This window comes from Hordeum vulgare, chromosome 4H, assembly GCF_904849725.1.
Source record: "Hordeum vulgare subsp. vulgare chromosome 4H, MorexV3_pseudomolecules_assembly, whole genome shotgun sequence".
Taxonomy (NCBI): Eukaryota; Viridiplantae; Streptophyta; class Magnoliopsida; order Poales; family Poaceae; genus Hordeum; species Hordeum vulgare.
In genome coordinates, this window is record NC_058521.1 from 421136286 (window position 1) to 421208374 (window position 72089).

At 45.3% G+C, this 72089-nt stretch overlaps 1 protein-coding gene across 1 annotated transcript; it reads left to right on the forward strand.

The window, feature by feature from the left end:
* The first annotated feature begins 12867 nt into the window (after positions 1 to 12867).
* Positions 12868 to 20068, forward strand: LOC123448803 (AP2-like ethylene-responsive transcription factor AIL7). Its single transcript, XM_045125822.1, has 8 exons — positions 12868 to 13406; positions 13533 to 13615; positions 16543 to 16551; positions 16646 to 16734; positions 17084 to 17157; positions 17260 to 17310; positions 17409 to 17485; positions 19242 to 20068. The coding sequence occupies exons 1-8, from the start codon at positions 13084 to 13086 to the stop codon at positions 19679 to 19681; spliced, it is 1146 nt and encodes a 381-aa protein (XP_044981757.1). The 5' UTR covers positions 12868 to 13083; the 3' UTR covers positions 19682 to 20068.
* The last annotated feature ends 52021 nt before the right edge of the window (positions 20069 to 72089 follow it).

Below are 72089 nucleotides of genomic sequence, written 5' to 3' on the forward strand. Positions count from 1 at the left end.
AGGCATGGCATTTACCTCTTGAGCTGGCACACAAAGCTTATTGGGCAATCAAAGAGCTCAACTTCGATTTCAAACTTGCCGGTGAGAAGCGGTTGTTTTATATTAGCTCATTAGATGAATGGAGGGCCCAGGCATATGAGAATGCCAAGTTGTTCAAGGAAAAGGTTAAGAGATGGCACGATAAAAGAATACAAAAACGAGAGTTTAATGTAGGTGATTATGTCCTGCTATACAATTCTCGTTTAAGATTCTTCGCAGGCAAGCTTCTCTCTAAATGGGAAGGTCCCTACGTTGTCGAGGAAGTATATCGTTCCGGCGCCATCAAAATCAATAACACGGAAGGTAATTTTCCTAGAGTGGTAAATGGGCAAAAAATCAAGCATTACATCTCTAGTACTCCCATAAATGTTGAGACCAATATCATCAATATCATAACTCCACAGGAGTACATAAGGATGTTTATCATCCTGTCTCAGACCCTGAAAATGAAGAGGTATCTGTTTTGGTAAGTAATTGGACTCCGAAACTTTTCCATTAGGAAATTTTCTCCGTTTTGGAATTTATGGAAAATTAGAAAAATAAAAAGCAGTCCGAAGAGCGCACGAGGCGGCCACAAGCTTGGTTGTCGCGGCCTCCCCCTGGTCGCGACAACAGGGCTTGTGGGCACCTCGTGTGCCTCCCGGACTCCGTTTTCTTGCGGAGCACTCCTTCTGGTCTAGAAAAAATCATTATATATACGTCCGAGGGATTTGATCTCTGTATCACGCAGTTTTCCTCTATTTTCGTTTCAAGCCTGTTTCTGTTGCAGATCTAGATCGTCATGACTTCCCCAAAAGTTCCTAAGGACAAGATCTTCGAGAAGGTCATCAATCCCTACCTCACGAAAGTATTGCAGCACCCCCAATCTATCAAGATGAGCGAGGGGATGTTGCACATCCGTGATGTTGAGGGGCCTAAGAAGACCGGAAGCGTGGAGGTGAGGCTCGAAGCAATGGAGCAACAAGTCTTCAAGTGCCAAGGGGTGGTGGAGCGTGGACTCAACGCCAACCACATGATGATCACGGAGTTCACCAACAATCACAAGCTGGATGCCATTGACATTGGGAAGCACCTCTACACGCTCTATGACAGGGTTGATCAACTCCAGGGCCAGATCTATGACCTGCAGAATCAAAACTGTGAGTATGAGTATAGATTTAAATCAATACGGTTGGCTGCAGATTTGAGGATTCCGGCGACTCGTTCATCCTGCCATGATGGAGCACCTATGCCTTGGAAGACGGAGGATCAAACTCATGTTGCAACTTCACCACCATCACCACCAAAGGAAGACAACTAAGCATTGGTATGGGCAACTCCCTTGGCTTATGCCAAGCTTGGGGGAGTTGCCCCGGTATCGTATCACCTTTATATATTTTGCTTTTACCTTTGTTTTAGTTCTTTCCCTTTCAGTTTTATTTCTTCTCTTAGTGGAATAAATCTTCAGTGTTTTAGTTTGAGTCTTTTGCCTTGTGTCTCCCCCGATGTATTCGAGCTTGCGAGCTATATAATAAAGAGTATCTTAGTCAAGGGCTTTGTTTTGTGCCGTGATCAAAAGTATGAAAAGAACGATAGCATGAAAGATCATGAGATGATCTTATGGAAAGTGATAGCTTCACATATAACAAGTATGATGATTGAAATTTGTTGAGAGTAGACCAACATAGACCTCGGTCATTGTTGCAATTAATAAGAAGTAATAAGGAAAGAGAGGTTCACATATAAATATATCATCTTAGACACCTTCTATAATTGTGAGCACTCACCAAACTATTACATGCTTAGAAGTAGATGTTGGACAAGGAAGACAACATAATGAATTGTGTTTGTTTGGTTCCAAACAATGTTATATGATTAGAAATCCCTTAGCATGTGACGATTGCTTCCACCTCATATTAGCCAAAACTCCTGCACCAAGTAGAGATACTACTTGTGCATCCATAAACCTTCAACCCAGTTTTGCCATGAGTGTCCATCATACCTAACTATGGATTGAATAAGATCCCTCAAGTAAGTTGTCATCGGTGCAAGCAATAAAAATTGCTCTCTAATATGAATGATCTATTACTGTGTGGAAAATAAGCTTTGTACGAACCTGTGATGAGGAAGACATAAAAGCGACAGACTGCATAATAAAGTTCTGTATTACAGGAGGCAATATAAAGTGACGTTCCTCCACACTAAGAGGACACGCATCCAAACCTCAAAAGCGCATGACAACCTCTGCATCCCTCTGCGAAGGGCCTATCTTGTACCTTTACTTTTTGCCTTTGTAAGAGTCATGGTGATCTTCACCAATTCCGTATTTAGCCTTTTTCTTGGTGAACGTCATATGCTTGGGAAAGATCTATATTCATATATCAACTTGGAGTTGACTACTTATGCTTTATTATTGTTGAATTTACCCTTGAGGTAAATGGTTGGGAGGCAAAATTATAAGCCCCTATCTTTCTCTGTGACCAACTAAAACTTTGATACCATGAGTACCACGTGAGTTGTAACAATTGTGGAAAACAAAAGAGATGATTGAGTATGTGGATTTGCTTTGCAAGCTCTTATTTGACTCTTTCTGATAATATGATAAATTGCAATTGCTTCAATGACTATGGACTGTTGTTGGCTACTTCTTGGTAAGATTTTTGTTTCATACTTTGCTTTGTGAAGGAATTGTTACTTTCCCATAAGAATCTCTATGATGTATTGCTATTCTATGTGTGATCATGATGCCCTCATGTCCGTATTATGTTTTATCGACGCCTTCATCCCTAAACACGTGGACATGTTTTGGGTCTTGGTTTTCGCTTTAGGACAAGCGAGGTCTAAGCTTTGGGGAGTTGATACGTCCATTTTGCATCATGCTTTCATGTTGATATTTATCGCTTTATGCACTGTTATTATACTTTGTGGAACCATACTTATGCCTTTTCTCTCTTATTTTGCAAGGTTTATTTGAAGAGGGAGAATACCAGCAACTGGAATTCTAGACTGGAAAAGGAGCAAGTCTGAGTCCTCTATTCTGCGCAACTCCAAATGCCCTAAAAATTAACGTGGAATTTTTTGGGAATATATAAAAAATACTGGGAGAAAGAAGTGTCAGAGGGGAGCTGCCACGGGCCCACAAGCCTGGTTGCCGCGGCCTACCCCCCTGGTCGTGGCAACAGGGCTTGTGGGCACCCTGGTGGCCCACTAGCCCCCCTCTTTTGCTATATGAAGGGTTTCGTCCGAGAAAAAATCAGGGCTGAGATTTTTTGTGGATTCGCCGCCGCCACGAGGCGGAACTTGAGCAGAACCAATCTAGGGCTCCGACAGGACGATCCTGCCGGGGAAACTTCCCTCCCGGAGGAAGAAATCGTCGCCTTCGTCATCACCAACACTCCTCTCGTCGGAGGGGAGTCATCTCCATCAACATCTTCATCAGCACCATCTCCTCTCCAAACCCTAGTTCATCTCTTGTAACCAATCTCCGTCTCGCGACTCCGATTGGTACTTGTAAGCTTGCTAGTAGTGTTGATTACTCTTTGTAGTTGATGCTAGTTGGATTACTTGGTGGAAGAGTTTATGTTCAGATCCTTGATGCTATTCATTACACCTCTGATCATGATTATGGTTATGCTTTGTGAGTAGTTACTTTTGTTCCTGAGGACATGGGATAAGTCATGCTAATAATAGTCATGTGAATTTGGTATTCGTTCGGTATTTTGATATGTTGTATGTTGTTTTTCCTCTAGTGGTGTTATGTGAACGTCGACTACATAACACTTCACCATATTTGGGCCTAGAGGAAGGAATTGGGGAGTAGTAAGTATATGATGGGTTGCTAGAGTGACAGAAGCTTCAACCCCAGTCTATGCGTTGCTTCGTAAGGGGCTGATTTGGATCCACTAGTTTAATGCTATGGTTAGACGTTGTCTTAATTCTTCTTTCGTAGTTGCTGATGCTTGCGAGAGAGGTTAATCATAAGTGAGATGCTTGTCCAAGTAAGGGTAGTACCCAAGCGCCGGTCCACCCACATATAAAACTATCAAAGTTACGAACGTGAATCATATGAACATGATGAAACTAGCATGACAGAAATTCCCGTGTGTCCTCGGGAGCGTTTTTCCTCTTATAAGACTTTGCTCAGGCTTGTCCCTTTCTACAAAAGGGATTGGGCCACTTTGCTGCACCGTTGCTACTACTTGTTACTTGTTACTTTTCGCTTGCTATGTTTCACCTCACTACACCATCACTTGTTAAAGCTACTTTCAGTGCTTGCAGTTATTACCTTGCTGAAAACCGTTTATCAGAGCCTTCTTCTCCTCGTTGGGTTCGACACTCTTACTTATCTAAAGGACTATGATTGATCCCCTATACTTGTGGGTCATCACATTCCACATCAAAAATTCATTCTTTATCACTTCCCTACTCGAGGACGAGCAGGAGTTAAGCTTGGGGAGGCTTGATACGTCTCCAACGTATCTATAATTTTTGATGGTTTCTTGCTATTATCTTGTCAAACTTTGGATGTTTTGCATGCCTTTTATTTATTTTCTGGGAGTAACTTATTAACTCAGTGCCAAGTGCCAGTTCCTGTTTTTCCATGTTTTTGACCCCTTTCAGAGGAGATTTTGAAACGGAGTCCAAACAGAAGAAAATCCCCAAAAAGATTTTTTCTAGAACGAAACAAGATCGGAGAGCTTGGGGGACAAGCCAGAAGAGCCCCAGGGGACCCACAAGCCCCCACCCCGCGGCCAGGAGGGCCGCACCATGCAGGCTTGTGGGCCCCCTGGAGGTCCCCTGACCTAGATCTTGCGCCTATAAATTCCCAAAATATTCCTAAAAAATCAGGGGAGCATTGTAATCACTTTTCTGCTGCCGCAAGCTTCTATCTCCGCAAGATCCCATCTGGGGCACGTCCTGGTGCCCTGCCGCAGGGGGGATTCGGACACGGAAGGCTTCTCCATCAACACCATGACCTCTCCGATGATGCGTGAGTAGTTCACCATAGACCTATGGGTCCATAGCTAGTAACTAGATGGCTTCTTCTCTCTCTTGGATCTTCAATACAAAGTTCTCCATGATCTTCATGGAGATCTATCCCATGTAATCTTCTTTTGCGGTGTGTTTGTCGAGATCCGATGAATTGTGGATTTATGATCAGATTATCTATGAATCTTATTTGAGTTTCTTCTGATCTCTCTTATGCATGATTTCATATGCTTGTAATTCTCTTCGAGTTGTGGGTTTTTTTTGGCCAACTAGATATTTGATTCTTGCAATGGGAGAAGTGCTTGGTTTTGGGTTCATACCGTGCGGTGACCTCACCCAGTGACAGAAGGGGTAGCGAGGCAAGTATCGTGTTGTTGCCATCAAGGGTAAAAAGATGGGGTTTTCATCATTGGTTTGAGATCATCCCTCTACATCATGTCATCTTGCTTAAAGCGTTACTCTGTTCGTCATGAACTCAATACACTAGATGCATGCTGGATAGCGGTCAATGTGTGGAGTAATAGTAGCAAATGCAGAAAGTATCGGTCTACTTGTCTCGGACATGATGCCTATATGCTAGATCATTGCCTTTGATATCGTCATGACTTTGCACGGTTCTATCAATTGCTCGACAGTAATTTGTTCACCCACCATCATACTTGCTATTTTGAGAGAAGCCTCTAGTGAACACTATGGCCCCCAGGATCTACTCCACACCATATTTTCAGCCTTCCACTTTTTACTTCGTTGCACTTTCCGCCTTCAGATCTCACTTTGCAAACAATCTTGAAGGGATTGACAACCCCTTTGAAGCGTTGGGTGCAAGCTTGTTTGTGTTTGCGCAGGTACTATGGACTTGACGAGACCCTCCTTCTGGATCGATACCTTGGTTCTCAAACTAAGGGAAATACTTACTGCTCCTGTGTTGCATCACCCTTTCCTCTTCAAGGGAAAAACCAACACAAGCCCAATCTCCGTCAACGTGTCAATTTCTGGCGCTGTTGTTTGAGAAGTAGCATGCATCCATCTGCATCCTCCTCCTCGCGCGCTGCGAGCGCATCTCAGCTTGACAAAGACACTGCCTGTCTCCTTTCTCTTGGCGCTTCTTTGGGTGATGCAACCACTAGACCCCCTCGGGACGAACACCTTGTCCATTGTCACTTAACTCCTGCAGACTGCGATGCGGCGTGCCTGCTCTCCTCAGCGGATCCTTCCATGCATGCCTCATTTCCGGATGTCTGTAGTGTGGGTTTGCTCCCTCGACCGTCTGGAACGCTACACCGGCTGGCTAGCTCCTACGACCAGCCTGACGTGAGGAGCTGCTTGGCTTTAGGCATGCAGCCACCCAACGCCTCCCACGTGTCCAAGCTCGTTCGGACCCGACCTATAGTTATCTTGGACCTTTGCGATAGGGGAATCTTGCCAAGACCAGAGGGCCCATTACCTTGGTCAATTGCTGCAGACCTATGGCCATCTGGGGACGTTCTGCTGGCTAAGACACATCAGACAAAACCGATGACGCTCACGGGATTTGACAACACGACGCCCCAGACTCCTGTGCCAACCCAGCCAGCGTCCTGCTCCTCGATCCCGCAGGCAAAATCTTACGCCCGTGCTCTCTCTTCCTCTCCTTTAAGCATGCCCTCAGCTCCTCAGCCGCATTCTGCTGCTACCTCCCCTCCTAAGAACGCAAACTTCATGGAGCGTTGCTACAGGTGCCTCGCTCTTGACCATCAGGTCAGGCAATGCCGTGACCCCATTCGCTGCAGACGGTGCTGGCGCTCGGGACATACTCAACGCCATTGCTTGGCTATTTTATCACACTCGGCTCCAGCTCCTCTTCTACCCCTTCTCGCTATACTCGGTCCACCTCCCCTGTGCTTGCCCACACTTCACCTCTGCTCCCGCAACCCATTTCCCATCCCCGTGCCATGACGGACTTCATCCCTGTGTCAACTGGAGCTTCCTCGGATGAAGAGGGAACTCTATCCCTCACGATCAACTCCTCCACCGACCATGAAGACATTGCCATGACAGATGCGCCGGAGGAAGAGGATCCTGAAGAGGTAGAGTTCGAGTCTGGGGAGGAATCAACGGACTCGGACGAGGTTCCTTTCATGATCCCTCCCTCTCCTCTGGTTCATCGTAGGAGCCACTCCAATGTTTTCATGCCTCACGTTCCTCTCGAACACTTTCATAATCTAGCCTTGGCCTTTGTCAACCCTCCCCACCCTCTCCTCATGTGATGATTCGTAGGGCCTTGCTCACTGGAGCTGGGAACCCTCAGGTAGCTATTAGGGCATCTTCCCAGGGGGCGGGACTTGTGGTCTTTGGCTCTGCATATGAGAGGGAAGTCTCTGTCCTCTCCAGGCCTTTCATCTCCCCTTTAAACGGAGTGCATCTGGTTCGTCACGATGACACGGACAACCGCTTTCTGTTTCATCTTGGCACTGTCTCCGCCTTGAATCTGGAGGACTTCCCCATTGAGTATTGGTTCCCCGACACCATAACAAACTCGGTTGTCCCTTTCACGTGCCCTATCCAGATCGATCCGGTTTATCTTACGGGAGTCGACTACTCTGTGGTCTTGATCTCTGTCAAAAGCCGCACATTCACTGATGTCCCTCACACTATTCCGGTGCATGGCTTCTCTAGCCTGGGTGCGATAGTTTCAGTCATGGTGGTGCGTTTCGAGATGCTGCCACCGGATCCTTCCTTCCCTGTGGACTCCGACAACGACGACAACTCTAACGGCGGTGGTGGGGACGATGATCATTCCGACGGCGAGTAATGCATGTCATGAAGAACTTTGACTCCATTGTGTCGCTACTTCCGTTGGACGTGGCTGCGCTGGATGCAGCTGCGCCGCCACTTCTTCTTCAGGCTGCTCCGGACGTCGTGGACGCCCCGGCTATGCTGCTCCAGGCTTCTATGCCTACTGCCGATGCTTCGCCTGTCCAGGATGATCTTTTCCGCCCTACTGCTGCTCTGGCTCATGCGCTGCCTACCCCAGGAAAAACCTCCGTGGTATACTCCAGGCGTACGCGCGTCTACAGGCATCGAAACAGGCTACTCGACTCACTATGCTCGAGAAGGCCACCTTGCTCAAGAAACGCAGGCTCAACGGCAAGTCTTCTGCGACCTCCGTTGAGCTGCTACCGGCTGACGAGCTTCTCGAGCTAGCTGTGGCGGGCACCCCTCCTCTCGCTCGCAAGGATGTGCTTCAGTTCGCCGACGCTTGCGGCATCTCTGAGATTGACCTCAACAAAGTAGCGCCGGAGTTTTCTGATGTGTAACGACCCTCTGCGCCATCGCCAGCGGCGAAGCTCCTCTACCTGCAGTGACGCCTCCGGTTGTTGCTGTGTTTGCTTTGGTTTTTTTGTAGCGCTTCGCCAGGACCTGCCAGCGGGATCATATCCTTGCTCCTCTCTTTCTGTTTTTTACCCTCGGAGGGTTAGTTCTGATAGCCACTGTTCTCTTGGTTGCGGCCTCTATTCCCTTCCTCTCCCAATCGCTACTATTGCTCTATGTAACAGTCTCTCTCTATGTATCAGTTCCTCATCTTTAAATTTCCTGAATCCTAAATGCTTGCAGTCGTTTCTCCTAAGTTCCCATGAATAGACACCTAAGAATTGCCTCTTGGAACGTTTGGGGATTAGGAAGATCAAACAAATGTATCGATGTTAAAAGGGGTCTTCAAACGGCGACTGCTTCGATTATCTGTCTTCAAGAAACTAAGCTCGATCAATTGTCAACCTTTAAGGCTTCCTCCTTTCTCCCCCAGGCTTTCGCTCTTTTCACTTCCTCCCTTCTAACGGTGCCTCTCGCGGGATCTTAACAGCTTGGGACGATACTTATCTTGAGTGCACTAAGGTCCAGCAAGATTGCTTTGCTATCTCCTGTTGGTTCTCCCTCCGTGCCAATGTGACCTCTTTTATCATTACCAACGTCTACGGACCTTGCGACCACATTAGTAAACCTATCTTTTTAGACTCTCTTGCGACTCTATCTAAGACGGTGTCTATGCCATGGATGATTTGGGGGGATTTCAACCTCATTTTAAGACCTTCGGATAAATCTTCGGCAAACTTTAATTCTTCCGAAGCAAGCATGTTCGCCTCCACGATAAATTCCATTCAACTCGAGGAGATTCCTCTTCTTGATAGGTTGTTTACCTGGTCAAACCAACAAGATAATCCAACGCTTGTTCATATGGATAGAGTTTTGTTAACATCGACTAGACTACGCTATTTCTCGACTCAACCCTTACGTCCCTCACTCGCACCACCTCGGACCATGTTCCAATTGTCCTCTCTGCCTCCACAGACATTCCGAAACCAACCATCTTTCGTCTGAATAACCTGTTGTTATCGAACCAGTCCTTCATTGCACAAATTGCCCGTATTTTGGCAAGCGTAGGTCCTAACCACCATTCTCTCGGCTCTGCTGGCCGAATCTGCCTACAGCTTAAGCGTACTCGCAGTATGGCTAAAAAATGGCTGGTTAATGCTAGAGCGCCTAGGCGTCTTGCTTCCAACTGCTCTACCACTATTTAGGTGCTTGACAAACTAGAGGAAGGACGCCAACTTTCCCCTTTAGAGCTTAACCTTCGCATTGCAGTGAAACTGGCTTTGCATCGTCATAACAAGTTTCTAGCTGCATATTGGCAGCAACGTGCAAAGATCAGAGAATGCACTCTCGGTGACGAAAATTCAAGTTACATGCATGCCTGTGCTTCAGTACGCTTTCGCAAAAATCAAATTCCTTGTTTACAGGTTAACGGTGCGGTCGTTACCTTGCACAGCGGCAAGGCCGCCATCCTTCATGACTACTTCAAAAATCTCCTTGGAACTCAGTCTAGCTCTGTCATTAATTTTGATCTGGACAGCCTCATGATTGGATCTAAGCTGAACAGCTCTCAAGCCCTTTCTCTCATTAGACCCTTCTCCTTGGAAGAAATAAAATTGGCAATCCTTAGCATGAACGTGAATGCAAGCCCGGGTCCGGATGGGTTCGGACCAGCTTTCTTCAGGTCAATTGGGATCTTATTCGGCATGATTTACTAGTCCTCCTAAATGATTTTCACAGCGGCTCTGCTGACCTTAGAAGGATCAATAAAGCCTTCATTGTGCTTCTCCCAAAGCGCGTTGGTGCTTCGTCTCCTGATAACTTCACACCTGTTTCTCTTCCAAACTGTCTTATCAAAATCAGCTCCAAATGCCTGGCGTCTCGTGCGCAACCTCTTATTCCTTTAGTTATTCATCAAGATCAATCTGGATTCATTAAAGGCAGAGGTATCGCTGATAATTTTATTTACGCTGCTGATATTATTCAAACTTGTTTCAAGCGTAAAAAATCAGCGATTGTTCTTAAATTAGACTTCCATAAAGCATTTGATTCTGTTTCCTGGGAGGCTTTGGTGGCAATTCTAATTGCGAAAGGATTCCCTTTGATATGGTGTGATTGGATCCAGAATCTCAATCAAACCAGTCAATCGGCTGTTCTCCTTAATGGTAAGCCAGGACCCTGGATTTCTTGCAAAAAGGGTCTTCGACAAGGAGACCCTACACCCCCCTACCTTTTCATTATTGTAGCCGATGTTCTGCAACGTCTTATTCACCGGGCTTCCTCCAATGGCCTTCTATCCCATCCCATCGATCCGACTATCTCATGTCCGGTGCTGCATTACGCCGATGATACTCTTATCATTCTGGAAGCTGATATGGAACAACTTCAAACTCTTAAATCAATTCTTCTTCAGTTCTCAAATGCTACGGGCTTGGTGATTAACTTTCACAAGAGCATTTTCGCTCCTATTCATGTGGAGCTGGGCCTAGCATCTGCCCTGGCATCTATCCTGGGGTGCGCGGTTGCTTCCTTCCCACAATCATACCTGGGGCTGCCTTTATCCACCCACAAATTAAACATTGAAGATTTTTTCTTCATCATTGACAAGATTGACCGGCGTCTCGCAGGATGGAGAGGCGTGCTACTGTCTATGGCCGGTCGTGCAATCCTGGTTAGGGCGGTTCTGAGAGCCTTCCCTATTTATGCAATGTCGGCTCTTGTGCTGCCTATGGGCGTTGTTCAGGAAATCGATAAGCGCTGCCATGCATTTTTCTGGGTAGGACAGGACAAAGTATCGGGTGGCCAGTGTAAAGTGGCATGGGATTTTGTGTGTGCTCCGTTCTCATGTCGGGGTCTAGGTTTTTCGTCTCTGGATCACTTAAACTCTTGTCTTCTTCTCTCTCACTTGAATAAACTTCACTCAAGCAGCCAATTTTCAAGTAGCTTTCACCTGACGGCCAAATATGGCTGGTCGGATACCCGTGACATTGACACTACTCACCCCCTTCAATCTTATGTTTGGAGAGACATCGTCAAAGGGATTGATTTCTTTCGGTCCATTACTATGATTAAGATCGGAAATGGTTTAAATACTGCTTTCTGGCTAGACCTATGGTTTCCCAACCACACTCAAAATCTTGCAACAATTTTCCCCGCCATTTTTTCTCACTCTCTTCGGCCTTCGGCCTCTGTTGCTCGCGTGCTTAATAACCTGCAGTTACAGCTTGATTTGGCCCCAAGACTTTCAAATGCTGGAGACATTGAACTGGCTAATCTGCGTACTATGTTGGCAACTGTCTCCTTGAATGTACAGGTTTCAGACAAACGACTGGCTCGGATCAATGGCAAGCCTCTCACCTGCAACGCTGCCTATAAGGCAGTTTGGGCGAACAAACCCGTCGATCCTTTTGCCTCGTCCATCTGGAAAAACTATGCACCCAATAGATGCAGAATTTTCCTTTGGCTTCTATGCAAGAACAGGCTCTTCACCAATGAAAGACGCTTCAACAGAGGGCCATCGGACTCCGGCTCCTGCCCGTTCTGCCCTGCTCCTGAATCAGCAGAACACCTATTCCTTCTGTGCAACCATCTTGGACCTCTGTGGCAAGAGCTATCATCGATCTCTGCCTTGCCACCAACAAATTTTAGACAGCTTTGGGAGGTCCACCATGCTAGCAAGACTCACTCCACAATAATCATTGCCATCTTATGGAATATTTAGAAAAGAAGAAATGCAATGGTTTTCAGAGGGGATTTGCAGCCTATCCACCTGATTGCCCGTGCTGCGGCAGACGATATCATTCTCTGGTCCAACAGATGCTCAAAGGAGCAGCCATTACTCCTGCTTAGAGGTTGGGGCACCATGTTGTTTCATCTTTCAGGAAGATTGTAACATAAATTCCATGTACCCTGTTCTTCCTCCTCCACCCCCTGTCTTTCTTCTTTTTAATCTATACTGTTTTTTTAATTTAATAATTTGGTTCAGGCCCGCGTAAGCCCGCCGTAGCACGGTAAAAAAAATGGACATTTTTTCCGATGGTGTTCCATGAAGTTTAACCTTCTTTGGAACATAACTCTTTTAAAATGGTTTGACCAAACAGCATGCTTTTACCACCTTTCTTAAGCTATAAGGTACGTAGGCTGTTTTTGTTCCGTTTTCTTTGCTGATCAACTGTTCTTTTTCTGCTGTCGATAGAGAAAAGACACGTGGACGAGGTTGGCTCCCATTCTTGAATCTCCTTACGTCGACAACGGGTCATTTCCGAAATTTCGATGCATATCCATTCCACCATCAACGCTGCCAACTCTGATTTCAAATATTAAAATCGGAACCGCCGCGCGCGCGGAGACCAGCGCTAGAGCTCGCGAGCAAAAAAAAAAAAAAAACGGGGGCTGGAGAGCAGGGACAAAAGAGCACAGCACAGCACAGCGCGGCCCCACCACCCATCCTCTCCTTCCATTCCAATTCCAATTCCATCGTCCCCACCTCGCTTTGGTTGAAGAAGACCAGACGAGAGGGGAAGTGCGCGACCGTCTCGCCCGTCATTATCACCCGCCTCCCCTATAAATACGACGGAACCCCGCCCGCCTCCTTTCCTCCGCCCCCGCTTCCGTGTCCCGGCCAGCGCCGCCCTCTTTCCCGGCCCCCTTTTGCTCATCCTCATTCAAAGCCCAGGTTCTGTCTTCTCTGCGTGTGTGTGTGTGATCGGTCATCGGTGGGCGAGGACTATGTCGCCGCCGACGAACGGGAACGGCGCCACCTCGCTTCCCATGGCGGGCCTGTCAGACGCGCTGCTCTTCCCCTTCGATGGCTTCTCCGCCGACGACTTCTTCGCCACCGCCCCGCCTCCCCCCCCTCCTCCTGCTCCTCCTCTCGGCGCCGACACGGGGCGCCTCCTCCTGGCCTCCTCCCGCAACGACGACGTCCACGCCTCCACGGACCTCGCCGTCGCGGCACCCGTCGAGACCACCGGGAGCTCCTCCGCGCTGGGGCCGCTGCCGCTGACGCCGAGCGGCGGGCAAAGGACGTCGTGCTACCGCGGGGTGACCAGGTATACGCGCCTCTGCTTAGCGAGTGATAAGTGTGGTTAAGGAGTGTGTTTAATTAGCACTCCCTCCCAAAGTAGTACTAGTACTCGTACTTATTATTACTAATAACACGTGCGATGCGAGCGCAGGCACCGGTGGACCAGACGGTACGAGGCGCACCTGTGGGACAACACGTGCCGGCGGGAGGGCCAGAAACGCAAGGGACGCCAAGGTGACCATCTCATGCTCCCCAGCTTAAGCCAACATATAATCTCGCTGCCGCTAATCTAATCTAAGCATCGACGGTGGCGATTAGATTAGATCTTTGTTTGCTTGCGGTTGCGGGGCTCGGATCTGTACGGGGGGTAAAAGGAGGGCTCCTCGATGGGATGGCGTGCCGCCGTTTCCGGAGGGAAGAGAGGGAGACGTCGCGTGCTGCGTGCGTGAGGTGACAGCCATCTCCCTGTATGATGATGACGAGGTAGACTACTCGCTCGCCCGGATTCGCTGCGGACCCACCGCCACCTCTTTGACCGCTTTCTTTCTCTCTCCTTCTCCTTCTTTCTTTGGTATATATATCTCGGGGCTATATAGGCAATGTAGTAGTACTAGTACGATTTTGATTGTGTTCGCTGAAACAATTTATTGGCCGGGGTAAAATTTGTTTCGCTGGAGAAAAAAATACGATTAATCTTGCCGTGGGTAGGTGGCAGTTCATGCCAGCTTGCCAGTACAGTGAGCACGCAGCTTTTTTGCCTTTCTTCGGGTCTTCTGTTTCTAGCCAGTTCGTTCATTCATGCGTGCGTGGGGTGGGTCAGCTTCTTTATTCTTCCGCTGCAAGTCTTTCTTCTTCTCTCTCTGTTTGCGTTCATCTGCCAGCAATCTGTTTTTTGTTTTCATCTGCCAGCCTCTTGAGGGGTTTCGAATTTTGAAATGGGCATGGCATGGCATGGCATGCATGTCTGGCCACTTCTACTTTTGGGAACGCCCCAGACTTTTGTCCTGCTCCTTGTTGATGACCAGGAGGGTTTTGTTGTACGTGTGTGGCCCTACACACGGTTTGTACTCACATTTGCACTACACTAGGTGGCCGGGACTTGACGACGTTGTAGTACGTATATACTTAGAGATAAAATTTGATGTACTCCAATCCAAGCAAAACCTGTCTGGCGCATGCCCGTGCATTCCCATATTTGGCCTTCTGCATCTTGCACGCAGGCTGCAAACGCTTATCATCGATCACTACATTTTTGGTAGGAAAGCTAATCAAACATTAGTGCCTGCGGGGTCTGCTTACCGTTTGGCATGTGCTCTTTTTTATCACTAATTTACTTATAACAGTTTCATTTTGCCCGTTTAGTAAGTAACGTAAGGACGGGCCCACCATAATGCATGGGTTGCTGAAGACCTATATGGCCCCGTCTGGAACGGGGGTAAACTTTGTGTGCTCACTAGTACTCCAGTATTTAGGCAGGCCCTGTTTGGTCCATAAGTCCAATGACTTTTTTTAGTCCCAACTTAGGCCCTGTTTGGAACCACCTAAATTATATAATCCGGTTTTTATAATCTATTATGTCTCCAAATAGGACAGATTATATTGCAGTTTATAAAAACCAGATGACCAGATTATTAAAAACTCATAATCTACTCTACCCCAGCTAAAATCAGATTATGGATTACTAATGACCCATTACCCTTGGAAAGTTGGAGATAATTACCTACTGCCACCGCCACCGTCCTCCAAACATGTCCACCTAGATTATTACCTTTGCAGCTAAAAACAGAGGGTAGACATGTCATTGTGTAATATAAAACCTAGATTACAGTTTATATAATCTGGCCTCCAAACATGCCCACCTAGATTATTTTTATAAACCAGATTATATAATCTATCTTCATAATCTAGATTATTATAATCTATTGTGGTTCCAAACAGGGCCTTATAAGTCCTAAGTTTCTAAAAAGTTCCTACCTGTTTGGTTCCTAGGACTTAACATGGACTAAAAGACCATATTACAACTATAAGTCCCTCCTTGAGAGTCTTATTTCATAAGTCCCAAATGCCCACTTTAAGTCCCTATAAGTCCCTCCCGTTTGGTTTAGATGGGACTTAAAGGGACTTATAAGTTCTAAGTCCCTAATAAGTCCCTGTAACCAAACACCCTCTTAATTCAAACTTCAACTTCAACTACCCGTCAAAAAAAAAGTTCAAACTTCAACTAGTTAAATATTGTGCAGGTGCACATGGTCAGGAAATATTGCCAGTCAAAGTGAATTCGAAAATATTTCATGGTTTTAAATCGTATACCATGGTTATGCACTAATTATTAATTTTTTATTTCGTTCTAGTGTTTTCGTAAGAATTTGGCAGATTGCTAAACTTAACCCCGCCCTCTTTTCATTATTGTTATTGTGGACACTTCATTTCGGTGAGCAACCTTCTTTTATCTTGCATATTCGCTGTAAAAATCCTCTACCCGCCATCCGTAAATATTCTGTTGGCTTTATTCTCGTCTACAGAACATCTCTTGGTCTTGCCACTTCTGTGTGTGCATTGTGCATGACTGGTGTCCTTGTCTACCAGACCAGGAACAGTTCAAGTAGGAGCACTATGTTGCATTTAGGAAATTTTGTTTGGAGATTAATATTCTCTGAGTGGAAATGTGCACATTGCATCCTATGTTATCTAGAGGAGCCACTGCTCTTGATTTTTGTAAGGTAGCATGGCTTGGATACTACTACTACTATAAGCATAAATTCAGAAGAGTATTCTCTCTCTCTCTCTCTTTCAATTTAGCTTAGATCACATGTCAATCTTGTTGTTAATCAACATCTACATAATACAGGAACATGCTGTCTATTTGTAAGTAACCACCTTCAACTCACAATGGGTACTTGATTTTAATTAACGGTATCTCGACGTGTCCATGGTAGGCTACCCAATCATAACTAAGTGAATATTTGCTCAGTTAGGTGCGGATTAAGTGTGGTGCATCTGTTCTCTTTATAAGAATCACATGATAGTTATGCATGTTTTTTCTATGCATTTAGTTTGTTTTTTCTCTCCTCTATCAGTTCGAAGTTCGAACTAACTTGGCTTGTATTCTCTACCATTTTTATGCTTGCTAATCTGGCGATTATGCGGGGACTTTCCTTCAGTTTACTTGGGTATGAACAGCTGCCTCCTACCTTTTATATTAGTGTGTCATGTCTTTCAGCATCATTTGGTAGAAACTTACAAGCAATGTTTGGTACTGCGCAGGTGGCTATGAAAAAGAAGATAGGGCTGCTAGGGCATATGATCTTGCTGCTCTGAAATACTGGGGCTCCAATGCTACCACTAATTTCCCTGTAAGTGTCATTCTCTAATAGGCAATTGATGTATGTGTTTCTTCTGCACTTGCTTTGAATACTTTGTTGTTATCCTATCACCTCTCTGAACTCATGTTGTGGTAAAGATTGAAAGACATAAATTCAACTCACATGTTATCCCAGCAGAAGCATAATTTTTGTTTGGTGCACCTCATATTGCTAAGTTCATTTGTGCAATATATTATATTTGCATTCCATTGTCAATAATTGGAATTCTGTGTCAACTTTATTCTGTTGTGCTAAATGGTTCCTTTCTGTTACAAAAAATCATTATGCTGGTTCTGAATTCAGCAATATTTGCTTAACATTGAGTTTGTTTGCTTTACAGAAAGAAAACTACATCAGAGAGCTTGAGGAGATGCAAAACATGAGCAGGCAGGAGCTTGTAGCTTCACTAAGGAGGTTCGTATTTATAACTTGTCATATTCATGCCAGGCATCATATTTTGTGCTTACAACTGTCTGCTTGGTGATCCTAAAAGAACTGCGTGGTGTAAATCTGCAGGAAGAGCAGTGGCTTCTCTAGGGGTGCATCCGTGTACAGAGGTGTCACAAGGTAATTTTCAACTATAGGAGCCCATCAGTTTGATCAATATGTTCCGCGTCAGTTACAACCTGCTCGACCTAGTCCCTGATAGTGATATGTTTTGTCAGGCACCACCAACATGGACGCTGGCAGGCAAGAATTGGTCGTGTTGCAGGCAACAAGGACTTGTACCTGGGGACTTTCGGTAAGCGCCTCTAGTTGACAATCTGTGATATCTCTCTTCATTCCAAAGAGATCCTGAGGGAATGTAGCCTCCTGTGGGAATTTAGTACAACATTGTGCAGACTGTGCATTGCTTATACATGGGGTCTATGGTCCCTATTAACTGGAGTATTTTTCATGAACATAGAGTAAGATACCCTTGTGTTTCTCATACCAGGACATGAACTTTAAGATCTAATACTACCGCTAGTATTGATACGAGTCTTCCGTATAAATTGCTAAATAATGATCACCGTCAACAGTTCGTTGCAGTTATACTGAGAGCAAGTATAATAGTATAGCCAGCTGTTGGCTATAAGCCATTGCCATGTCATCTATAGCCCATCTTATAGCCAACATGTACAATAGTTCATTGCAAAAGCGTACTACCTTTTTATTATATGGTCCACCTTTCATACTCACAAAAGGCCTAGGAACACGTGCTAGAGCTGGCTCTTAGCTAAGAGCCCGCTTAGAGCAAGTGTTGGCCTCGGCAAATCGATCAACTTGATCGATGCTCCTGGACGTGGATATAAACTAATAGTACGTACGTATACGAGCACTTCTAGCCGGCCTTTTCCCAGATTGATCTCACGCACACACGCCGATGTATTACAACAGGCACGTCTCGTACCTTGCTATTTTCTTTATTTATTCTGGTACTCTTTACAACGTATATGCCCACATATATACAAGGGACTAAACCGACCTGAAGCTAGCTAGCTTAGCAATCCTAAACTGATTCAAACTAGGACTCCCAATACTACACGCTCACGTAAACATAAGTGCCATGCAAGCCACAGACTTTAAGAAAAAACACGCTTCCAACTCTTACTCTTACACGTAAGTGTGGATTAACATCTAACAACAAGTACAATAGTAGAGCGGCTGCCGGCTGTAAGCTCATGCCATGTCAGCTATAGCTCACCTTATAGCTAACATGTACAATAGTTGGTTAGAAGAGTGTACTACTTATTTATTGGCCCTGTTTGGATACTCTAACTCGGTTAGAGGTTAGAGTTAGATTCTAACTCTAGACTAACCCTGAACTAACTCTAACCAAGGAGGTGTTTGGATGGAAGGGTTAGATTGCCAATAAATGCACCTTTTTCAATCATTTGGCTCCTTTATCTAGGATTTTGTGTGATGGAGGGAGAGAGAAAAGTAACTTTTTCTGGGCCCCACCTAACTCTAACCCAAAAAAGCACCTCTTGGGTGGGTTAGATTTTTTGGGTGGGTTAGATGCATCTAACCAACTCTAACCCACCCTGTTTGGATTTTTGAGGGTTAGATGAGTTCAATCTAACCAACTCTAACTCTAACCCTAGGATCCAAACAGGGCCATTATATGACCCACCTTTCATTCTCACAAAGTGCCTAGGAGCACGTGCTAGAGCTGACTCTTAACTAAGAGCCCGGTTACCTTCTCTGTCTTCTTCTCTCTCCTCCAACTAAGTAAAAATATACTACTTTATTCCTTATAGCCAGCTGACTCAGCTTTGTTGTACTTGCGCTTACCTTCTCTCTTCTCTTTTCTCTAACTAAACAAAAATATGTTAGTTTATTTCTTATAGCCAACTGACTCAGCTCTATTGTACTTGCTCTGATAACTCCGAATGCCATTAAGGTGTTGCATCATGCATGCAAGCTCTTCTGCTCTGTTGTTCTGTGATGCATATCATACTGTAATTATTGATTTGCTCAGCTCATTTGGACCTAAACAAAAATGTTCTTTTCAGCGACTGAAGAAGAAGCGGCGGAGGCGTACGACATCGCAGCGCTGAAGTTCAGGGGCGACAACGCCGTCACCAACTTCGAACCCAGCCGGTACAACCTGGAGGCGATCGCCTGCAGCGACCTTCCGGTCAACGGGAGGCGGATGAGCAGCCACAAGCCAGCAGCAGCACCAGAACCGCTAGGCCAAATCACCTTCGCGCCCTCCGCTCCTCCGATTCCCGAGCAGCAGTGGGGCAGCGACATGCCAGTGCCACCTTATGTCCTCCACGGCCTTGTGCAGCTCCAGGCCTCTCAGCCCCTGCACGCTCTGCCGCTTTCGAGCTACAGCTTCGGCGAGCCCAGCTTCTACTGGCCGTTCGGCGACGTTGAGCAGAAGGTGCAGCTCGACAGCAAGGTGGAGGTGGCTGGTGGCATCCTTCAGCTAGCCAACTCGGCCGTCTAGTGTCTAGTCTCTCTACTCTGAAGGACCCATGCTTTTGGAAATGCATGCGAGGAAGTGCAGCGATGTTTTGGCTTGGGTAGCTGGGAGGTGATACAGTATTTTGCTGCTGCTGGTTTGGAACTCACCACCTGAACATAGGGTATAGTTACTGGTGCCGCTTGGTTCCAGTTGTCCTCTTCTATGTGTAAAGGTTATTAAAGCCAGTTAGTGAACTTGAGTAGATGCTGCTCCTGGTAAGTGATAGGGGTAGCAGGGCGAAAGAAGCTCCAAGGGCGGTGGTAGCGGCATATGTCGGCTGCCGTGTAGAGCAGTTCCTTGAAGAAGTTTATGGCGCACCTCAGAATGGCATGCTAAGTTATCTAGTTTTAATCGATGGGTTCTTTTGAACAAGGAGTGGACAAGTGGTACATGTTGGCAGATGTTATGTTCTTTACGGCCACATCAGTCCATCCCCTAGGGTGACGGTTATCGTCTTGTTCCGGCGAATCCGGAGGGGATCTGGTGTCTAGGTCTTTCTTAGCCGCCACCCACCGTTCTTTGCCCCCGTAGATCTAGTGCGCGTTCCCCTTCCACTCCCGGTGCTCGTTCCCCATCCTTTTCCGGTGCTCGTTCCTCCTGCTCTCCAATCCCCGTGTGCTCATTCCCCTCCCACCCGCGAACCTTCCTGCTCTCCAATCCCCGTGTGCTCATTCCCCTTCCACCCGCAAACCTTCCTGCTCTCCAATCCCCGTGTGCTCATTCCCCTTCCACCCGCGAACCTTCCTTGTGCTCCCGTGGGTGCACGGTCATAAGACTCTCGTCCCTGGGTGGAGGTGGGGGCGGCTGAGGAGGGGGGGGAGTAGGATGGATGGTGCGGCGGGGATGCTGAAGGGCCTGAAGCTCTCGGAGGAAGAGAAGAGGGGGATTAAGATTCAAATCTCGGCGAGGGAGAAGGGGAAGAGTGTGGAGGCGCAGACGACTGGGAAGCTGGTGTGTGAGAGGCCTGCGCATCCGGACGCAATCTGCCTTTCTCTGGGTCGGATGTGGTGCCCTAGCAAGGGAATCCGCTGCAATGAGGTTGGTGAGAATCGATTCATGTTCGCTTTCCTTCAAGAATCAGGAAAAAGGAAAGTAATCGACAATGGGCCATGGATGTTTGATAAGGAGCTGGTTGTGATAGAGGAATATGTGCCAAGTAAAAGGTTGGAGGATTATGAGTTCAACAACATCCCCATCTGGGTCCGGGTCTTCAACCTCCCTCTTGGTATGATGAATGAGGACTCGGCTGAAGAGATCGGTAATATAATTGGGCTGTTCGTGCAGGCTGACACGGGGGCGGATGGCTGTGCAATTGGAAAATTTATGAGAATCAAGATCAAATGAGGATTGATAAGACAATTATGCGGGGGATTCTGTTGGGGAACGTCGCATGGGAAACAAAATTTTTCTATGCGCACGAAGACCTATCATGGTGATGTCCATCTACGAGAGGGGATGAGTGATCTACGTACCCTTGTAGATCGTACAGCAGAAGCGTTAGTGAACGCGGTTGATGTAGTGGAACGTCCTCACGTCCCTCGATCCGCCCCGCGAACAATCCCGCGATCAGTCCCACGATCTAGTACCGAACGGACGGCACCTCCGCGTTCAGCACACGTACAGCTCGACGATGATCTCGGCCTTCTTGATCCAGCAAGAGAGACGGAGAGGTAGAAGAGTTCTCCGGCAGCGTGACGACGCTCCGGAGGTTGGTGATGACCTTGTCTCAGCAGGGCTCCGCCCGAGCTCCGCAGAAACGCGATCTAGAGGAAAAACCGTGGAGGTATGTGGTCGGGCTGCCGTGGAAAAGTCGTCTCAAATCAGCCCTAAAACCTCCGTATATATAGGTGGGAGGGAGGGGAGGAGGCAGCCTCAAAACCTAAAGGTTTGGCCGAAATTGGAGGTGGAGGAGCCCTACTCCAATCCTACTTGGAGTAGGATTCCACCTTCCCACTTGGAAACTCTTTCCACCTTGTGTTTTTTCCTTCTCAAACCTTATGGGCCTTAGTGGGAACTTATTCCAGCCCACTAGGGGCTGGTTTATCTCTTCCCATAGCCCATGAGACCCCTTGGGGCGTGACACCCCTCCCGATGGTCCCCGGCACCCCTCCCGGCACTCCCGGTACACTACCGATGAGCCCGAAACTTTTCCGGTAATGCACGAAAACCTTCCGGTAACCAAATGAGGTCATCCTATATATCAATCTTCGTTTCCGGACCATTCCGGAAACCCTCGTGACGTCCGTGATCTCATCCGGGACTCCGAACAACATTCGGTAACCAACCATATAACTCAAATACGCATAAAACAACGTCGAACCTTAAGTGTGCAGACCCTGCGGGTTCGAGAACTATGTAGACATGACCCGAGAGACTCCTCGGTCAATATCCAATAGCGGGACCTGGATGCCCATATTGGATCCTACATATTCCGAAGATCTTATCGTTTGAACCTCAGTGCCAAGGATTCATATAATCCCGTATGTCATTCCCTTTGTCCTTCGGTATGTTACTTGCCCGAGATTCGATCGTCAGTATCCGCATACCTATTTCAATCTCGTTTACCGGCAAGTCTCTTTACTCGTTCCGTAATACAAGATCCCGCAACTTACATTAAGTTACATTGCTTGCAAGGCTTGTGTGTGATGTTGTATTACCGAGTGGGCCCCGAGATACCTCTCCGTCACACGGAGTGACAAATCCCAGTCTCGATCCATACTAACTCAACGAACACCTTCGGAGATACCTGTAGAGCATCTTTATAGTCACCCAGTTACGTTGCGACGTTTGATACACACAAAGCATTCCTCCGGTGTCCGTGAGTTATATGATCTCATGGTCATAGGAACAAATACTTGACATGCAGAAAACAGTAGCAACAAAATGACACGATCAACATGCTACGTCTATTAGTTTGGGTCTAGTCCATCACATGATTCTCCTAATGATGTGATCCCGTTATCAAGTGACAACACTTGCCTATGGCCAGGAAACCTTGACCATCTTTGATCAACGAGCTAGTGAACTAGAGGCTTACTAGGGACAGTGTTTTGTCTATGTATCCACACAAGTATTGTGTTTCCAATCAATACAATTATAGCACGGATAATAAACGATTATCATGAACTAAGAAATATAATAATAACTAATTTATTATTGCCTCTAGGGCATATTTCCAACAGTCTCCCACTTGCACTAGAGTCAATAATCTAGTTCACATCACCATGTGATTCCAACGAATCCAACACCCATATAGTTATGGGGTCTAATCACGTCTTGCTCGTGAGAGAGGTTTTAGTCAACGGTTTTGAAACTTTCAAATCGTGCGTTATTTACAAATCTTTATGTCATCTCATAGATGCTGCTACTACGTGCTATTCGGAAATGCTCCAAATATCTACTCTACTATACGAATCCGTTTCACTACTCATAGTTATCCGGATTAGTGTCAAAGCTTGCATTGACGTAACCCTTTACGACAAATTCTTTAACCACCTCCATAATCGAGAAAAATTCCTTAGTCCATTAGTTACTAAGGATAAATTTCGACCGCTGCTAGTGATTCAATCATGGATCACTCTCTGTACCTCTCAACATACTTTGAGTCAAGGCACACTTCAGGTGCGGTACACAGCATGGCATACTTTAGATTCTACGGCTAAGGCATAGAAGACGACCTTCGTCTATTCTCTTTATTCTGCCGTGGTCGGGTTTTGAGTCTTACTCAAACTCACACCTCACAACGCAACCAAGAACTCCTTCTTTGCTGGTCTATTTTGAACTCTTTCAAAAACTTGTCAAGGCATGCATCTTGTTGAAACTTCTATTAAGCGCTTTCGATCTATCTCCATACATCTTTGATGCTCAACATTCAAGTAGCGTAATCCAGGTACTCCTTTGAAAACTTCTTTCAAACAACCTTGTATGCTTTACAGAAATTCTACATTACTTCTGATCCACAATATGTCAACCACATATACCTATCAGAAATTCTATAGTGCTCCCACTCACTTCTTTGGAAATACAAGTTTCTCATAAACCTTGTACAAACCCAAATCTTTGATCATCTCATCAAAGTGTATATTCCAACTCCGAGATGCTTGCACCAGTCCATTGAAGGATCACTGGAGCTTGCATACTTGCTAGTATCTTTAGGATCGACAAAACCTTCTGGTTGTATCACATACAATGTTTGCTCAAGGAAACCGTCCAGAAAACAATGTTTTGACATCCTACGTGCAACATTTCATAAATAATGCATCAACAACTAACATAATTCTAACAGACTTTTAGCATCGCTACGAGTGAGAAAGTCTCATCATAGTCAACTGTTTGATCTTATCGAAAACATCTTTGCGACAAGTCGAGCTTTTCTTAATAGTGACTTATCACCATCATCATCTGTCTTCTTTTAAAGATCCATTTTTACTCAATAGTCCTATGACCATCAAGTAGTTCTACCAAAGTCTACACTTTGTTTTCACACATGGATCCTCTCTCGGATTTCATGGCTTCCAGCCATTTGTCGGAATCTGGGCCCACCATCGCTTTCTCCATAACTCGTAGGTTCACTGTTGCTCAACAACATGACCTCCAAGACAGGGTTACCGTACTACTCTGCAGCAGTACGCGACCTTGTCGACCTACGAGGTTTGTAGTAACTTGATTCGAAGCTCAATGATCATCATCGTCAGCTTCCACTTCAATTGGTGTAGGCGCCACATGAACAACTTCCTGCGCCCTGCTACACACTGGTTGAAGTGATGGTTCAATAACCTCATCAAGTTCTACTACCCTCCCACTCAATTATTTCGAGAGAAACCTTTCCTCGAGAAAGGATCCGTTTCTAGAAACAAACACTTTGCTTTCGGATCTGAGATAGGAGATGTACCCAACTGTTTTGGATATCCTATGAAGATGCATTTATCCACTTTGGGTTCGAGCTTATCAGACTGAAACTTTTTCACATAAGTGTCGAAACCCCAAACTTTCAAGAAACGACAGTTTAGATTTCTCTAAACCTCAGTCTATACTGTGTCATCTCAATGGAAATACGCGGTGCCCTATTTAAAGTGAGTGCGGTTGTCTCTAATGCATAACCCATAAACGATAGTGGTAATTCGATAAGAGACATCATAGTATGTACCATACCAAATAGTGCGTGGCTATGACGTTCAGACACATCATCACACTATGATGTTCCAGGTGGCATGAACTGCGAAACAATTTCCACATTGTCTCAACTGTGTACCAAAACTCGTAACTCAGATATTCATTTCCATGATCATATCGTAGACAGTTTATCCTCTTGTTACGACGAACTTCACTCTGAAACGGAATTGAACTTTTCAACATTTTAGACTTGTGATTCATTAAGTAAATACTCTTGTATCTACTCAAATCGTCAGTGAAGTAAGAACATAATGATATCCACTGCGTGCCTCGGCACCCATTGGACTGCATACATCAAAATGTATCACTTCCAACAAGTTACTATCTTATTTCATCTCAATGAAAACAAGGCCTTGCTCATGTGGTATGATTCGCATGTCACTAGTGATTCGAAATCAGGTGAGTACAAAGATCCATCAGCATGGAGCCTCTTCATGCAATTTATACTAACATGACTCAAGCGGCAGTGCCACAAGTAAGTGGTACTATCATCATTTAACTCGTATCTTTTGGCACCAATGTGTAACACTACAATCGAGATTCAATAAACCATTGAAGGTGATTATTCGAGCAAATAGAGTAACCATTATTTTCTTTGAATGAATAATCGTATTGCAATAAACACGATCCAATCATGTTCATGCTTAACGCAAGCACCAAATAACAATTATTTAGGTTCAACACCAATCCCGATGGTAGAGGGGGCGTGTGACGTTTGATCATATCAACCTTGGAAACACTTCCAACACGTATCGTCACCTCGCCTTTAGCTAGTCTCCGTTTATGCCGTAGCTTTCATTTCGCGTTACTAATCACTTAGCAACCGAACCAGTATCCAATACCCTCGTGCTACTAGGAGTACTAGTAAAGTACACATCAACATTATGTATATCAAATATACTTCTCTCGACTTTTGCCAGCCTTCTTATCTACCAAGTATCTAGAGTTGCTCCGCCTCAGTGACTGTTCCCCTTATTACAGAAGCACTTAGTCTCGGGTTTGGGTTTAATCTTGGGTCTCTTCATTAGTGCAGCAACTGTTTTGCCGTTTCACGAAGTATCCCTTCTAGCCCTCGCCTTTCTTGAAACTTAGTGGTTTTTCAAACCATCAACTATTGATGCTCCTTCTTGATTTCTACTTTCGCAGTGTCAAACGTCGCGAATCGCTCAAGGATCATTGTATCTATCCTTGATATGTTATAGTTCATCACGAAGCTCTCAAAGCTTGGTGGCAGTGACTTTTGGAGAACCATCACTATCTCATCTGGAAGATTAGCTCCCACTTGATTCAAGTGATTGTCGTACTCAGACAATCTGAGCACACGCTCAACGATTGAGCTTTTCTCCTTTACTTTGTGGTCAAAGAATCTTGTTGGAGGTCTCGTACCTCTTAACAAGGGCACAAGCATGAAATCACAATTTCATCTCTTTAGAACATCACTTATGTTCCGTGACGTTTTAAAACGTTTTCGGTGCCTTGCTTCTAAGCCATTAAGTACTTTGCACTGAACTATCGTGTAGTCATCAGAAACGTGTATGTCGGATGTTCATAGCATCCACAGACGACGCTCGAGGTGCAGCACACCGAGTGGTGCATTAAGGACATAAGCCTTCTGCGCAGCAACGAGGACAATCCTCGGTTTTACAGACTCAGTCTGCAAAGTTTGCTACTATCAATTTTCAACTAAATTTTCTCTAGGAACATAAAAAAAACAGTAGAGCTATAGCGCAAGCTACATCGTAATTCGCAAAGACCATTAGACTATGTTCATGACAATTAGTTCAATTAATCATATTACTTAAGAACTCCCACTCAAAAAGTACATCTCTCTAGTCATTTGAGTGGTACATGATCCAAATCCACTATCTCAAGTCCGATCATCACGTGAGTCGAGAATAGTTTCAGTGGTAAGCATCCCTATGCTAATCATATCAACTATACGATTCATGCTCGACCTTTCGGTCTCATGTGTTCCGAGGCCATGTCTGCACATGCTAGGCTCGTCAAGCTTAACCCGAGTGTTCTGCGTGTGCAACTGTTTTGCACCCGTTGTATGTGAACGTTGAGTCTATCACACCCGATCATCACGTGGTGTCTCGAAACGAAGAACTGTCGCAACGGTGCACAGTCGGGGAGAACACAATTTCGTCTTGAAATTTTAGTGAGAGATCACCTCATAATGCTACCGTCGTTCTAAGCAAAATAAGGTGCATAAAAGGATTAACATCACATGCAATTCATAAGTGACATGATATGGCCATCATCACGTGCTTCTTGATCTCCATCACCAAAGCACCGGCACGATCTTCTTGTCACCGGCGCCACACCATGATCATCCATCAACGTGTTGCCATCGGGGTTGTCGTGCTACTTATGCTATTACTACTAAAGCTACATCCTAGCAAAATAGTAAACGCATCTGCAAGCACAAACGTTAGTATAAAGACAACCCTATGGCTCCTGCCGGTTGCCGTACCATCGACGTGCAAGTCGATATTTCTATTACAACATGATCATCTCATACATCCAATATATCACATCACATCATTGGCCATATCACATCACAATCATACCCTGCAAAAACAAGTTAGACGTCCTCTAATTTTGTTGTTGCATGTTTTACGTGGTGACCGAGGGTATCTAGTAGGATCGCATCTTACTTACGCAAACACCACAACGGAGATATATGAGTTGCTATTTAACCTCATCCAAGGACCTCCTCGGTCAAATCCGATTCAACTAAAGTTGGAGAAACAGTCACTTGCCAGTCATCTTTGAGCAAAGGGGGTTACTCGTAACGATGAAACCAGTCTCTCGTAAGCGTACGAGTAATGTCGGTCCAAGCCGCTTCAATCCAACAATACCGCGGAATCAAGAAAAGACTAAGGAGGGCAGCAAAACGCACATCACCGCCCACAAAAACTTTTGTGTTCTACTCGAGAAGACATCTACGCATGAACCTAGCTCATGATGCCACTGTTGGGGAACGTCGCATGGGAAACAAAATTTTCCTATGCGCACGAAGACCTATCATGGTGATGTCCATCTATGAGAGGGGATGAGTGATCTACGTACCCTTGTAGATCGTACAGCAGAAGCGTTAGTGAACGCGGTTGATGTAGTGGAACGTCCTCACGTCCCTCGATCCGCCCCGCGAACAATCCCGCGATCAGTCCCACGATCTAGTACCGAACGGACGGCACCTCCGCGTTCAGCACACGTACAGCTCGACGATGATCTCGGCCTTCTTGATCCAGCAAGAGAGACGGAGAGGTAGAAGAGTTCTCCGGCAGCGCGACGGCGCTCCGGAGGTTGGTGATGACCTTGTCTCAGCAGGGCTCCGCCCGAGCTCCGCAGAAACGCGATCTAGAGGAAAAACCGTGGAGGTATGTGGTCGGGCTGCCGTGGAAAAGTCGTCTCAAATCAGCCCTAAAACCTCCGTATATATAGGTGGGAGGGAGGGGAGGAGGCAGCCTCAAAACCTAAAGGTTTGGCCGAAATTGGAGGTGGAGGAGCCCTACTCCAATCCTACTTGGAGTAGGATTCCACCTTCCCACTTGGAAACTCTTTCCACCTTGTGTTTTTTCCTTCTCAAACCTTATGGGCCTTAGTGGGAACTTATTCCAGCCCACTAGGGGCTGGTTTATCTCTTCCCATAGCCCATGAGACCCCTTGGGGCGTGACACCCCTCCCGATGGTCCCCGGCACCCCTCCCGGCACTCCCGGTACACTACCGATGAGCCCGAAACTTTTCCGGTAATGCACGAAAACCTTCCGGTAACCAAATGAGGTCATCCTATATATCAATCTTCGTTTCCGGACCATTCCGGAAACCCTCGTGACGTCCGTGATCTCATCCGGGACTCCGAACAACATTCGGTAACCAACCATATAACTCAAATACGCATAAAACAACGTCGAACCTTAAGTGTGCAGACCCTGCGGGTTCGAGAACTATGTAGACATGACCCGAGAGACTCCTCGGTCAATATCCAATAGCGGGACCTGGATGCCCATATTGGATCCTACATATTCCGAAGATCTTATCGTTTGAACCTCAGTGCCAAGGATTCATATAATCCCGTATGTCATTCCCTTTGTCCTTCGGTATGTTACTTGCCCGAGATTCGATCGTCAGTATCCGCATACCTATTTCAATCTCGTTTACCGGCAAGTCTCTTTACTCGTTCCGTAATACAAGATCCCGCAACTTACATTAAGTTACATTGCTTGCAAGGCTTGTGTGTGATGTTGTATTACCGAGTGGGCCCCGAGATACCTCTCCGTCACACGGAGTGACAAATCCCAGTCTCGATCCATACTAACTCAACGAACACCTTCGGAGATACCTGTAGAGCATCTTTATAGTCACCCAGTTACGTTGCGACGTTTGATACACACAAAGCATTCCTCCGGTGTCCGTGAGTTATATGATCTCATGGTCATAGGAACAAATACTTGACATGCAGAAAACAGTAGCAACAAAATGACACGATCAACATGCTACGTCTATTAGTTTGGGTCTAGTCCATCACATGATTCTCCTAATGATGTGATCCCGTTATCAAGTGACAACACTTGCCTATGGCCAGGAAACCTTGACCATCTTTGATCAACGAGCTAGTGAACTAGAGGCTTACTAGGGACAGTGTTTTGTCTATGTATCCACACAAGTATTGTGTTTCCAATCAATACAATTATAGCACGGATAATAAACGATTATCATGAACTAAGAAATATAATAATAACTAATTTATTATTGCCTCTAGGGCATATTTCCAACAGATTCACCCTGGATGATGATGATGAGGGGACAAATGGAGCTAATACAAGGTGGAAGGGTAGGGGAGGAAATGATGAAGAGGATGAAGGAGACTGGTGCCGATTCAAATATGAGTTCCTCCCGGACCTTGGTTATACATGCGACATCATAGGGCATGGAGGAAAGGACTGTGTGACTAAGCTGAAGAAAGAAGAAAACCCTCAATTTGGGAATTGGCTGAGGGCCAATATGGGGCAAAGACGGGGCAATGCAGACGAAGGGCTGTGGAGGATCAGTGGTAGAGGCGGTGGGAGTAGCAGGAGCTACGGATACAACAGATCTGGTGGGAGATCGGGCAGTGGGAGTGATAGCCTTTCATGGAGGAAAGATGGCTCGCGTGCAACTGAAAGAGGGGAAGGCAAGACAAAGGGAGGAGAGGAGGTTACAAGTCCATCAAAAACCATTGGAGGACAAGCAAGGGGAGGGGTTCCTAAGAAACTGGAGCTCGGGGCGATGGGAAATCTTGTAGTGGTGCGGGGGGGGGGGGGGCGAAGGAGGAGCAGGGTCTGAGGTGGTGGGGGAGGAGAAAGTTAGCCTTGGTCAAACACATAGCATGGAGATGGACCCCTATATCAAAGGAAAATTGGTCCAGATTGGTAAGAAGGGGTCGGGCAAGGGAGTGATAGAAGAGGGCAAGGGAAGAGGGGGAGGGAAAGTGAGGAGCAAAGCAGGCAGAAAATACAAGAAGGTGGGTAGAAATGGAGGGGGAAGGAGATTAAAAAAAGAGGGAAGAGGTGATTCGCCTGAAATGAAGATGCATAGGCGTAGATGAAGATAAGGCTGGGAAGAAGAGGAAATCGGATGAACGAGAGGTGGATGAGGAGCTAGTCCAGGGAGTGAAGACGAACAAAGATGGAAGCATATCGGCCGGGCTGCCAGAGCAGCCCCATCGGGAGCAATGAAAATAGTAGGATGGAACTGTCGTGGCCTCGGGAATGGCCCGACAGTTTGCAGCCTCCTCAAGTTGGGGAGGAGGGAGGATCCCCATATACTATTCTTGGTTGAGATAAAACTCTCAAAGAAGGAGTTGCAAAAATTCAGGTGGCTGTTGGGGTTGACACATATGGTTGCTTGGAATTCCGAAAGTAGGAGTAGGGGAGTTGCGTTGTTTTGGAGAAGAGGAATGGATGTTACGTTGAGGTCGTATGGGAGACGACACATTGATGTGGATGTGTCGGAAGAGGATGTGGTGATTTGGAGACTGACAAGAGTATATGATGAGTCAGCCACAGACTGCAAAAAGGAAACTTGGAGAACCCTCAAAATTCTCAACCAACAACACCAGGATGGGAGACCCTAGCTCAGCATTTGAGACTTCAACGAGATCTTGTCGCGTGATGAAAAGATGGGAGGGGTGGACCGGCCCCAATCATTCATGGATAATTTTAGGGAGGCGCTGGAGTGGGGTGAGCTATGTGATATTGGCTTCGAGGGGGATAAATTTACTTGGATAAACCACATCAAAGAAGTTGATAATTATATCTGTGAGAGGCTCGATAGGGCTACAACGAATGCCAAATGGTGTGAGCTATTTCCATATTTCTCGGTGGTGAATGAATTCCCGCTCCACTCAAATCACAGACCAGTGATTGTTTGCACTAAAAGAGAAGCCACATGGGGGAGAGGCGGGGAACAAGGGTTCAGGTTTGAAGCTTGGTGGCTACAAGAAGAAGGTTGCTTTGAAGTAATCTAGGGTGCATGGGAGGAAGGCCAGACCCAAGGCGAGGGGGGCATGGCTCATTCAATGAAAAACGTTGCAGGCAGGATGCGAAAATGGCATAAGGAAGTGGCTGGAAAATTGAAGGGAAGAGTGAAGAAGGCCCGTAGTGATCTGGAGAGATGCATGCGAGCACCGGTTTCTAAAGAAAAAAATCCGGGAGGAGGCAAGGCTGAGGTGTGTAGTTGATGATCTTGAGGAGAAAAAGAACACCAAAGCGAAAAAAGGTCACAAGTCACGTTGATGAGACATGGCAACAGGAATACCCGCTACTTCATGGCGGTTGCCTCGGCAATAAGGAAGAAGAATAGGATAAAGGGGCTGAAGAAATAAGACGGATCGGTGGTGAAGGAGGGAGAGGAGCTGACTAACTACGTTTGCTCCTTTTTCACGAACTTTTCACATCACAAGCGAGTAACCGTGTGAATGAAGTCACTAACAAGGTGAAGCCATGGGTCACGGTTGCAATGCAGGCAACTCTGGATGCTAAATTTACGCCGGAAGAGGTGAAGGCATCGCTTGATCAAATTACGGATCTGAAGGCGCCAGAGTCGGACGGAATGCCCTCCATCATGTATAAGAGGCATTGGAACTTTATGGGTGACCAAGTAGTTGAGGAGGTGTTGGCAGTGCTGAATGGTGGTGCTATTCCGGAGGGTTGGAATGACACTGTGGTTGTGCTAATTCCTAAGGTGAAGGACCCGAGCAGAATCAAAGACCTGCGGCCTATAAGTCTCTGCAATGTTATTTACAAGCTCATGTCTAAGGTCATTGCTAATCGACTAAAATTAGTTCTGCCTAAGATCATCTCCGAGAACCAGAGTGCATTCGTCCCGGGAAGGCTAATAACTGACAACGTGCTAATTGCATATGACCTATCACACCTTTTGCTGAACAAGAAGAAGGGGAAGGAGGGTCTTGCGGCGGTGAAGGCAGATATGAGCAAAGCTTATGATCGTGTGGAGTGGAACTTTTTGAGTGCGATGCTGAGAAAGTTAGGGCCCACGAGGCGATGGGTTGATCTCATTATGAAGTGTGTAATGTCTGTTAGGTATCAAATAAAGATCAACGGGACCCTAACACAACAATTAAGTCCATCTAGGGGGATTCGGCAAGGGGACCCTGTGTCACCATATCTCTTTGTGATTTGTGCGGAAGGCCTCTCGGCGCAGTTACATGATGCAGAAAGATCAAGGAGAATAAGTGGTGTGAAAATATGTCAGGCTGCGCCTGTTATTTCACATCTATTCTTTGGTGATGACTCGGTCCTGCTGATGGAAGCAAATCATGAGGAAGCGGTTGCCTTGAAAGGGATCCTGGATTTGTATGAGGACTACTCTGGCCAGTGCATCAATGTCGAAAAATCAGCCCTTATGTTCAGCCCAAATACCTTGGTGGCTGTAAGAAATGAGGTTAAAGAGGCTTTGCTGATCCATAGCGAGTCTTGGACCGGAAAATATCTAGGGCTTCTGGTCCATGTGGGAAAGTTCAGGAGGAAGGCATTTGCATACGTCAAGGGGGCCATGGCTGGGCGTGTGTATGGGTGGGAAGAGAAGCTGATTGCTAATGTTGGGAAAGAGACTCTGGTCAAGGCAGTTGCGCAAGCCATTCCAACCTTTGCCATGTCTTGCTTTTACTTGACTAAAACCTTTTGCGAAGAAATCAACTCCCTTATTGGCAAACATTGGTGGAGCCAACAAGATAAAGACGACACTTTCCACTGGATAAGCTGGGAGAAGCTAACCAGGTCCAAGGCGTAAGGTGGACTTGGCTTCAAAGATATGGTCAGCTTTAACATTGCTATGTTATCTAGGCAAATCTGGAGGTTAATTCAGGATCCAGAAAGTCTTTGCGCAAGGGTCCTTAAATCTCGATACTTTCCACATAGCCATGTTCTGGATGCCGGGCCGAAGGAAGGTATTTCATATTCTTGGCGCAGTTTACTTCGTGGACTAAACCTTGTCCAGGAGGGATACATTTGGCGTATTGGTGATGGTTCATGAGTTAAAATATGGACCGATCCTTGGATTCCGCTAATACGTCCAAAATGCATCAATATTTTGTATCATAATTTGTCTCTATTCATTGATATATTTCACAATATGATGCTGTTCTTATAGTGTTTTGGCTTATTTTACATAGTTTACAACTTTCCGGTGCCGAAACAGCACACGCAGGATTCAGCAGAGAAAAGAGCATGAAGAGTTGCCATATCAGGACATCTCCAACTGAGATGAAATTTACGGGGAGGAAGTTTTTGAACAAACCACGAAGACAGGCTGAAGAAGGGCCGGAGGGGGGCCACCAGGCACCGAGGCGCCCTGGTGGCGCAGGTCCCCCCTAGGCCGCGCCAGGTGGCCGCCTAGGCGGTGGGTCCCACCTCCAGTGCCCCCCTTTGGCCTATATGACCCTCATGACCTAAAAATCCTGAGGAGAATAAGATTTCCGGAGTTCCGCCGCCGCTCCACGGCGGAAACCTACAGAGAAGAAAAGACCTTTCCGGCGGGCAGATTCCGCTGGGAGAACTCCTCCCGGAGGGGGAGACCGTCCTCATCGTCATCACCATCGTCACGGGCATCATAGAGATCATCATCACCATCATCTTCATCGCCAGCACCATCTCCATCTTCACCCCATCTCACTTTACCATTGCAATCGGAGTTGTACCTTGCACTATTCATCCACTTTACTCTACAGGCGTTGATTACTCTTTTGTGGTGAATGATATTGAGTTTTGTAGGAGAATTATTGTTATGACCAGATTGTTCATCATATTTTCACCCCCTCTGATCATGATCTCTTTTATGTCTTGTGAGTAGTTCCTTTAGTTCTTGAGGACATGGGAGAAGTCTAGTTGGTAGTAGTCATATGATGTTGAAGTAATATATGTTGATTGATATTTAAGGTGTGGTGTTATTCTTCTAGTGGTGTTATGTGAACGTCGACTACATAATACTTTGCCTTTTTAAGGACCTAGGGGAATGCATCGTGTATAAAGAATGCTTATGGTGGGTTGGCGGAGTGACAGAAACCTGAACCCCAGTTCGCATGCTTTTGCACGAGGGAGTGTTGGATCCTAAAGTTTATTGCTATGGTTAGGCTTTACCTTAATTTCTCCCTTGTATTTGCGGATGCTTGCAAAGGGTTTAACCATAAGAGTGTACTTTTCTTAGCCTAGACGGTGCACTAGCAAAGATCCACCCACATAACACTTATCAACACAAAACATAGTACTATACGAAATATGGCGAAAGCACTTGACTATCTCTCCCATGTGTCCTCAGGAACGCCTTAGTCTTTATAAGTTTAGTCCCCTGGCTTATCCTTTGTGTTCAAAAGGATTGGTCCACTTGTTGCACCTCGACAACATTTACTTTCCCTGCATTTATGTCCTTGTCGCTTATACCAGAAAACCCATAAAAAGTTACCTTTGAGTGTTTGAAGTTGTTCCTTGCTCAAGATCGCTTGTCAGTACCTTCTGCTCCTCGTTGGGTTCGACACTCTTACTTATCAAAAAGGCTAGGATAGATGCCCTACACTTGTGGGTCATCAAGACCATTTTCTGGCGCCGTTACCGAGGAGTGTAGCGCTATTGGTAAGTGAAACTGGTAAGGAAACCTTTACGTTGTACATGCTGTTTTTATTTTGTTGTTTCCGCTTTTTGTCCCTATGGACAACTCTGCTCTTGGTTTGTTGCTTGTGGGGAACCGCCCCACTGCTATTGTGGTGGAGAAGCCTCCCCACCTACGAAAATTGTGCCCTTTAAAGTACCAACTGATATTATTGATTGTGTCTTGGCTAATCGATATGCACGAGATAGACATCCAGGCGAACACTTGCTATATCTTTCACAACTATGCTCCTTATTTAAGCTTGCAGGTATATCAATGGATTTTGTTATGAGAAAGCTATTCTCTTTATCATTAAAAGATAAGGCTTTGGATTGGTATATGCTTCCTGATAACTCTCATTTGCTAAATTGGCAAGATCTTATGACTCTCTTTTATGCAAAGTTTTGTCCTCTTCATGAAATACATCGAGACAGGAACTATATTTATAACTTTTGGTGAGAAAGCATCGATCAAGCTTGGGGGAGATTGAAGTCCCTAATGCTCAAATGTCCCAATCATGAGCTCCCCAAGGAAATCATTCTTACAAATTTTTATGCAAGGCGTTCTCGTCAAGATAAAGATATACTTGATGCCTCCTCTAGTGGGGCATTCTCCAACAAAAGCACTGAAGCTAGGTGGGATCTTATTGAAAGGATCCAGAAGAACACTGAAGATTGGGAGATTGATAAAGGTATTGAACCCGTTAAAAATTATGAGCATGATTATATTGAGAGCTATGTGAAAACTGATTACTTCAATACATCTTGTGCTAAGATTGGTCTTGATTCCCAGCTTCTAATTGATTTTCGCAAAGACTTTGCCTCTCATATTGATTCCTCTAAGAAGAAGGAGGATCAGCACCATAAACATGTTAAGGAATTACCTGTTGATATCAATATTGCTGACCCTATCTTGCCTGCAGTTTTATATGAAAAGCCCCTTTTCCCACAAGGATGAGGGAGCATTCTTTTGTCACAAGCATACTGAATAAAAGTGAAAGAATGACTGAGAGCATGAGGACCTGATTAAGGTCAATCCTCAAGTTGCATTAGTCAAGGATCTTGTTACTAGTAATACTGAGGATTCCAATATAAGTTTTTGTGCTGTATCTACTAACCTTGTTACAACCAAGAATAAAGGCCCAATTTCAGGTACTCCAGTTGTATGTGTTAAAATAGGAGATCATAATTATTACGGGCTACGTGATTTGGGATACAGTGCTAGTGCTATTCCTTTTTCACTCTGTCAAGAGATAATGAATGAGATTCTACCATGTGAAATTGAAGATGTTGATGTTACTATTCATCTTGCAAACAAAGAAACTATCTCTCCTATTGGAATTGTGCGAGATGTTGAAGTCCTATGTGAAAGGTAAAATATCCTACCGACTTTCTAGTACTCGGTTCAGTGCAAGATAGTTTTTGCCCTATTATCTTTGGTAGGCCTTTTCTCAAAACTTATGGAGCTATTATAGATTGCAGGAAAGGAAAAGTATCTGTTGAATTTAATGGTGAGCCATATGAATTTAAATTTTCTAAATTCTCAAAGCAAACTCATGGTACTGATTTGCCTAGTAATGATAAAATTATTGAAGAGATTTCTTCTATTGCTATTCCTCCTAACGATCCTTTGCATCAATTTATGGAGGACCACGAGAATGATATGCATATGTTGGAAAGGAATGATCTAGACGACATATTCTTGAGACAACCTGCTATCCTGAAGCACAACCTTCCGGTTGAGACTTTGGGGATTCTATCGAAACCAAAATAAGACCCGGTGTTTGATCTTAAACCTCTTCCCAATACGCACAAGTATGCTTATTTGGATTAAAAGAAAGTATATCATGTTATTATCAATGCTAACCTTTTGGGATATGAAGAAGAGCAATTATTGGAAGTCCTTCGTAAACACCGAGGCACTATTGGCTATACCCTTGATGATCTTAAGGGGATTAGTCCATCTATTTGTCAGCATATTATCAATCTTGAGCCTGATACTAAACCGGTTGTTGATCATCAACGACGGTTGAACCCGAAGATGAAGGATGTTGTGAGGACCGAAATCCTCAAGCTTCCAGCCGCAGGTATTATCTACCCTATAGCTGATAGTAAGTGGGTAAGTCTGGTACATTGTGTTCCCAAGAAAGGAGGTACGGCTGTGGTTCCTAATGATAAGAATGAACTAATACCTCAAAGAATTATTATTGGATATAGAATGTGTCTTGATTACAGGAAGCTGAACAAAGCAACCATGAAGGACCACTACCCGCTGCCGTTCATCGACCAAATGCTTGAAAGGTTATCCAAAAACACTCACTTTTGCTATCTTGATGGGTATTCTGGCTTCTCTCAAATTCATGTTAACACTGACGATCAAGAGAAGACCACTTTTACTTGTCCCTTTTGTACTTATTCTTATAGACGTATGCATTTTGGTTTATGCAATGCTCCTGCTACTTCTTAAAGGTGCATGTCTGCTATCTTTCATGGTTTTTGTGAGGAAATTGTGGAGGTTTTCATGGACGATATCTCCGTCTATGGAACCTCTTTTGACCATTTTCTCCACAACCTTAATAAAGTTTTGCACAGATGTGAGGAGACGAACTTGGTACTCAACTGGGATAAGTTCCACTTCATGGTCAATGATGGAATTGTTCCTGGCCATAAGATTTCTGAAAAGGGAATCGAGGTGGATAGGGCAAAGGTCGAAGCAATCGAGAGGATGCCTTATCCAAAGGACATCAGAGGTATTCGTAGTTTCCTCGGTCATGCTCGTTTCTATAGAAGATTTATTAAAGACTTATCTAAGACTTCGAAACCGCTCACTAATCTTATCCAGAAGGATATTCCTTTTGTGTTTGATGAAGATTGTAAGGAAGCCTCCGAAGTTCTTAAGAAAGCTTTGATAACCGCCCCTATAGTCCAACCACCTGATTGGAATTTGCCTTTTGAAATCATGTGTGATGATAGTGATTTTGTTGTTGGAGCTGTGTTAGGACAAATGGTTGATAAGAAATTGAATGTTATACATTATGCTAGCAAAACCCTTGATAGTGCTCAAAAGAATTACGCTACTACTGAGAAAGAGTTTTTAGTGGTAGTGTTTGCTTGTGATAAGTTTAGGCCTTACATTGTTGATTCCAAAGTCATCATTCATACTGATCATGCTGCTATTAAGTATCTTATGGAAAAGAAGGATGCCAAACCAAGGCTTATCAGATGGGTCCTTCTTCTTCAAGAATTTGATTTTCCGATTGTTGATATGAAGGGAGAATACGACCGTGTAGCAGACAACCTTTCCAGGATGGAGGACATACCACATGATCCTATTTCATCCAACGGTAGTTTTCCTAATGAACAGTTAGCTGTTTTTAGGGTACAATGTAATTCTGATCCATGGTTTGCAGATTATGCTAACTTTATTGTTGCAAAGTTTTTGCCTCCAGGTTTAACATTCCAGCAAAGGAAGAAATTCTTCCACGACCTGATGTATTACTTTTGGGATGACCCACATCTTTTTAGAGAAGGTGCGGATGGGATCGTGAGGAGATACATACCGGAGCATGAGCAGAAGGATATCTCGAGACAGTGTCATGACAGTCCTTATGGAGGACATCATGCCGGTGAGAGGACCGCACACAAGGTTCACCAGTCAGGTTTTTATTGGCCCACTCTCTTTAAAGACGCTAGAAATTATGTTTTATCTTGTGATAAGTGTCAGAGAGTTGGTAATATTAGTAGGAGAAATGAGATGCCTATGAATTATTCTCTAGGTATTGAGCCTTTTGATTGCTGGGGTTTTGATTTTATGGGTCCTTTTCCTCCTTCACACAAGTACACTCACATCTTAGTGGCTGTTGATTATGTGACCAAGCGGGTTGAAGCAATCCCCACTGAAAGTGCTGATCACAAGACATCTTTGAAAATGCTCAAGGATGTAATCTTCCCTAGGTTTGGTGTACCTAGGTACCTCATGACCAACAGAGGATCACATTTTACACATGGTGCTTTTAGAAAAGCTCTAGCCAAATATGATGTTAATCATAGAATTGCTTCAACTTACCACCCTCAAACAAGTGGGCAAGTTGAGCTCAGAAATAGAGAGATCAAGTTTCTTGCAAAAGACATTGAACAATTCTAGAAAGGACTGGTCCAAAAAGTTAGGAGATGCCTTGTGGGCATATAGAACTGCTTACAAAAATCCCATGGGAATGTCTCCGTATAAGATGGTCTATTGCAAGGCATGCCATCTACCTTTAGAGTTATAGCACAAAGCTTTTTGGGCTGTTAGAGAGCTTAATGATGACCCAAAGCTTGCTGGTGAAAAGCGTCTCATGAACTTGACTTCTCTAGATGAGTGGAGAAGTGAAGCTTACGAGAGCGCAAAAATGTTCAAAGAAAAGGTAAAGAAGTGTCATGACAAGAAAATTTTGAAACGTGAATTTAATGTTGGTGATAAAGTTTTGTTGTATAGATCTCGTTTCAGGTTTTCTCCAGGTAAATTACTTTCCAAGTGTGAAGGACCGTACCATATCGAAGAAGTCTACCGCTCCGGTGCTGTCAAGATTAACAATTTTGAAGGCACCAAACCACAAGTTGTGAATGGACAAAGACTCAAGCATTACATGGTAAGAGACCGCATCAATGTAGAGGTGGATGTGATACAGATAGATACTCATGAAGAACATATTGCAATACTGTGTCACACACCAGCAGAAGCAGAATTAGAATAGGTATGTAATATGGTAAGGAAACTTTGCGAACATCAATGAAAGTTCCGTATTATGTGTTTTTGCAAAATTAGGAAAATTCCGAGCCGAAGTGGAGCCGGAGAGGAGCTCTAGGGGCTCCAGGCGCCCTGGTGGCACGGGCTACCTCCTGGCCGCGCCAGGAGGACTCCTGGACCACCAGGAGTTCATCTCCGACCCCACTTTGGCTTGTTACCTTCCTTTTGTTGTAGAAATTTTTGCTATATATTTTACCGGATCGTCCCGGTTTTGTATCTTGCGATTCCATGCGTTTTGTTTTCGATCTGTTTGTGCCAGGAGAACTTTCAGCAAACCTAGGTGCCATGGCTTCCCCAAACTCCCCCAAGGATAAGTTCTTCGTCAACATCATCAACCATTACCTCGCAGAGGTAAATAGACACCCTCAAACACTTTGGTTGGAGGATGGTGTCCTCCACAAAGAAGATCTGAAAGGACCTGTCAAGGAGGGGAGCACCAAGGCCAGGATGGAAGAAGTGGAGCAAGAAGTCTTCAAGTACAAGTTGATGATCGAGCGTGGTGTTGAGGCCAACTTCGATATCATCGTCGAGCTGAAGAAGCAACATGAGGAGGAGATGAAGGAAGTGCGATCAAGCATATCCGCACATGAAACAAAAGTGTTCGAACTTCAAGGGCACATCTATGACCTCCAAAACCAGAACTGTGAGTATAAACTAAAGTTTTTGCGCATGCGCTTATTTGCCGAAAGCAGGATCCTGGAGACTGAAGAATCATGTGTGGAGGGAGGACCTTTGCCATGGAAGATTTTTGCTAAGGATTACCTGAGGAACAAGAACAAGGATGAAGAATGAAATCTTCATGGGTAATGGCATCCCCTTAGCTTGTTGCAAGCTCGGGGGAGTGCCCGGTATCTTTATCTTTATCCTTTATCTTTTATGGTCAAGTCTAGTGGCGTATCATGTCTAGGGAAGTTATCTTATGAAATAGGTGTTTGCATTGAGGTCTATCACTCCTTTGTGGAGAGTCTTGTATCCGTGAGTGTGCAGTTGTCTATGATGGAATATTAATGAGAAGTCTATTGGTTTCTTCGCTGCACTTGGTATTCTCTTCATGCAATCGACCTTATATGCTGATTCTTATGGGAGTATTGATCTTATATATCAGGTATGGCTTTGAAAACTTTATTTAATCTTGGCAAACGTAGCATTGGTCATAACAACAAGCATGAGTTTTTCTAGTAGCGACATAGCCAAAACCTTTATGTTCTTATGCTTGAAGTGTTATGTTGACAAGGAAGACAACTTGATGTTTCATGCCAATTCTTTATGTTAAAATTTATATTGTTTTGCATGCAAGTCAACATCATTTGTCTGCATTCAAAAGCCTTTGCTAGCCAACCCTTGTACTAAGCGGGAATACTGCTTGTGCACCCATACCTTGAAACCTCAACCTTCCCAAGAGTCCACCATACCTTCCCTATATGTGGTATTTCACCGCCACTCCTAATGTATATTACTCATGTGCTATCTTTAAACCTTCAAAATATTATTCCCTATTTTGTGCCTCTGTTTTAGCTCATGAGGAAGTAGTAGATAATTCATGATCTTATCATACTGGACAAGCTTTATCCTGGGTTTGCATGTCTAATCTGCGAACCCCTAATACAAGGAGGGACTGACATGAGTGCGTCCAGCTCATAAAAGATAATAGCAACAAACAAAACCTCCTTCATGCTTTGTTTATGAGAAATCAGAAAACTTTGGTAGTGATAAACAAAGGAGACTAAGGTGATGTGATCGTCCCCACTTTGGGAGCCGTTCCTCAAAACTTGTCCAACATGAGAAGTATTGGGTTATCTAGCATTCGTTGACGAATTATGCACCTCCCAAAAGCTTGTTTTACAATCTTATTGATTTCAAAATCTCTAAAAGCTCTAGCACATGAGTTTTCCCTACTTCCCTCTACGAAGGGCTAATCCTTTACTTTTATGTTGAGTCAGTAAACCTACTTCTTTCTATGCTATAAAAGAGAAGACACCTTATGTTGACAAAGATGCATGCATTTATATTGTTTCATTGAGAATTGACATATCACAACTTTCTTGACATTATCATTAATATAAGTAAGTTGTTTGTTAAGCCTAGCTAAAGAAAACATCTTCCTTTGTGTTAGCATTTTCACTTCTTGACTAATAACATGTTCTTTCAAAAAGCTTCAATTGATCTCATCAAAATATAAGAGGAAGAGAAAAAGTTAAAAATTATTAGTTGTTCTTTGACCAAGGACATGCTTGCCATGGTATGATGAGTTTCCTTAGCCCTACTTTTGATTGTATTTGATATTGCTCTTTCATATGAACCTTACAAGTTGAAATTGATGTTGAGGATAGTTGAGTTTAGTAGAGAAATTATGATGCTTCTTTTCCGTATTCTTATTTATCGACACTTCACTCTCTAAACTTGTGGATAGGTTTACCGAGCTCAGTATTCACTTGGGGACAAGCGAGGTCTAAGCTTGGGGGAGTTGATACATCCAAAATGCATCACTATTTTGTATCATAATTTGTCTCTATTCATTGATATATTTCACAATATGATGTTGTTCTTATAGTGTTTTGGTTTATTTTACACAGTTTACAACTTTTCGGTGCCGAAACAGCAGACGCAGGATTCAACGGAGAAAAGAGCATGAAGAGTTGCCATATAGTACATATCCAACTAAGCTGAAATTTACGGGGAAGAAGTTTCCGAACAAATCACGAAGACAGGCGAAGAAGGGCCGGAGGGGGGCCACCAAGCACCCAGGCGCCCTGGTGGCGTGGGTCCCCCTAGGACGCACCAGGTGACCGCCTGGGCGGTGGGTCCCACCTCCGATGCCCCCCTTTGGCCTATATGACCCTCGTGACCTAAAAATCCCGAGGATAAGAAGAGTTTCCGAAGTTCTGACGCCGCTCCACAACGGAAACCTATACAGAAGAAAAGACCTTTCCGGCGGGAAGATTCCGCTGGGGAGAACTCGTCCCGGAGGGGGAGATCGTCCTCATCGTCATCGCCATCGTCACGGGCATCATCGAGATCATCATAACCATTATCTTCATCACCAGCACCATCTCCATGTTCACCCCATCTCACTTTACCATTGCAATCGGAGTTGTACCTTGGACTATTCATCCCATTTACTCTACCGGTGTTGATTACTCTTTTGTGGTGAATGATATTGAGTTTTGTTGGAGAATTATTGTTATGACCAGATTGTTCATCATATTTCCATCCCCTCTGATCATGATATCTTTTATGTCTTGTGAGTAGTTCCTTTAGTTCTTGAGGACATGGGAGAAGTCTAGTTGGTAGTAGTCATATGATGTTGAAGTAATATGTGTTGATTGATATTTAAGGTGTGGTGTTATTCTTCTAGTGGTGTTATGTGAACGTCGACTACATAACACTTCTCCTTTTTAAGGACCTAGGGGAATTCATCGTGTATAAAGAATGCTTATGGTGGGTTGCCGGAGTGACAGAAACCTGAACCCCACTTCGCATGCTTTTGCACGAGGGAGTGTTGGATCCTAAAGTTTATTGTTATGGTTAGACTTTGCGGTAATTTCTCTCTTGTATTTGCGGATGCTTGCAAGGGGTTTAACCATAATAGTGTACTCGTCTTAGCCTAGACGGTGCACTAGCAAAGATCCACCCACATAACACTTATCAACACAAAACATAGTACTAGGCGGAATATGGCGAAAGCACTTGACTATCCCTCCCGTGTGTCCTCAGGAAAGCCTAATCTTTATAAGTTTAGTCCCCCGACTTATCCTTTGTGTTCAAAAGGATTGGGCCACTTGTTGCACCTCAGCACCATTTACTTTCCCTGCATTTTTTTCCTTGTTGCTTATACCAGAAAACCCATAAAAAGTTAACTTTCAGTGTTTGCAGTTATTCCTTGCTCAAGATCTCTTCTTAGTACCTTCTTCTCCTCGTTGGGTTCGACACTCTTACTTATCAAAAAGGTTATGATAAATCCCCTACACTTGTGGGTCATCATCCGCATCCTTGGTCGTGGCGAGTCATCAGTCCGAGGAGGGGGAACCTACTTGAGGTGGTTAGTGATCTGATTGATCCATGTCTGGATGGATGGGATGAACGGCTGGTCCGGGAGACCATTTGGGCTAATGACGCACGACTTATCCTACAGATCCCTATGTGGGAAGGGGTGCAAGACTTTATTGCCTGGCAGTATGGTAGTAAAGGCCTGCAGTCGGTCAAGAGCACGTAAAAGCGTCATGTTTAGGTTGGGAAGCAGACGTGGCAGGGTGAGGCTGGATGCAGCACAGCAGTTGCCAGAAACCTCAATAGCTGGAGAGATGACTCGTGGAAGCATTTGTGGAAGCTGCCTTCTCCCAGGAAAATCCATATGTTTGCTTGGATACTGAAGTATGAGTCGTTGGCATTGCGAACAAACCTGAAAAAGAGAGGAATCCCTGTTGAAGACCAAAAATGTTTGTCCTGTGGGTGAGTGGATGAAGATGGCGCACACATGTTCATCAAGTGCAAGTCAGTGAAAGTAGTGTGGATGAAGCTAGATATGGAGAAAGGAAGAGTGAGGCTGGAGCATATTTCATCTGTGCATGCAATGTTTAACTTTCCGTGGCAATTGGAGGAACAAAAGTGAGTACATATTTTGACCTTCTGGTGGCACTGGTGGAACAACAGAAATAAACTGAGGGAAGGGGAGCTTCCCGTTGCTGCTACTGAAGTGGCGAGGTGAACAAGGAGCAATGTCCTTGAGTACTTGCAGGTTTGTGCTCTGACATAGAAGAAGGCAAGCGTGTGTCAGTGGCGACCGCCTGCGGAAGACTGGATTAAAATCAACCTTGATGGATCCTCGGTACCAGGTGAGACTCATGCTGGCCGGGGGGGGGGGTATTAAGAGTGGTCTTTGAGACGGATTCAAAGCTCCTACAAGAGGCTCTTGATCTTACCAAGCTGGACTCGTCGGCCTACGCGGCTGTTATAGAAGATACGAAGCTCAATCTGAAGCTTTGGTTCTCTAAACATGAGATCTCCTTGTGTCGTCGCAATGGAAACTCTATTGCTCATGAACTAGCTAGTATAAGCCATTTGTATGAACCAAACTACTATGTAGAATGGGAGTCGGATGTACCGGCCCATGTGGCTGATTGTGGTTTGGGTGATATGCCCAAGCACCGTTAAGTTTATAAAGCTTTGCTTTTCCTTAAAAAAATATGTTATGTTCTTTGTGGGATGTCCTGAATCACCGTATACATTCTGTCCCCTTCACAGTGTTCCATCGTCCTTCTCACGAGAAGGAGGTCATTTTCTAAAACAAATAGACTCAGGTATGAATAAGAGCAACTCCAATGGGGCGACCCATTTCATCCGCCGCGTCCATTTGGGGCCGCACGGACAAACAGATGGCCCAACGCGCCGACCCATTGCCAAAACGCGTCCGCGCCGACCCATTTCCGGCCCAAATTTGGGATTGAAATGCGTTTGTGCGGACGCAAAGCGGACGTGCGCGCGCCCTCTTGGTGTCCGCCCCAACCACCCGCGGTCAACATAATTTATGATGGTCGCTCTCCTCGGGCCCACGCGTCAGCGACCGTGATTGTCCTTTTTTAGTCCGTGCGTGCGGTGGGTTCCGCCTCATCTGCTTCTAGAACCCACTCGTCCCCATCCCACCACCTCGTCGGTGACCAAACCCTAGCACCGCGTGCCATGGTTGTCTCCTGCCAAAATAAGAGCAAGGCCACCATCTACCCCCGCGCTATCTCCCCGCCAGCGTCTTCCCGCCGGCCTCGCCAGCGTGTCAGCGTCCTGGTGCACCAAGCGCGGTGGCACTAGAGCACCGCGTCCCGCTGCCATACGCCAATGTCACCCTCCCGCACCACTGGCATTTGGATCCAGAGAGGATCCCGGTGTCGGCCGTGCCACGGTCGGTGCGGTTGCATACGGAGGAGCTGAGTCGTCGTCGGTGTTTGCTGACGCCGGAGCAGCGGCTCAACACTGCCTACACGGCCGACTCTCCCCACTGGGAGCTCTGGTTCGCGGTCGAGCAGGAGGAGCAGCACCAGCGTGGCGTGCACGACGTGCAGCTAGGAGGCCCTCCGCCGCCCCACCCATCGGCAGCGAGGAGGACGAGGAGGCTCAGGCCACCTACCAGGCAGCATTAGCAGTTGTTTTCTGCGAGAGTGAGGAGGAAGAGCGGTGCAAGACCGTCGAGGAGGAGACGACATACCAGCAGTGACTCGCAGAGGCCATCGCACTGTCGGCCGCCGGCGACTGCGTCGTGCCACCTTCGCCGAAGACCGAGCCCAGGGAGCCACAGCGGGAGGTCTACCAATGGACCAGCTGCATCCGCGAGTGGGTTAGTGTGTCGGCCAGCTGGTTGGGCGCGACACGAGAGCAGGAGGAAGCCTACCTCCTACACTGGAATTCACAACACCTATGGGCGAAGCGAGCCGAAGTCCGTCAGCAGATGGAGCTGGAAAGGAGGTAGAGGAGGAACGGCGGGAGATGGAGGAGGAGGAGCGCGCACGTGCTGCGCTTCCATCGCCACTAGCAGAGTCCGCGCTGGCGGGACACACGATGGAGGCAGAGGAAGCTGCAGTCTGGAACACGATGTTCCCCTAGGCTTGCCCTGCGCCTCGCTGGTCGACCTCACCTGCCCCGACGCCGCCGCCGCCTAGGGCTGCCTCTTAGTTTAGGTTTTTTATGTTTAATTAATGTAATGGGGACGCGTGGACTCGCCCCGGCCTTCGTAGCCGGATTTTAATGTTTAATTAATGCTTATTTATTATTTTCTTAAATGCTTTATATTTTTTTCACACGCTGGCAAAAATGGGCCACGCTAGCATTGGGCGCATGCGCCGACCCAAAAGCCGAAGCGGACGCTGGTGTGTGTTGGGCCGACTCAAACGGACAAAAAGCTGACAAAATGGCCGTCCATTTGGGTCGGCCGGTTGGAGTTGCTTTAATAACATCTCGAGTAGCTAATAAAAACAAGTAAACAAATAACCGGCAAAAACATGACACATGGACCGTCATTCATACCATTGTATGTGAGGGCATCTTCAATGTACCGGTTGTATGTTAGGGCATCTTTGATGGCAATCCGTAAATTCTCCCGTGAATCTGTTAAGAGGAGGCACGAATATGGAAGGACGTCATCCAATGCTAACCACTTATATTTGAACCTGTGTTTTAACAAACAGGATGAAATTCATGCAAACCAGACGATATTCATCAAAGTTTGGATAGGAAATAGCATACATGATTCATACATACCATGAAAATTAAGTCTAGTATAACAAGTTCTAAAATTAAGCATATGTCCAATAAGTTTTTTATCAACGAATGATGTCATCCCAAGCATACCGCCCCTTCAGCTTCATCCAATAGTGTGTGCACGTAAATGATCGTCCCTCTTTCCCGTGCTACTCTACGACAGTGCATGCGGGCTATATATAATGTGTAGACCAACATTGAGCGAATGAATCAACCAACAAGTTGAGAAATAGGAAGGAAAAAACTTATGACCCCATCCTCTATCGCGTGAAGTGGACACCTTGGCTCGAGCTGACGAACCACGTCGCAAAATTTGGTGACGTTGATGTGTATCGTATGCCACGATACAATGCCCTCATGTTGTGTGGTTGAATCTTGTACATGTTGTAGGGTGCGATGTGCTTTTGTGCGTGAAATGTTTCGTGCACTTGATGCCAAAAGGGATCCCCTCTGGTCTTGCGTACGAAATCCGTGTATATAGCCAACCATGCATCGCATAACAACTCGTCCTCCATGGTCAAGTAGCTCGCCATCTGTGACAGCCCAAGACTAACGTTCCAGAAGATTCCCCTTTATTTCCGTTTCCGTCGTGTGATTATTTTTATTTGTCGCATCATCATCGCATCATGCACATCATCTGCATTGCATCGGCATTCCGTTGCCGCCAGTTTTCGAAACTTGCATCCGTTGTTAGGTGCCGGTTCACGTCGTTGTCCGTTCTGAGCCCGACCACACACGCACGCGCCCGCGGCATCGTCAAAGTCCTGTTTTTAAAAGTGTGTTGAAAACTTTCTCTGATTGGGGTGAAACTTGGCATGCGGTCGTAATTAGTTATAACTAGTCCGCCTGTCGAATTTCGTTGCGATCGGAGTTCGTCTCGTACCCGAACGGTCGACCGTAGCAGCGCCGTATTCGGTCTACCGTCGGACGGTTATTGGTGTTTTAGAAATTGTTGCCGCGCCGCCCGTTTCCCCTCTCATCTCCGGATATCTACATTACACGGCCACTTACCCATTCCTGCGTGCGGAATCGTCCGAATCCGACCGCACGGTAGGATCCGGAACGAAATTCCGGTTAACCTAGCCCCCCATTTGTCTATATATAGGACCTCCTCCTATTATTTTGGACACCCCAACCCTCCTGCCTCGTTTTCCGCGCCCACCTACCCCTAACCCTAGCCAGATCCACAGCATCCCACCCACCAGCCGCCGCGGGCCCGCCGAGCCTAGATCGGGCCCGGGCAGGCCCATCCGGCCGCCGCCGCCGCATCGCTCCAGCACGCCCGGGGGAGGTCCCCTGCTCTCGAGGGGTTGCCTCGACCACGTGAGGCCGCCCTCGTAGCCGGCCTGCCCCGTGACTTGTGCCTGAGCCGCCGGCCGAGACCTTCAAGCGCCGCCGCCATGTCCGCCTTCGTCGCCGGCCAGGACCCCCGTGGTCGCCGCTCGCTGCGAGCCCCCTACAACGCCCGCCTTCCGCCAGATCTGGCGAGCCGCCGCTCGGATCCGGCCGGCGCGCCCCCCGCTGGTCCCGCGGCAGCCCACGCCGGTCTCTTGCGGGATTCTCCTCCCCGTACGACGGTAGGCATCGGCGCCGCCATGTCCGGCTTCGTCGCCGGCCAGGACCCCCGTGGTCGCCGCTCGCTGCCAGCCCCCTGCAACGCCCGCATTCTGCCGCCCAGATCCGGCCGCCGCGCCCCCCGCTGGTCCTGCCGCAGCCCATGTCGGTCTCCTGCGGGATTCTCCTCCCCGTCCGACGGCAGGCATCGGTGCCGCCATGTCCCGTGCCCTCGGGCACGACGGGCATGACGAGGAGTTGCCTCGCCCCGACCGACGCCCCCTCGGCCTCGCCGCCCTCGGCCTCGCCCGCGGCCCAGTGCGTCCCTACAGCTCCGTGGGCCTTCGCCCCGGTCCAGCAACAGAAGGTACCAGGTAGCCCCGAGCCGGCCCAGGCCTCGGCCGGCCTCCTCCCAAGTGCCAGGCCAAGAGGCCCAACCAAGGTGAGCCTGAGGCTATTCCCCGCCCCAGCTTTTGTTGTTATGTCGCGCCCCCAGTTTGGCCCGTCAGTTTGATTAGGAATTTTCGGATTTTATTTGAATTCCATAAAAAAAATAGACGAATATATAATGCCCGTATCATTTAATCCGTAAATCGGATCGCGACATGTAGCATATAGTTTTCGTGTAGTTTTACGCGTAGAATCCGATTTCACAACTTGCATATTTGTTTGACGTTGTTTAGCGTGTCGTATGCATAGATTTACGTGCTGTCCTAATATGTTTGCGCCCGTATTTATTTTCCGCGCGTGTTTGAATAGCTCGAATGCCGTAGTATAAATGTTCACGTTTTAGGAACGCCTTTTCCATGTATTTTAGAGCGGTCATTGGTATTTTTGCGTGTAGGGATTTGCCGCTAGTTTAATTTTCCGTGTTTAGGATTATTTCTCGCATTTACGTGTGGTATTATTTTTGTTGTGCAACCCCACATATTATATATGTTTTCGGGGTAGAATAATCCATAGGATTTTTTTTGTGTAATTAACTTTAGCTTTTGAGCAAGTTAGTTGGCGCGATATTTTGCTATGTTGCCCTCTTGTCTATTTCGTAGGATTTATTCCGTGCTTCGTTTGAAGGAGTTGTCAACTAGAGAGTTGATCTTTGATGTTTAGTCTAGCCCTTGGTATTTTTGGTTGCAATAGAAATGCATGTTTAGGTGTGGTTTGCTTGCTCTCAAGTTGCTAGAAATAGTGTAGTTTTAGTGATGCTGAAATATTTCTAAGTCTGAGATCTGTTATATTTTGTTGCTGTCTTGTCTTGCTTGTATCTTGTGATCTGTAGCTCTTTTGAGGATGGTGCAATGGAGTTAGTTGTAGACCTTGTGTTTCTCTAGCATGCTGTGAAGTTTCATGCCATTAGGAGTCATGTAGCTTATGGTTTTGCTGCTGTCAATATGGCTTCAGATCGAAAACTGCACTTTCATGAAGTGTTATTTTCACTAAGTCTGAAATAGTGTGTGAGATGCCATTTTGTGACTTCTTTCCCTAGTGATCCATGATGACATGCTAGTTGTTGTTAGTTGTTCGTTGTAGTGCTTCTTGCCCTATTTCCTGTCATGCCTTGCTTGAGTTTATCGGAGTTTTGTAGCTCGTAGTTGTGGGGCGTAGAAAATGCTATGTAGCTGATTTTGGCAGATTATAGTGATTTCTTGTTTTGCTCGTAGCTTTTGATTCGTAGCTCTAATTTGATCGTGTCCTACATGAAACTTGCTTAGAATCTCGTGTAGTTTCATTTTCTCTTGCTGGTTGTATGTTTTGAAGTGCTCGTGACCGTCGTTGCACACATATTGCATTCATGCCATCATATCTTGCGGTGCTTGTATCTTTTGATCCGTAGCTCCGTTGGAGATGATCTCTATGTGTAAATTGCTTGTAACGACGCGTAGAATCACGTGATCCTTTTTGTTTTTCTTTTTAACAACTAATTAAACGCGTTAGTTCAGATCTGGACATAATTGTAAATTAACATGTGAGGTCGTCTCGGAGGTGCTATATGTCATTTCCGACCTCATTTAAAATGCCTAGAGAGGTAGATTAACTGCGCTTCACCTCTTGCCATGTTTAACCACATTTAATATTGCCGTGTACCTAATCGGGATAGAACTAAATAAATTAACGTGGAGTTTCGTCAATATGCAACTCGTTGCATATTGAACTTCACTTAATGTGTAGTGTCTAGTTGTGTGAATTGTCATGCCGTGACTTGCATGTATTCAGCCGCTCATGCATCATTTGTGTTGTGCATCGTGTGGTGAATATCGTGTGTTGATGCTTGTTTCCGGTATCCCCCGTCTCAATAGAGCTCCGCAAGCGTGTCGGATGTGAGGACCCGTTCGACTACGTCGGTTCGTCAGCTTCACACAGGCATTCTTCTTCCAAGTGGGATCTCAGGCAAGATGACCATTTCCCCAGATACCATTACTATCATTGCCATGCTAGTTATTTCGATGCTATCGATTATGTCTCGTTGCCTACCACATGTTAAATATCAGCCTCTCAACAATGCCATGAAAACCTTCAACCTGTTCAACCTAGCAAACCACTGATTGGCTATGTTACTGCTTGCTTAACCCTATGTTAGCGTTGCTAGTTGCAGGTGCAGTTGCTTCCATGTGAAAATGTGGGTTCCTTGTTATATCACCATATTAAATGCTATTTAATTTAATGCACCTATATACTTGGTAAAAGGTGGAAGGCTCGGCCTTTCTAGCCTGGTGTTTTGTTCCACCTTTGCCCCCTTAGTTTTCGGCTACCGGTGTTATGTTCCATAAATGAGCGCTCCTAACACGATCGGGGTCGTTATGGGGACCCCCTTGATAATTCGTTTTAGATTAAGACTGGTCTGGCAAGGCCCAACTTTGGTACTACAATTGCCTAATAACCTAATAATAATGCATAGGGACCCGCCGGCACCCGCGAAGTAATTAAATCAACCCCGGGCCAGTGCTCCTCATGAGTGTTGGTCCAAACTGGAAGACTACGGGGCCACCCCGGGGCAACCCGAGGTTTGGTTCTCCTAGTGTGACCCATCCGTCGTGTCCTGAGAAGGAGATACACGGCTCCTATCGGGATCGTCGACACGTCGGGCGGCCTTGCTGGATTAGTTTTACCTTTGATGAAATATCTTGTGTATCGGGATTCCGGTGATGCTTTGGGTAATCTTAGAGTTGAGGTTTTCCACTAGGGAATCCGACGAGATCGCGAGCTTTGTGGTTGAGGATTTCTATGCGGCTTGTGGTAATTTGTGATGGACTAGTTGGAGCACCCCTGCAGGGTTAAATCTTCCGGAAATCCGTGCCCGCGGTTATGTGGCAGCGTGGAAACATTTTTTAACACTGGTTCTAGATAACTTGAAGTTAACTTAATTAAAATATGCCAACTGTGTGCGTAACTGTGACTGTCTCTTTCGTGAGCTCCTGCTCCGACCGAGAACACGGCGGGGTTATGTCTGACGTAGGCAGGTGTTCAGGATCATTCATTTGATCATCAGTAGTTCACGTCCGCTTTGCGTAGATCTTCCCCCTCTTATTCCTTGTACTCGTAAGTTTAGCCACCAAATATATGCTTAGCCGCTGCTGCAACCTCAGCACTTAACCTTACCTCACCCAATTAAGCTTTGCTAGTCTTGATACCTTTGGAAATGAGATTGCTGAGTCCTCTGTGGCTCACAGATTACTACAACACCAGTTGCACGTATAGGTAAAGGTTATTTGACGTGAGCGCGTTGATTGTTCATTTGGAGTTGCTTCTTCTTCTTGTTCATCAATCTAGGATGGGTTCCAGGCCGGCAGCCTGGGATAGCAAGGATGGACGTTGTTCTTCTTTTCTCGTTTTGTTTTCGTCCGTAGCCGGACCCTGCTCTTCTTCATGATGTTAATGTATTGTACTGCTGTGACTCTGATGTAGCATCTGGCGAGTGTAAGCCAATTATATATATATATATATCTTCTTTTTAGTACATGTACTTGTAACGATATCCATTCTTGCGACATGACAAGATGCGCTTCTATCCCTGACGAGGCCTTCGTGCCAAATTGAGGATAGGGTCGCATCTTGGGCGTGACAAGTTGGTATGTGAGCAGTACCGACCTAGGAGCCCCCTTGATTGATCGAACTTGGCCGAGTCGAGTCTAGTGAAAAACTGCTTTGAGTCTAGTTATATATCGGAGAGTAGGATTCATTTTTCTCCTCTTCTATGCTCTGGTGAGGAATCTTGACGTAATAATTTAATTCTACTCCTCTTCTCACTCAAATTTTTTTAGGATCACGCGGATATTTTTGGAATCTATATGATGCCGATGTGGCGGAGTTCTGTCTTGGTGCCTCCTGTCTGACTTGATTTTTTTCTGGGAGTTGAGCTCCAGGGGATTCTTGAGCACATCGTTATCATTTAGATTTCTTAGTATCTCAGTACGAAGGATGTTCGTAATTGCTTCAATACTAGTAGTGGCGAGATAACCCCGATGTCCCCAGTACTGGTGCAGATTGTTTGGGAGTACTGCCATACTTTGTATCGTTGTGATCACGAGGGTCTGTTGTAGATGAAGGTCCGAGATTCTGGTCGTGTGTTGACGGATGTGATACAGGTGACGGGTTAGTATAGGAGTTGTGTGATTATTACTCCTTGTATCCGTGTACCAGATTGCATGACCAGATATTTCAGGAATTCATAGGTGGGAATTCTAGTAGTTGCTTATAGGACAATCTTCTAACAAATGCATGATGTTAGATTCGGGTTCGACATCTAGTGGATTCGTTTGTTGACGGTCGACTTACAGTGGTTCTCGTTGTGTCTTAAAGAGTCCTTGTAGCTTGCTACGACTCGGGGACGCTTCGTATGTCGGGTGCACTGCCTTGAACTTGATGGCTACTGTAAGGATCGAGCCCGTGCGATCCTGTCCACAAAATATCGGACGAAATCTTTCTCATGATTTTGTTCTAGCTTGTTTCATAAGCCTCACCTTTGTTTTGTTGGAATATGGTAATTCGGGTTGCTTCGATGTCAAGTGGTGAATTCATATCCTTCCAAGAGGTTATCTTGTATTTTATGGTAATGCTAATCCTTTTGCTTAATCAGATTGTCTTATCATTTCTTGTCAACCGGAGTCATCATGCTAATTCTTTTCAACCGGTGTGCTTCTCTGCAACTGAATTCAATCTTCTCCAGTTTTTGCAGATCATTCTCTCAATTCTTTCCGGAGTTCGTCTCATGTGTCTCAAGTTGTCTTTGTTTTTCGCCGCCCTCCCACCCTTTTTCTTCAATGATTCAATTTTCATCCAAGAGTTTTCTTTTCATTGTGCTTCCGCTGTTTGTTCTTTTCTCTCTTACCCGGCGATTCATTGTGTAGATTTTCAGGAGTTCCAGTTCATCATTCCTTCAACCTGGTTATCTTTTTTCCGGTGAATTTAATTCAGTTGTCCATGTTCATCATATCCTATTTATCCTTGTAATTCTTTCCCATGTCGGAAATTTTTATGAGCCTATCTTGGTATTTATTTCTCTCTTTTCGATCCGGACCGTTGAAGTTATCTTCGTAGTTCGTCTTTCCAGTCTTTTCAATTATTTCGAGGTTCTCAACCTCATCTAGTTCTTCATACCGGTGCAATATCTCTCTTCTAAGCAATCTTTTCTAACGGTGGTTTCTTTGAGTGGGCCCATAACCCATAGTTTTTTCCGAGGATCTTATCTAGCTCTTTTAATCTTTTCCGGAGATCTTTAATTCTTTTCAACTATGATGTAAGTATGAATTTATTCAGTCATATCCCTTCTCCAAGATCTATTTGAATTAATTCTCAGATTTGGCTCAACTTTCATTCTTCTTATTCCGGAGTGTCTCAGTATTCTTTGTGTTGTTTCTCGTCATCATTCTTAGCTTGCAAATTTGAAGGAGTGTTTCTCTCGAATTTTGGTTCATTCTCTTGAAGATTCATCATTTCAGCTTGGTGCCATCATCTTAATTATTGTCAATCATGAGTAATCCTTTTCTAGCTATTCGATGCATTTCTGAGTTGTTTTTATTTCTCCTTCCTCCGAAGGCCATCATTTCAGAAGACTTCTTCGTTCTCAGCTTGCAGCTTTCGTTCTCTAATTCTTCTCCATTGTTGTTTCTTCGTTCGTCTCTCGATTATCCGGTGCCTTGTTCAAGTTTTCTCTCAGGTGGTTCATGAGCTCTTCATTCTCATATTTCTCCATTAATTCATGGTGTTCCCATTCAGTTGTGAATTCTTACCGGTGCGTCCTTCAATCATGCCTCAAGTGGTGCTTATCTCTCTCTCTCTCTTCAAGATTCATTTCAAGAAGAATAAGGGGTATGCTAAATCCGTTGCTTGTGATCAATTAAATTTGATGAAGGATGAGCATAACATAATTCTTATTCTTGTTCATAGTAATCTGAATTCTTCTTCCGGAGTGGCTCATGGTTTCAATTCTTTTCTCATGTGCTTATCTTTCTTTCCGGAGTTCCAAGTTCTATCAAGTATCTCTTTGTGAGGCTTCATCTAAACCCTGGCAAGGTCATAATCTTATTATTTTCTACCTTCAAATCATTGCATCATTCATTTGTATACGAAGGTCCTTCATGGTGGTTCATGAAGGTTTCAATCCATTCTCAAGTGTTCTTCAAGATTCTTGTTGGAGAACCTCAAGTATCCTTTCTCTTGCATTTATATGTGCAATTGTTCTTCCTTTATCCTTTGAGGTGGTATTATAGCATTCTTGTTAGTGTAGGAGTCTCGAAGAGATTGCCTCTCAAGAACGAGATAATTAAACCCACCAATTCTATGATCATGAGATATTTCAACCCATGATTTCTTCATTGAGCTATCTTGGTTTGGATTTCACCTAAAGCTTTTCCTATGGATTGTTGCTATCATGGTGCTTGTCATTAATCCAAGTTCTCAATGTATCCTCTTGGGTAAGAAATTGTTCATATCTTGTTTCTCCCAATCAATCCTTGTTTCTTTTAGTGGGTGGTTGTCACCTCATTTATGCTGAGTTGATTTTCATAAGCCCACTACTATCTTGTTTTTTTCGTTGTTGGTTTTCCAACTACTACGTCAATTCTCTGTCCGGAGGCTCTTCAATTATATTGTGATGATAGTTGTCATTCTTTTCTTCATTCTCTTCTTCCGTATGAGCTAGTTCCTATTCAATTGGTCCGGAGGCACTGTGATGTTGCTCTTTTGGGTCAATCTTGTTGTTCTATCAAGATCATGGTGTTCCTTTGTTCTAATTAGCTGTTTGTTATGAATATTGTCTAATTCTTCCATCTTATCAATTTTTTTGTCCCCTTTTCCTACCAAAGTGTTGCCGAAATTTTCCGTGAATTCTTGCTTGTTTCTCATATCATTCCTCATCGCCTTGCAACCTTCAAGAATCATTGGTTTCACTCGTTTGTCAAAGAAGCTACTAAGTTTTTACCTCTTGTTCTTTCTCATCCTCTCCCCCTTTCATTCTTGGATCTCGGGGCAAGATCCTCTTGTAGTGTAGGAGAGTTGTGACAGCCCGAGACCGACGTTCCAGAAGATTCCCCTTTATTTCTGTTTCCGTCGTGTGATTAGTTTCATTTGTCACATCATCATCGCATCATGCGCATCATCTGCATTGCATCGACATTCCGTTGCCGCCAGTTTTCGAAACTTGCATCCGTTGTTAGTTGCCGGTTCACGTCGTTGTCCGTTCTGAGCCCGACCACACACGCACGCGCTCGCGGCATCGCTAAATCCTGTTTTTAAAAGTGTGTTGAAAACTTTCTCTGATCGGGGTGAAACTTGGCATGCGGTCGTAATTAGTTATAGCTAGGCCGCCTGTCGAATTTTCGTCGCGATTGGAGTTCATTTGGTACCCGAACGGTCGACCGTAGCGGCGCCGGATTCGGTCTACCATCGGACGGTTATTGGTGTTTTAAAAATTGTTGCCGCGTCGCCCGTTTCCCCTCTCATCTCCAGATATCTACACTACACGGCCACTTACCCATTCCCATGTGAGGAATCGTCCGAATCCGACCGCACGGTTGGATCCGGAACGAAATTCCGGTTAACCTAGCCCCCCATTTGTCTATATATAGGACCTCCTCCTATTATTTTGGACACCCAAACCCTCCTGCCTCGTTTTCCGCGCCCCACCTACCCCTAACCCTAGCCAGATCCGCAGCCTCCCACCCACCAGCCGCCGCGGGCCCGCCGAGCCCAGATCGGGCCTTGGCAGGCCCATCCGGCCTGTGCCGCGGCAGTGCTCGAGCACGCCCGAGGGAGGTCCCCTGCTCTTGAGGGGTTGCCTTGACCTCGCCAGGCCGCCCTCGTCGCCGGCCTGCCCCGTGACCCGTGCCTGAGCCGCCGGTCGAGACCTTCAAGCGCCGCCGCCATGTCCGCCTTCGTCGCCGGCCAGGACCCCCGTGGTCGCCGCTCGCTGCGAGCCCCCTACAACGCCCGCCTTCCGCCAGATCCGGCGAGCCGCCGCTCTGATCCGGCCACCGCGCCCCCCGCTGGTCCCGCGGCAGCCCACGCCGGTCTCCTGCGGGATTCTCCTCCCCGTACGACGGTAGGCATCGGCGCCGCCATGTCCCGTGCCCTCGGGCACGACGGGCACGACGAGGAGCTGCCTCGCCCCGACCGACGCCCCCTCGGCCTCGCCGCCCTGGGCCTCGCCCACGGCCGAGTGCGTCCCTGCAGCCCCGTGGGCCTTCGTCCCGGTCCAGCAGCAGCAGGTACCAGGTCACCTCGAGCCGGCCCAGGCCTCGGCCGGCCTCCTCCCAAGTGCCAGGCCAAGAAGCCCAACCAAGGTGAGCCTGAGGCTTTCCCTGCCCGAGCTTTTCTTGTTATGTTGCGCCCCCAGTTTGGCCCGTCAGTTTGATTAGGAATTTTCGGATTTTATTTGAATTCCAGAAAAATGGACGAATATATAATTCCCGTATCTTTTAATCCGTAAATCAGATCGCGACATGTAGCATATAGTTTTCATGTAGTTTTACACGTAGAATCCGATTTCACAACTTGCATATTTGTTTGACGTTGTTTAGCGTGCCGTATGCATAGATTTACGTGCTGTCCTAATATGTTTGCGCTCGTATTTATTTTCCGCGCGTGTTTGAATAGCTCGAATGCCGTAGTAGGAATGTTCACGTTTTAGGAACCCCTTTTCCATGTATTTTAGAGCGGTCATTGGTATTTTTGCGTGTAGGGATTTGCCGCTAGTTTATTTTTCCGTGTTTAGGATTATTTCTCGCATTTACGTGTGGTATTATTTTTGTTGTGCAACCCCACATATTATATATGTTTTCGGGGTAGAAAAATCCATAGAATTTTTCTGTGTAATTATTTGTAGCTTTTGAGCAAGTTAGTTGGCGCGATATTTTGCTATGTTACCCTCTAGTCTCTTTCGTAGGATTTATTCCGTGCTTCGTTTGAAGGAGTTGTCAACTAGAGAGTTGATTTTTGATGTTTAGTCTAGCCCCTGGTATTTTTGGTTGCAATAGAAATGCATGTTTAGGTGTGGTTTGCTTGCTCTCAGGTTGCTAGAAATAGTGTAGTTTTAGTGATGCTGAAATATTTCTAAGTCTGAGATCTGTTATATTTTGTTGATGTCTTGTCTTGCTTGTATCTTGTGATCTTTAGCTCTTTTGAGGTTGGTGCAATGGAGTTAGTTGTAGACCTTGTGTTTCTCTAGCATGTTGTGAATTTTCATGCCATTTGGAGTCATGTAGCTTATGGTTTTGCTGCTGTCAATATGGCTTCAGATCGAAAACTACACTTTCATGAAGTGTTATTTTCACTCAGTCTGAAATAGTGTGTGAGATGCCATTTTGTGACTTCTTTCCCTAGTGATCCATGATGACATGCTAGTTGTTGTTAGTTGTTTGTTGTAGTGCTTCTTGCCCTCTTTCGTGTCATGCCTTGCTTGAGTTTATCGGAGTTTTGTAGCTCGTAGTTGTGGGGTGTAGAAAATGCTATGTGGCTGATTTTGGCAGATTGTAGTGATTTCTTGTTTTGCTCGTAGCTTTTGATTCGTAGCTCCGATTTGATCGTGTCCTACATGAAACTTGCTTAGAATCTTGTGTAGTTTCATTTTCTCTTGCTGGTTGTATGTTTTGAAGTGCTCGTGACCGTCGTTGCACACATATTGCATTCATGCCATCATATCTTGCGGTGCTTGTATCTTTTGACCCGTAGCTCCGTTGGAGATGATCTCTATGTGTAAATTGCTTGTAACGACGTGTAGAATCACGTGATCCTATTTATTTTTCTGTTTGACAACTAATTAAACGCGTTAGTTCAGTTCTGGACAGAATTGTAAATTAACATGTGAGGTCGTCTCGGAGGTGCTATATGTCATTTCCGACCTCATTTAAAATGCCTAGAGAGGTAGATTAACTGCGCTTCACCTCTTGCCATGTTTAACCACATTTAATATTGCCGTGTACCTAATCGGGATAGAACTAAATAAATTAACGTGGAGTTTCGTCAATATGCAACTCGTTGCATATTGAACTTTACTTAATGTGTAGTGTCTGTTTGTGTGAATTGTCATGCCGTGACTTGCATGTATTCAGTTGCTCATGCATCATTTGTGTTGTGCATCGTGTGGTGAATATCGTGTGTTGATGTTTGTTTCCGGTTTCCCCCATCTCGATAGAGCTCCGCACGCGTGTCGGATGTGAGGACCCGTTCGACTACGTCGGTTCGTCGGCTTCACAGAGGCATTCTTCTTCCAAGCTGGATCTCAGGCAAGATGACCATTTCCCCAGATACCATTACTATCATTGCCATGCTAGTTATTTCGATGCTATCGATTATGTCTCGTTGCCTACCACATGTTAAATATCAGCCTCTCAACAATGCCATGAAAACCTTCAACCTGTTCAACCTAGCAAACCACTGATTGGCTATGTTACTGCTTGCTTAACCCTGTGTTAGCGTTGCTAGTTGCAGGTGCAGTTGCTTCCATGTGAAAACATGGGTTCCTTGTTATATCACCATATTAAATGCTATTTAATTTAATGCACCTATATAGTTGGTAAAAGGTGGAAGGCTCGGCCTTTCTAGCCTGGTGTTTTGTTCCACCTTTGCCCCCTTAGTTTTCGACTACCGGTGTTATGTTCCATAAATGAGCGCTCCTAACATGATCGGGGTCGTTATGGGGACCCCCTTGATAATTCGTTTTAGATTAAGACTTGTCTGGCAAGGCCCAACTTAGGTACTACAATTGCCTAATAACCTAATAATAATGCATAGGGACCCGTCGGCACCCGCGGAGTAATTAAATCAACCCCCGGGCCAGTGCTCCTCATGAGTGTTGGTCCAAACTGGCAGACTACGGGGCCACCGCGGGGCAACCCGAGGTTTGGTTCTCCTAGTGTGACCCATCTGTCGTGTCCTAAGAACGAGATACGCGGCTCCTATCGGGATCGTCGACACGTCGGGCGGCCTTGCTGGATTAGTTTTACCTTTGACGAAATATCTTGTGCATCGGGATTCCGGTGATGCTTTGGGTAATCTCAGAGTTGAGGTTTTCCATTAGGGAATCCGACGAGATCGCGAGCTTCGTGGTTGAGGTTTTCTATGCGGCTTGTGGTAATTTGTGATGTACTAGTTGGAGCACCTCTGCAGGGTAAAATCTTTCGGAAAGCCGTGCCCACGGTTATGTGGCAACGTGGAAACTTTGTTTAACACTGGTTCTAGATAACTTGAAGTTAACTTAATTAAAATATGCCAACTGTGTGCGTAAACGTGACCGTCTCTTTCGTGAGCTCCTGCTCCGACCGAGGACACGGTGGGGTTATGTCTGACGTAGGTAGGTGTTCAGGATCATTCATTTGATCATCAGTAGTTCATGTCCGCTTTGCGTAGATCTCCCCCTCTTATTCCTTGTACTCGTAAGTTTAGCCACCAAATATATGCTTAGCCGCTGCTGCAACCTCACCACTTAACCTTACCTCACCCAATTAAGCTTTGCTAGTCTTGATACCTTTGGAAATGAGATTGTTGAGTCCTCTGTGGCTCACAGATTACTATAACACTAGTTGCACGTACAGGTAAAGGCGCGTTGATTGTTCATTTGGAGTTGCTTCTTCTTCTTCATCGATCTAGGATAGGTTCCAGGCCGGCAGCTTGGGATAGCAAGGATGGACGTCGTTCTTCTTTTCTCGTTTTGTTTTCTTCCGTAGCTGGACCCTGCTCTTCTTCATGATGTTAATGTATTGTACTGCTGTGACTCTGATGTAGCATGTGGAGAGTGTAAGCCAATTCTATATATATATCTCTTCTTTTCAGTACATGTACTTGTAACGATATCCATTCTTGCGACACGACGAGATGCGCTTCTATCCCTAACGAGACCTTCGAGCTAAATTGAGGATAGGGTTGCATCTTGGGCGTGACACCATCCTTTGATCTCTAAAAAATGCTATAACATATCAAAATAAGCTCAGTGGAATTTAATGAACACCTGTCGAGTGTGGTGTCCTCCATGAAGGTCATTGATAAAGGGTGGATTGTACCTCGATACAAATGGCTCCAGGGTGAAAAGCTCCATCGTAATGGCGAGCGGACGCGTTGGTGCTGGTTGTGAACGTCGGACAATGCCTGTGTGGCAGACGGAGACATACAAGGAGCAGCGAAGGTGGAGGCGGAGTGTGTAAAGCAAGGGGGAGAAGTGGTGGAGTGCAAGGAAATGGGACCAGGAAGGGGAATTGGGTGTCTCGGGGGTGTCAGATAGTGACGTTTCATGTGTTCGGGATCTCACAAGCCTCCCCCACGTTTGTCTCCAATTTACGAGAGAAATCGCATTTGGACCGCATAGCGGACCGATACAAGCCCGCGTTGGATAGTTTCCACGGTCTGGATAGCGTGATCTGTATGTTTAAGGGATGTTTGAGGATCAGCGTTGGAGATGCCCTTACCCCCTGCTACCATCTCTCACCGGTTGCACTCAAATGCCATAAGCTCCCTCACTTGTGCATAGTATAGTAACGAACCGGATGATGAGTAGATAACATGTAAAACGTTTGTGACATTGATCCTGTTAAATACACAATTATTCTGACTATTTCAAATGGCTCAAGGTAATGCACAAACTCTCAGGCGAATTCGTGTCGCTGTACTGGGCTCAACCCCACCTAGTCAGTAATCAAACACATTGGAGATATTATTAAGTCGAGGTACATTAAAAGATACATGTATTGTTCGCCATAACATAGTGGGCATGTGAGAAATAAATCTTGAATCGTTCTATTGTGGTCACAAGGAAACACCATTTACTCCTTTTATATCGATGTTTTGCGAAATTGTCCTTTATTAGAATCACTCCCTTATGAACAAATCACATAAAAATCTTAGTTTTTAAAGGCACCTTAGTTTTTGGGATTGGAGAACATGCCTAAACCAACAAGGATCCATCGAAATACATCTGACTCATTTGACAAATTGGTCTCCATCAACCTAGGAACTAAATGCAGCTACAAATCCCATCGCGCGAACAATATATTTAGGGAAACTCAACATAATATTGTACTAACAAATCAATCTTTAAGTTGTACAATATTATAAATCAATGAATACTATAAGGCTAGATGTATCTCCCCCTACCAAGTATCTTCCCAGAATCTAGCCAAATGTTTTGTTATCCTGTTTGGTTATTTTTGCAATTTTTCATTTGTGGTTTGTCTCATTCTAATAAATAAATGCTATAGACCATATTCTCCACATGGTTTCGTTGATTTCTTTACATCGCAAGGTAGTATGATGCATGATGCTTCATTCACAACAATTGATAATTATAGTTGTGAAGATGCAAAATATAACGTTTGGTTGCTTCCGGACGAATGTTGTGGTCAATATTTCTTCTAGCTACTAATAAATGGCGATACGAACTAAGAATCACATGGCTCAACTTGTCTCACTTGGAAAGTTCATTAATATCGAATTAGTGGGGAAGTTCACCATCCTCGCCTTCTTCTGCTCTAGATCCATGCGTTACCTCTGTTATCCCACATTGCCTCAGCACAGTTCAATCTTTTGTTCTTTCCAAGTTCATTGTCGTGTGCCTTCACACCATGATCAGAGTCATCAACATATCAGCCGTCACATTCTCCTCCTCCAGCATAAACTCATTATAACTCCATTCTAAAATCCAGTTATGGAAAATGTAATATGAAATAGAGATCCGAACTTGGGTGGGCAAAGGGTGGAATTCATTCTAATACATGATCTTAACTTTGTTCTTCCAAGCACCAAATGACCACTCAATTGTAAATCTAAGTCTAGACTATCTGAGATTTAACAATTCTGCAACAGTCCTATGATAGTTCCTAGAAGAGGACTCATTGAGATGGTACCTGGTTTTCTTACAGGGTGACTGAACACCAGGACAACATGCATATCCAACATCAGATAGGTAGAATTTATCAGGATTTTGATCCCATCAGGTCAACCCATCCTATCAGCAAGAATGTTAGCATCATGAGTTTGACACTTCCCATCTAGCTAACACATATGTGAACTTGAGACCAAAATCACAACAACAAGCACATTCTCTCTTGCTTAGTGTTTTCTACCCATGTATGTTGCATCTTGTGACCTCGGAAGTCTAGAAGTCACATGAGTACCGCTTATGGCACCACTACAACCATGTCATGGTATATAAAATTGTTATGGCTCGCACACAATAGTACAAGTATGTCATGGTATTGTAAGTGCATCTAGTTCCCCCTTAGTGGTTTTGAAGTATTGAAGGCAGATGGGTTAAGGGACTAATATGTTTGTGAGTGTACACGGGTGATAAAGACCTTGAGGATTTTGGTTTAACCGATGAAAGACGACCCCTATAAATGTATGTCCTCATTTGAAGACTTTGGCACTCTTCTTGAAGACTTTCAAAGTGAGGAATTCGATGTGACCCTGAAGATATTGACGCGGGGACTTTAAAGCTTGAAGACTTTATTTTCATTGTTCCTTTTCTTCTTCTTGAGTCATAGGAAACACCCTATTGTTAAAGGGGGTCGTGGTAATACTACAGAAAATTTCCATGTGATGGTAATCTCAAAACCTACACATACCAAATCCTTCGAGTGAAGCCTTTGGGAATCTCTTACTGTTCAGTCAAATTCTTTAGTGGCACGTACAAAGTTCTTTTTGTCTCTAAGGAAATTGGTCTCACTTAGGAGTTAGGATTTCGCCAGTGCGAATTGCCTATCGTGAGGAAATTGATTGCCCTGAGGAATTCGAGGGTTCAAATCACCGACCATTACTGTGCTTAGCGCGAGCCATCCAAAGGATCTTATCCTTACAATGGTCATATGATTAGGGGCATTTATGTCTTATCATGTCAGTTTGCACCCTCACTATAAATAGCCACCCCTACAACGAGTAGCTGGTTGGCTGCTCTGAGAGAGATTGAAAAGTGTCATTTAGAGGAACCCTTCCTCCGACGACTTTGAGGGAATCATATGTGAGGAAAAACCAAAACACCCAAAGACCAAAGTGATTGAGCATCACCGAAGAGATTGTCCTATGTGGAACCGACGTTTGTTACCTTTGAAGAATGTGTATCATCCAGATGGATAGGTGTCATGGTCTAGAGCATCCAAGAGTGATTGTGGATTGTCGAGTGACCAAGTTTGTCAAGGTTTGAAAGTCTAGCTTGGATACTTACCACGAGTGATTGCGTGGTGTAGGATCGAAAGTATGTCTAAGGGGGGGGGTGATTAGTCTACTTGACAAGATAATTTTTTTGCCTTTTCCCAATTTTACTTGAGAGGCAGCTACGACAGTTATAACAAGTCAAGTACACCCTACACATGCAGTTCTAATAGTATAGCAGTGAAAGTAAACATGCAAGTGTAAATAAAGGATTAAGGAAGGTAGATCAAACCCATAAGGTTGACACGGCGATTTTTGGCATGGTTCTAATAGGTAGCGCTATAGTACGTTCATGTTAGTGGAGACTTCTACCCACGGAGGGTAACGACTGCGAGACTCCATGGAGGGTACCACCCACGGAGGGTCCACAAAGAAGCGGCCTTGTCTATCCCACCACGGCTTCCGTCCACGGAGGACTAGCCTTACTCACGGTAGATATTCACGAAGTAGGCGATCTCCTTGCCCTTACAAACATGTTGGTTCAACTCCACAACACGAAGTAGGAGGCTCCCAAGCGACACCTAACCAATGTAGGAGGGACCACCCTCCAAAAGGTAATAGATGGGGTAGATCAATGAACTCATTGCTCTTGTGCTTCTAAAGATAGTCTCCTCAACACAAATCTCTCTCACATAGGATATGCATGGGTAGGAGAGGTTGATTTGGTGGAAAGCAGTTTGGGGAGGCTAGAGATCAAGATTCAAATGATTGGATTGGAATATCTTGGTCTCAACACATGAGTAGGCGGTTCTCTCTCAGAAAATGGATCTGGAAATGAAGTGTGTGTTCTGAGTGCTTCTCCCACGAATGAGAGGTGGGTCAAGGGGTATATATAGGCAACAGCCAAAATCCAACCGTTACACAGAAAAGAGCAAACTCGGTGACACCGAAGTGGACAACTCGGTGGTACCGATTAGCACTAAAGGTGTGACCTTTTGAATCTCGGTGAGACTGATATATAGAACTCTGTGGCATCAAAAATGTGACTAACGGTCAGATGGCCAAACTCGGTGGCACCGATACTCAAACTAAAATTTTTCGATTTTGTGTATCTTGGCAACAAAATGTTTGTCACACTGAACTTGGTAGCATCGATGCAGTTTCGGTTGCACCGATTTGGTGGAAATGGCTAGGGTTTTGTCTTATGTTCAAACTCAGTGGGCCTGATGTGGCAATGTTGGTTACACCGAATTTGTGTATGTGGAACTTGACACAGTGGACATGTGGGGAAAATGACTGAGTGTTTTGTGGCTAACTTTGAGCATTTGAGCAATCTGTTCATTTTACTACATCACCCCCTTTTAATAGTATTGTCTTTCCCATGGACTCAAAAGTGATCTCTCACAAATATAAAATGAAGAGTCTTCTAGCTTGAAGCTTGAGCCAATATTATTCCTTTCTTGCATTCAGGGGCATCTCCACATAAACCTTAAACCATAGGATCTTTTGAAATTTTCTGAGATATACTTGGAAAAGACATTAGTCCAATGATGCATATGTTGTGGTCAATTATTTAAACCACCCTAGGGAGTAATTGTGCTTTCACGTGGATTCTGTGTGACTCTATCTCAAGGAGAATACGGTAAGGACCGTGTCCCGAAACTGTGTGACCTTTGGTTTAAATACCAAGCCGCTCCAAACCAGATGTACGACTGTCACAACAGTTGGAACCGGTAGACCAAATCAGTGTCTTTACCTAGAAATTGGTTCTATTTCCTCAACGTTCCATTTCCTCATTTACATGTTGATGAAATTGATCCTTACTGTTTGAAGACTTTGACTTAATACTTTCTCGATTTCCTCAATCCAAATTCTTCAATCACCTTGTATTTTGCTTGCTTATCATGTTTAGTCGCTACTTGTATTTTGTGTGTGCTTCATTTCATCATGACGACTTTGCTACTACCATGTTAAGCATGCCCTTGAGTACTTTATCCGCTGCTTGTATTTTGCCACTCCAATAATTCTTGAAAGGATGTGGATGTCGCCTAGACTGGGGGGGGTTGAATTAGCGCTTTAAAATAATTATGGTTTAGGCTTGAACAAAGGAAGAATAAAACTAACATTTAATTAGTCAAGCACAAAACCAAAAACAACTAGGCTCACCTATGTGCACCAACAACTTATGCTAAGCAAGATAAACAACTAAGTGATAGCAAGATATATAACAAGAAACAATATGGCTATCACAAAGTAAAGTGCATAAGTAAAGGGCTCGCGTAAGAGATAACCGAGGCTCGAGGAGACGATGATGTATCCCGAAGTTCACACCCTTGTGGATGCTAATCTTCGTTTGGAGCGGTGTGGAGGCACAATGCTCCCCAAGAAGCCACTAGGGCCACCCTAATCTCCTCACACCCTTGCACAATACAATATGTCGTGATTCCACTAAGGGACCCTTGAGGGCGGTCACCGAACCCGTACAAACAAGGTTAGGGAAATCTTCACAACTTAATTGGAGGCTCCTAACAACACCATGAAGCTTCACCATAATGGAATATGGCTTTGAGGAAACCTTAAATGCTATGGGCAATCTCCACAACCTAATTGGAGACCCCGACACTTGCCTGAGCTTTACACCACAATGATTGAGCTCCAAGGCACCACCAACCGTCTAGGGCGCCAAGGCACCCAAAAGGAACATGCTCTAGGGTGCTCAAACACTCAAGAGTATTAAGCTTTTCAAACTGCACTTCCACATATCACCGTGGAGAACTCAAACCTATGCACCAAATGCAATGGCAAGTGCTAACGGAGTGCCCAAGTCCTTCTCTCCCAAATCCCCCACAACAACTAATGCTATGTAATAAAATGAGAGGCATAATGAAGAACACAAAGAACTCCAAGATCGATATGTAACATCCCAAGTGCATTCCCTATAACATTTGCATGTTGAACATTGTATGCCATGTCAGCCTTCCGTTCACTTAATAACATTTGGTGCTTCATGTCTACATTTCCATCATGTCATCACATCATCATGGTGTTCATTTTATTTATTTCTTCTTGTTGCTTACATGATGATTGAATGTGGTGAGGTGTTTTATTATGTGATTGCTTCAAATGGTTGTTCATGAGCGAAAACCCTCCATACAAATGCTTGGAATACCCCCCTCTATCTCTTTCATTTCAAATTTAGGAATGTGGTGATTTTCTGTTTGCCAAACCCCTTCTCTAAAATGCTGCGATGGTTGCAAATAGTATGATTGGGTTTTTAAAGTTAAGTTTGGCCTTGTGCACCTCTCTGCCTATTTTATGAAAACCCCATTGCCTTGCTAATATTAATTTAGGCCATTTAATTTTTGTTTCCTAAAAAATGCCTAACTAATCTTATATAACAAGGCTTATTTTTTGTGTGTTTTAAAAAGTTGTTTCCTATTTTAAAAGCCTCCATTTTCCCTGGTCATTTCATTTTTGTTTCAAAATCTTGGTATTTATTAAGCAGCAGCAGCTTGCAGCCCAGCAATAGTAGGAGCATGCAACCCAACATCAGCGTGACCCAACCAGCGGAACTGGCTCAGCTCGCGCTCAGCCCGCACCTAGCCTCGCGTGCGCACGCACCTTTCCAACGTGGATGACATGGGTGACCCCACCTGCGAGTGAGTGTAGCTTGCTTTCCCCTTCCTCACTCTTTCACAATAATTTTCTTCGCGCCGGTGTTATTGAGTCCTCGTACCAGCCAGCTAGCGCTCTCACCCCTCTATTTAAACCCTCCCTCGGCATATGGGCATTGTAGGGTTCCTCTTCCCCCCTCTCCGTCGCCGCCAGGTGAGCCTAGACCCTATAGATCCACCACTTCGCCCTGCCCAGAGAGAGAGAGGTTGCGAGTACATTATCGTCCGTGAGTCCTCTAATGACCCCAAGGCGGAGCCGACCGTCCAGGAGCGGCGCCCATTTGTGGTGCTTCCACGATGTCCTCTGCTTCGTCTAGGGACGTCAAGGCGAGGCAGCAATTGGCGATCGTCTTCCTCGGCACACGCCCGTTGCCAGCAGCAATTCGCATAGCGTCGTCGTCCTCGAGCCCGATCGCCGACATCGAGCCCCTCCTCGTTTGCATCCGCGTGTCCCCAGTGGTTTTCCCCTTCAATTACACCATGTGCCCGACATGACCTTCGAGCCCGAGTGCGCCACCATGGAACCTCGTCTCCGACGAGTGCCTTCGACCTTGTCATAAATGTGCGGCAGCGCGTTAAGCGTCAGCATTGTTGTGTGGTTACATTTTTTTTTGTAGTCAGTTAGCCATAAGCCCAACGGTGGTCAGCTAGTCATCTCGTCATCGCCGCCTCGGATTCTTCTCATCGGCGACGTCCCGTTGTGCAATAGGTGTTAGGAGTGCGTGCATGCATTCGGAAGGAAGACGGAGTGTCTCGTGCCTTCTACCATGTCGTTGGGTCATCGTAGTAGCGCCACCGTTGTCGTGTGTCCTCTTCTGTCGCTGTTGGTGAATGCATTTGTTGTGTGTATGTGTGTGACGCTGTTTCGTGGGCCCTGTCTAGCACAAGGGTGGAGTAAAAAGGCTTGAGCCACCCTTCTGGTCAAGTTAGACCCACAAGCTCGACTGGTTCGCGGCGCGAGTCAACAACGGGAGGTCTCGGGTTCTATCCCCCCGAGCCTCTTTTATTTTCCCTTGGTTGTGGATTTCTTCCAAGGGTGATAGTGGGCCGTGGTCCCACTTGTCAACCCCTCACGGGCTCGTGTGTGACTAACGAGTGGACCCGTGGGCATTTCTATTTTTTGTTTCAAGTTTGTTTTATTTTATTTCCTAAATTGTAATATGCCAAATAGAGTAATTTTCCATTTCTATCCATGTCCATTTTGGGCATATGACTAATGTGGCATATACTAGTTTATACCTAGTAGTTGCAATTTTTGCAATTGGTTTGCGACATTATTTTCCATAGTAACATAGGTTTGTGATATATGAATTTGGGGTAGAAATATCTAAGGAATCAAATGGTGGCATTAGGTTTGTCATTTGAGCAAGTTTGTGAAAATTTCATTGTGTGCTAAGATGCCATTTTGTTAAATTTGTATGATTTAATCCTTGCACGCTTTGTCAAACTTGTGAACATGAAAGTTGTAGTGTTCTGAGAGTACCAAGTTTCTTTGCCATGAAAATCTTGTGTATTTGTGGTTTTCTTGTTGTAAACATGCCATCCAAATAATGTTGTTTTTTGATATGTTGAAATATGACTAAGTCCGAAAACAGTTTCAAGTGGATGTGTTTCCATGATGATTGACGTGGTTATACAAGTTTTTGTGCTGGTACTTTGGTGTGAACTAAAGAGCACGTTTCCCTTTGTCAAATGGTGCCATTACTTTGCGAAATAGATTTTGCATCTTCACTATTCTTCGTGTCAAACATGCCATGATGATGTAAATTGCTATGAATTTACTTTGTGAAATATGACTAAGTCTGAGAATCTGCTATTATCATCATGCCATGTTTAGAGGATGCTATCTTGATTTCTGTGCAATTTTAGCTCATGTTTAGTCGGAGTTATTTGTAGTAATTGTTGCCCTATATCACCCTGTTAAATGTTATGCCATGCAAGCTACTGGAGACTAGAGTTTTATTGTTGTCAACATAACATCATGATAATTCTGCTTGTCTAAAACTCAGAATTTCACTATGTCTTAATCTATTATAAATTTTGCCATGTTGTGAGCTTGATTCCATTGATCCTTGAACATATCCATGTTGATGGTAGTTAGGGTTATTGTACTATTTGATAAATTCATATTCATTTCTTGGTTGAACTTGATGGGTGGCTGTAGCTATTAGTTTTCATATGAACAAAGTGGTATGTTACTGTTTGTGGACAGATTGTTTGTTGGATTATTATGTGCTTTGTGTGAGTTGTGCTCCTTTGTTTTGGACAAACTTTAGGTCTATTTCACCTAGAATTTAGTGCCCAATCCAGCAGAATACTTGGGATGCCAAGTAATTGCCCATAGCCTCTCTTAAATTTGGTTTTAACGTCGTTGCCTTCCGTATCTTCTAGTGTGAGTTCGGAGAGCTCCGTAACTCGGTTTGCGAGATTCTTTATATGCATTTGTATCTTTTTATCATGATGAATTCATTTTTCCATGTTCATGCATGTCCAAATAATTAATCTTGAGGTTCTATATAGATTGGTAACAACTAAATAATTGCATGAGAAAGATGACTAGTGTAGCATTGCCATTCTTCATTCATACCATATTCATGCATCATATGTTTGAGAATCATGCCATAGATGTGTGTTCATTGGATGTTGTATTTTATTTTGGGTAGCATGGGTGCCAATAACGAGTACGCGGATCCTGTTGAGAGCTTTCCTAAAGAGCAAGAGTTTTATCCCTCAAAAGATGTGCTAGGCAAAATGATTGTGACCTTGATATCGTTTCTAATTTTGTTATGCATAGTTGTCTCATTTCCATCGCTATTTACCATTGCCTACCACATGAATATCAAGCCTCTAAAAATTTCAATGAAAACCCTCTAACCCCTCCACATCCTAGCAAAACATTGATTTGCTAAGTTAGCGCTTGCTCAAACCATCTTATAGCATTGCTAGTTGTAGGTGTAGGTTGATCCATGTGTTGACATGGATATTTTGAGTATAATATTATTACTACTATTTAATTTAATGCACATATGTACTTTCTGAAGGCGGAAGGCTTGGCCTTTTGCTAGGTGTTTTGTTCTGCTTTTTCCGCCCTAGTTTCCTATTACCGGTGTTATGTTCCATATTGAGCGCTCCTAACACGCTTGGGGTTGTTATGGGGACCCCATTGATAATGTGTTTTGTGTTAAGATTCTTCTAGCAAGTCCCAACACTAGTATTACATTTGCTAAACAACTTAATAAAAATTCACAGGAAATAGCTACCCCGTGGATAATTAATCAGCAATCCCGGCTTGTGCTCCTCATGAGTGTTGGTCCAAAACGGGAAGACTGCGGGGCCACCGCAAGGAAACTCAGGGTTTGGTTTTAATCGTAGGCTTTCCCATCCAGCAGTGTCCTAAGACAGTGATACGCGAGGCTCCTATTGGGATCTGGTCTGCCTGGCGGTTGTCGGTGAATACTCATAACATATGCCATAGGTAGGCTAAAGTCGGTGAGAACCGAAGTGGCAACGGAGGGCGGTGGGGGCGAGGTTGGTACAAGCATGGCACACACGATGTACCGAGGTTCAGGGCTCTCCGTAGAGATAATACCCCTAATCTTGCCGGAGTGTATGATGTATATGGATGGATTACAAGGTTGCTCCTGGAGCTGTGTTGCGGAGGAGGACGAGGGAGCAACCGTCTCTTCTCTGCCTCTCCTATGTGGTTGGTGACTGTGTGTGTGCAATCTATTGACCGACCCTCTGCATGGAGGGGGATCGAGGGGTTTTATAGACGAACCCGCCGGCCTACAATATGGATAAAGGGTACAAGAGTGGGACCCGGCTGGCAGCCTCGCTGACTAGCCAGGGGGCCCACGAGGGTCTTGTCTTGTCGCTTGAGGGGCCCGCCAGCTGCGAGGTTCCGTCTCGCTGTGGGACCCGTCGGCTAGCCAATGGAGCTCTCGCGTAAGGTTGATACAGGGCACACGTGGTACGTCCGGTGTCGTCCAGCGAGATTCGTCATGGGCAGACGGTACGGCCGCCTCCACTGTTCCCACGTCGAGGGCAGTAATGGAGTGGGAGTTTGACGGCCGACACTATGCTGGGTGATGGATCAGAGCCGGGATAGGTCAGCGGCGTGGCCGCCGATGCTAGTACCTGCCGTGCACTCTGATACAGTACCTTTGCTGACGCGTAGCCACCTTTAACCGTAGGGTCTCGTCATGACCTACGATCTGATGTGACTTGAGATCCCTGG

Coding starts and splice junctions, on each gene's coding strand:
- LOC123448803 (XM_045125822.1), top strand. CDS start 13,084: ATGTCGCCGCCGACGAACGGGAACGGCGCCACCTCGCTTCCCATGGCG. Junction 13,407..13,532: donor TGCTACCGCGGGGTGACCAG/GTATACGCGCCT, acceptor ATGCGAGCGCAG/GCACCGGTGGACCAGACGGT. Junction 17,486..19,241: donor CTTGTACCTGGGGACTTTCG/GTAAGCGCCTCT, acceptor TGTTCTTTTCAG/CGACTGAAGAAGAAGCGGCG.